The sequence below is a fragment of the Pinus tabuliformis genome, chromosome 1_2, assembly GCF_031772625.1.
Source record: "Pinus tabuliformis cultivar Carrire ecotype Pingquan chromosome 1_2, CPIR1, whole genome shotgun sequence".
In the NCBI taxonomy this organism is placed as follows: Eukaryota; Viridiplantae; Streptophyta; class Pinopsida; order Pinales; family Pinaceae; genus Pinus; species Pinus tabuliformis.
The window spans coordinates 1,008,813,325-1,008,885,413 of NC_142298.1; the positions used below are offsets into that span (position 1 = coordinate 1,008,813,325).

At 37.6% G+C, this 72,089-nt stretch overlaps 1 pseudogene; it reads left to right on the top strand.

Moving 5' to 3' along the window:
- The first annotated feature begins 30,197 nt into the window (after positions 1-30,197).
- LOC149209511 (isoeugenol synthase 1-like) lies at positions 30,198-33,045 on the top strand (annotated as a pseudogene).
- The last annotated feature ends 39,044 nt before the right edge of the window (positions 33,046-72,089 follow it).

Here is a 72,089-nt window from a genome sequence, read left to right on the forward strand (position 1 = left end):
AAGAAAGCGATTTGGGTTGATAACTAAGGCATATATCCTTTATGATTAAAGGCCACCAGATTGGAATCCGCTGGATCAATCCCACCTATTGTTGATAACAAAGCCTGCTTTTGGGAGGGACAATTTTACAATACCTCAAGCGTTGACATAGCAGATGGCCATTGAGCCAGATCCTCCACTATATTATAATTCTAAGTAGCTTGAGCATGAGGATTAAATGTTGATTTATGTATGACTCCCTTTGGCGGCTTTATGGTTAATTCAGGAATAATGGGTGGAACAACTTCTGGCGAAGTCGTTGTTGAACCACTAGGTTGATTTGTAGCCTAGTTGTTTGATGATGGTGGATTCCCATAATCTTTATTCCTTGTCGATATCAAAGTATCATTTTGCTTGTTCGAGATGGATAACATAAGTACTTGGGATGTGGAAGCATGATCGATAGCAACTAGATTAGTTTTTGGGTTCGGAAATGGATCAGTCAACACCGCTGAGGTACTTGAAGCCTTTAAAAATTTTGCAACCTTAGCTTGATGTGGACAATCTCTCGTATAATTCTTCTTATTACATATGAAACATGGAAAATGAGGAGGTTTCTTTGGCCCAGTAGGGTTCTCAGAAGATTTTTCAGGAGTTGAATTCTCCTATTTCTTCTTATTATTTTTCCCTTTCTTCTTGCCCCCTGGTTGCTTTGGATTCTTGCCCTTGTCAGATGACACGGCATTAATCTCCAAGGCAAGAGGTTTTTAATTTTCATTCTGGATAGAAACAACAAGAGCTTTACCAGATGGAGCCTTTGCAGTTTTCATGCTTGAGGGACCGATCACGCCGTCACCGGCATGAGAGTCCCTATTCAATTTAGGAGGAGGGGGAACAAAAAATTCTGGTCTAGGAGTGTCAGGAATTTTGTCGTAGAGTGTGCCAGACTGAGTATAGATCAAGTCTAAATATTGGGCACAAGCAATGACTTTCTCTTCAGTGACAACTCCTCCTTTCGCCACGTCCTCAATGATAGAGACTTAATAAACCACTCAGCTAACAGCTGATTGGGAACATACGTCTTTACCATTTGACGACGACGTCACCACTCATGAATATGAATAGATATGTGAGTGGCTATGGTCTGTTTAAAGCTGGTAAGGAGTTCTGTTCCCGTTTCGTACATGATGGGTAACTGAAAGTGGGTTATAAAAGTAGTGGCAAGGGTGTTAAAGTTATTAAACGAAGCTCTAGGCAATTCAATATACCATTTCATTGCTGGACCAGTGAGTGTTCTTTGAAAAAGGTGAAGCCTAATCGAATCATCATTCAGGGTGTTAGATGAGCACCACAAATGAAAAGTCATCACGTGATTCGATGGATATTCACCTGGATTTCCATTGAATTTAGGAATATTAGAGGGAAGTTTATGAGGAATCGCTGGCCACCAAGGGGCATATGCAATCAGATCATTCGTCAGCTGGTTCAAATCTGGTAATTCTAGAGTTGCTACAAAAGGCAATTGCTGATTCAGGTTAGGTGAAGCATACCCAGGATAAGATGGAATCGCCTGAGCAGTAGGTCTTTGCATACTAGCATAATGTATCTGATGTTGGTAACTTTGATAGGGTTGTTGGACAACTAGTATAGTGTGGTTGTTGATAACCGTTTGAAAATGCAATGGTCCTTTACCTACAAAACCTTGTTTCTCAAGTCCTCGGTAGGCTTGATATTGACCAAATCCAATTTGAGCTTGTAAACCAAGCCCAAACTGAGGTTGGGTTTGCTGGAATTGTGATTGTTGGTATTGTACCAGCCATGGTTGTTGGACCATTTGCTGTTGCCCAATACTGGAAGATTGACCAAGATGCAGATCGACAATACCCATTTGTGCCTGAGTAATTCCAGATAAGGAAGCACTAACCTGGGGTTGTGATTGAGCCATAGAGACAAGTGGCTGTTGTATCACAACCTGAGAGACTTGAGGTTGAGACACAATCGACAGTGTTTGTACTTGTGACACAGTCATAATAGCAGGTGTAGTGGGAATATTCGACATAGGTTGGATCGGTTGCATTGAGTATACAACCCTTGGTTGTTGTGGCAGTATTGGTACCCAACCACTGGATGTAATTCCAGTTTGACCTGAATTTTGTTGTAAACTCTCGTATGGTTATTCCCTAGGAGGGAACAATGAAAAAGCACACTGCCCTCCATATGGCGGCAGTCCAGTGTTTAAAGGATATATCGGTCTTTGAAGATTGGTCTGCCCAAATTAATACTGGTTTGCAGGATCAAATTGCTGAGTTTCAACATAAGAGATACCAGAAGGGACTCCGGATGAATAAATAGGAGCAAACTATGTTGCCGAAGCAGCCCTTGAATGGACTCCAGCTAGTGGTTGATAACTAGCCAGAATAGATGGTATACTAGCAAATATTGTAGGAAAGGCAGCAGGGTGTTCTGTTGTAGCTGTATTAGATGACACACTCCTAGATGTTGATGGTTGCTCATACATGTTTAGTCTATCCAAAATATTTCCTAGCGATTCGACAGAAACATGCGGTGAAGGATGATTAAAAGAACTAAACTCAGGAGTAGAAGGATACAAATGAATTCCAGTTCCAAAATACAATGGGGTACTAGATGGAGAATCCTCTACTGTCTCCTCTATAGCAATTAGACTAGGTGGAAGAGGTAGACCGCCAGGTTCGTAAAAGATTTTTGGAGCCAAAGAAGGTATAGCTTCTGTAGTGACAGATACTGGAGGGGTGACACCTTCTGAATTCTGAAACTCAACTTCCAGATGTTCAGGTAAGTGAACTTTAGTCTCAAAGGGAGGTTGTTGAACAACTACTGGTTCAAATGTAGCCTTGGTTTGAACTGAGATGGGTTCTGGATTAACTCTAGATGGAGATGTTTCAGGTATAAAATTGTCTACTGTTACACTAGGATCAGTTCTAATGTCCTCTTGTAACTTTAAAACTTCTTTTCTAAAGGCAGATGTACCAGAAATGATCGGAGTATTTGTAGTCTCTTACAATGTTGAAACAAGAGTTTCAAATAAACCAGATGAATTGGACTTAGTTAAAAAATACCGTTTTGCCTGGATTGGCTTCATTTCGGAGTCAAAGATGGTTGACTCGCTAGTCTCCACGAATGACGGGGTTTTGATTGACTTTCTTCCACGATTGCGGATTACTTGACCAACTCAAAATTAAGGGGAAAAATGATGTTATTCCAAATTCAATTAATTTTAAAGACGCTTTGACACACCTTTGCTTTTTCAATTTTTAAGAGTCGAGAAAAATCTAAAGATGACTCTAGTCCCCTTCGATTTTTAATGAGTTTGAAGTGACAAGTGCTCAGATGGACCTTTTCTTTTAAAGAGTAAAAAAGGAACGAAAGTGACTACTCTAGAAAATTTAAACATAGGGACTACCAAACCAATCGCAAAACTACAATATACAACTTGGTGATAAATTAAAGAGAAATTACCAAGGACTTATGTATGCAAGTCAATCTTCCCGAACGCTGTGTTCAGTGCATTGCGATTAATAAGGCGGAAGACTTAGCTTCCTATGGATAAAGGATATAAGCCTATTGTGGTCTCTTAATATATACGCGATGGTATGGGGAGCACAAGTCCATGCTAGCACTTGTCGTATCAAGGAGGAGGAATCACCCAACCTTCGATGAAAACAATGGTTACTAGTTTTTACGATGCCGGAACACGTCTCTAGCCTAGACCTCTAGATGTGTTGCATTAGGTTCTAAAGCATTGTTAGGTTCATTGAAATTTATTTTAGAGTTGATATTTCTTAAAGTTTGCCTTTCAATGGTTCACCATGTGATGTTGATTTGAGATTGCTAAAATGAAATATACAATGATAAACAATCTTTGTTTATTTTGAGCAATGAAAATCCTAGCTACTAGGTAAAGAAGATTACAATTCTTTCAAACAAAGAGCAAAGAGAACACACTAGTGCATTTTTCTAAACCATATTTCGCACACAAAATAAATGCAAATGCAAATGAATGTATTTGTTTTCATTCCCTTTAATGTGAAAAATGCTAGAAAGGAAAACTGAATGTAGCAAAGATCTGAAATATTTTACTCAAAGCAATATTTTCGACAATTTCTTTTTCAAAAGAGAAAGGAAGACAAAACGATACTTTTCAAATTTGAATAAAAAATGCTTTTGACACTTCGAATAAAAACAAAACAAATCAATACATGACGAAAAGTTCAATCGACTATGTAGGGAAGGAAGAATCCACGACACTTCACTTTTTGACACAAAACGACAGTTACGACACTTTTTGTATCAAAGCGACATATCGATTTAAGAAACTTTTCGACAAAGGATTGTAAATGATGGACAAATACATAAAAACATTTACTAATCCTAATGTAATGGAGGCTGATCTATGTGATGCAAAGAGGTTTCAGTAATGAAGTATTGTTCATGAGCAGCAAATCAACTAAACAAGACTAAAAACAAGGACAAAAACCCCAAACTTCTAGAATGGAAATATGTTCAGTTAGTCATCGCACCTAGGCCTCATAGAAACAGGGATGCATCGCACTTTACACACTCGAGAGGTGCGATGCATACTGGTTTACAGTGACAGATAGTGCGATGGGCCAGGGAGCGCAACTGAAAAGGGTTTTGGCTCAGATGTGAAGTTGTTTTCAATGAGTTAAGCTGAGCTATGATGGACAGTAAAGAGCAAAGGATAGAAGCAAGTATTGAGAGGTTACTGAGCTACCAAAAGGGCATCTAGAATGCTTGTAAGTCAAATTTTTAATCCATAAACTAAACTAAAGATTGACTGAAGAAACATTCATCTACTATGCAATTGCAGAGTAAGAGCAGTTCGAAGGTTACCTGGCTGACTTCAGGCTCTGTCTATAGTTTATAAAACAAACAATAACAACAAACAAACATCTATTCGATCCCCAGCAGAGTCACCAATTTGTTTCTCGGAAAACAAGTGTCTTTTCGATCAACTAACCCTCTAGGTTTGGTAGCTACCCTAGAAAAAACAGTTTAAAGTAATTAAGCGATTTCTTTTATGTATAATAGATAAGAGAAAGATGAGGGGACCAACCTATAACTTCCGCTTAATCCTTTGCTTGATCTCTCACCCCTTGACAGAGCTTGCAACTCCTCCCCATACTTAACCTGCTTGGAGAGTACCTATAGAAACACAGTAACAAAGAACCATCAAAGCATCTTGATCTATTATAACATAAACATTACAGAATCAGATATATAATGAACATACAATAGCATTCACAAATGATAACATTCACAATTGCACAATCATATGGAAGAAAACTTGAAGAACTTTATTAAATAGAAGGGAGAATTACAACCCAGTTGTCTGACCCAACATCATCCTCCCAGCATCAATCCCTCTTCACCTCATGAAATAGCAAGATCACACCAACAATACAATTCTCCTTCCTCAATCACAAACTATCAGCACTTCCTTGCAATTCACAATATTCTAGCCTCTAGATCTCTTAGATGAGGGGTCCATTTATAGATGTGTGCAAGGGTGTGAGTCATCTCTAGGTTTTGATTAGTGTCATTCTACTTGTTACAATTGGTTCCACTTGGAGATTTCTTGGATCTCTTACTCATCCCTGGGCGAATGCAAGTGTCATAGGAGAATTTTTTAGAAGATTCCATGAGCAACCACCTAGCAAACTGTCTCGGGCATTTGTCCATCCTCACCCATCGCACCCTACAGAAGGCCCAAATAGTATGCATCGCACCTGGCCAGTGTAATACTCAGTATGCATCTTACCTTGCCAGTGGAGCAGTCAGTATGGTTCAGTTTAGGCCATTTCTGGATGGTTTCTCAGGTGGAACTTTTGGGGAATGATGTAATCAGATGACCATGTTCTTTTAAGGTATAAAACAACTCTTTTAGGGTTGAAGAGCCCTATTTTATCGACATATAAGTTTTGGGTTGAAGTGCCCAAATATGTCTATAACATTTGGTCTCAGTGCTTATGCATTCAATCTTTCAAGTTCATACCAGTTGACAACTTGCTAAACTTAACTGTGGTGTTGATTTTGGTTATGGCAATTAATTCCTACTTCACCCTGGTACATGGCACAGGCAGGCCTGCCATTCCACAACAACACATCTCGGGTCCCTCGTCGCATCGACGAGGGAAGACCTAGGTTCACGATCCTACGGCTGAGTTCTTTCTGGAGATTTTCACAACCCAGCTCTCGGGTGCTTTGCCTCATTTTAATATTCGTTTCTTCGGTTCCTGTTCAATTTTCTCTTCTCATATTGTGGGCTAGCACTGTTTTTCGATCCAGGGCTTCATTCAGGATGAAAGATTTTCAGGAACAGGGATATGGCTTTCCCTCCATAGAGTGTATCCCGGGTAAGTGTGCTTGTAGATGCATTCTGATATGTTTTTTTTCTATACAATTGATTAACGGTTTTCATGTTATACTAGATCGGTTGCTAACTTTGTTCACGATGCACTTTTTTTGTAGGAGTCACAGCTACAGGTCCGGTGTCTACAAGGTGTTATTGTATGGTGGTTTCCTTGAATGTCGCCAACGCTCGAGGGTTTTCAGGTAAACATTATCTCCAACTTGGCAACTTTTCGACAGAGAAGTAATCCTCTGGTTGTTTTGGGGTTAGAGTTTCAGCTCTCAAGAGTTTTGCTAGTTTATTTTCTGGATTTGAAGATAAACGGGATCTTATTGCCCCATGTTTTGTTTATAGTTTTTTAAGCGAAAACCCATAGTAGTTTACGAATTGTATGCATGAACATTTCCTCTGTCCCTTCGAGGATTTGCTTACTCGGCTGTGAGTCTTGAGGCCATGGCTACCAGATGAAATTTTCCATATTTAAATTATTGCGAAAGAGTTCCATTTTCTCTAGTTAAGACCTGTTAATCTAGTTTGAAAAACTTCTTGGAATTCAAAGTCATTTGGGGTTTTGGGTACTGGTTCCATATGAAATGTAATTTGAACTCCTGTTTCAAAGTGTGAATGATTTAAGCTTGCTATCCTGTACATTATACATGATATTCTTGTTCACGGTTTCTGTACAATATTGATGTGGGTAAACTTATTGTGGAAATCACGAGTCAGGGTTCCACTTATTTTATTGTTTTCTGGTAGTCATGTGACTCTGTGTTAAAATCAATTTAGATTTTTCCCTTTGCGAAATCAGAATGTTTACAGTTCTTTTTTTTTAAATTAAATATCTAGTAGTCTTAGTTAACTTGTTCGAGGATGACTCTGTCGGTGTTAACCCTAAAAGGTTTCATTTCCGCGCAGGGTTTAAAAGATCTTACAGAGTTTAAATGTATTTATCAGTCAGCTCCTTTAGTATGCTAGACAGAGTGACTTTAGGGTAAATACCCTTATAACTCCCTGCTACATCAACCCTTCTCAATTGCATCATGATTCAGCTCTCTGGGGCCTAACCCTGGGTTACCTAATTTGCGGAAAAAAGCTTCTTTCCTCTTAAGGTTTCTAGCATTATCTGTAGTTTTTCTTTTCCTTGCAAATATTTATTTCTGTTCTATGGTATCTTGGTTAAATTTCTAATTTCTAATTCTAAAATTTACACAGTCAACTAAGAGAATGCTTACTAGATTCATTACAACAGTAATTCTAATATAAATAATTTACCAAACAATAAAAGACTTGTACAGATCTTAATTCCATAGCTTGTATGACCCTGAATATAGAGGTTCTCTAGTTGAAAACATATATTGACTCTACTGTAAAAGATTACTGGTACTTAAGGTGACCAGTTGTTCCAACTCTACCATTCTTATTTCTCTGTAGATATAAGTACAATAATTATCCTACTGTTAACATTTCAAGTATCCTTTCAACATTAAGAGCTCCAACCACATATTTTCCAATCTCAGTAAAAGACACATAATTTAATTTGCGCAATAGATTAATTCCAAGAGGTACCACTTACCCTAGTTGGGATTCAAAGGAAAGAACTCCAATGGAAGAGGTCACCTTTGTTTTCTGTTGCTTGTCATCCTGCCGTCCATGAGATTTGTCTTTCAGGACCAAATGTACCCCCAAGCTTGCTTGCAAGACCTCAGTCTTCTGCAAGTTGCTCGCACAGAGTGCTTATGCTATCTGGTCATCACCAGACTTAGCTATTCTCCCCTTACTACCTGACCTTTCAGCATGGTTTTTCCTCCCCCCACTTCCTTTTCTTTGGAAGCATTTCATAGTTAAGGGAGGTAGTTAGGGTTTTTTTTTCCAGCAACTGCCCTTTTCCAACTTCCTTTCATGAGAAGTTACAAGATCTGCTAATACTCAAATCATTTCTCATTTTCAATAATTAACAATATTATTCAACTCAAACAAGTAATAACAATAATTATTCAGTTTGTTCTTACTGTGGTAAAATAAAATATTTACAGCTTTCTGGGGACATTACATCTCCCCCTCTTGAAATCAAACATCGTCCCGATGTTTTCCGGCCACAAACAGCCCTGGATAAGCTTGTCTCATGAGCTGTTCATCCTCCTAGGTGGCCTCATTTGGCCCAAAGTGCTGCCATTGCACTTTAACCTGGGTGATGGCTCGTTTCTGTAGCATTACTTCTCTCCGATCGAGTATATTCAGTGGCTCGACCAAGAATTCTCCTTCCAGCTCGACCTGAAACACACAATACTTAAGTCAGTTTTTCCTTTAACAACAAAATTGATTGGCCTACCTAAGATACTTTCTTACCTGTATGTCATGCCAACTGATTATGTGCTTAGGATCATAAACATATATTTTTAATACTGACACATGGAAGATGTTGTGGACTTGAATATGACTTGGCAAGGCGAACTGGTATGCCACTGGCTCAACTCTCGCTAAGATTTGAAATGGTCCACAAAACCATGGTGCCATCTGGGTGCACCGACTCCATTGTAATGTACTCCTTTTAGCTCCAATTCTTACATACACATGATCTCCTACTTGATATTCTCTAAAATTTCTCTTCCGGTCGACGAAGTTCTTTTGCCTATCTTGGGCTGCCTTTAAATTGGATTGTACCTTCTTGACCATTTCTTCCATCTCTTTTAGCATTTCGGGGCCCAACATCAGCCTGTCCTCTGGTCCCCCCCAACTGGAGGGTGTGCGGCATTTTCATCCGTACAACACTTCAAATGGGCTCATCTACAGGGACGTATGATAGCCATTGTTGTACACAAACTCGACCAAGTGCAGATAATCTTCCCACTTGGATGGTTGCTGCATCACATATGATCTTAGCATATCTTCTACAACCTGATTCACTCATTCTGTTTGTCCATCGGTCTGAGGATGATAAGTGGTATTGAAATTTAATTGAGTCCCCAATCCCTCAAACAGAGTTCTCCAAAAGACTGATGTAAATTTAACATCACGGTTAGAAATTATAGTTTTTGGTAACCCGTGTAGCCTAAAAATGTTTTGCATAAAAATATTGTCAATATCTGTCGCTCTGAAAGTGGACTGTACTGGTATAAAATGGGCTGATTTGCTTAATTTTTGTACCACCACCATGATGGAGTCATTGTTTCTCTTGGATTTGGGTAATCCTATTATGAAATCCATAGAGATGGTCTCCCACTTCCACTCTGGAATTGGTAGTGGATGCAATAACCCAACAGGGTGATGATGCTCTATTTTCATTTGCTGGAATTCCAAGCAACTTGTCAAATATTCTGCTACCTCTTTCTTCATGCTCGACCAGTAGTACTCCTTCCGGAGTGCTGTAATCAGCTTTTGGTATCCGAGGTGTCCTGCATAGGGGCTCTTATGAAATTCATCTAAAATCAAACTTTGAATATTACTTTGGTTGGGTACATATAGCTTCTTTTTGTAACTTAGCATGCCGGCAACATCCATCGCATATCCTTGATGATATTCGTGTCTAGTTGGGTTTCGAACTTGCTGTCCTATTTGCTGATAATTGTGATCTTGCTCTGCTACCTTTTTAATCATTTCATTGAGTAGTTTTCCCCTCGCTGCAAGCAATTTCATAGAGACAATGGACCTTTTGACTTAAAGCGTCAGCTACCCGGTTTTCTTTCCCCTTCATATGTTTAATCTTGAAATCAAATCTGCTTAGGAAATCCACCCACCATGCCTGCCTAGCATTTAAGGTAGGCTGATTGAAGTAACTAGTCAAGCTGTGATGGTCTCTCATCAACATAATTTTTTTCCCATTAAATAGTGATGCCACATCTTTAAAGCGTGAATGATAGTTTCCAGCTCCAAAGTGTAAGCGGAATATTTCTTCTCGTTCTCCTTTAATTTCTTGGATTCATAGGCGATAACCTTATCTTCCTGCATTAATACTCCTCCTACTCCTTCGTTACTTGCATTTGTGCACACCATATATTCTTTTTCTGGATCTGCTATGCTTAATATAGGTGTGGTGGTGAGCAGATGCTTGAGCTGTTCAAAACTTTTTTGGCATTCTGCGGTCCATTTAAAAGTTTTCCCCTTTTTTTGCAGGGAAGTGATAGGACAAGCCACTCTCGAGAATCCTTCCGCAAACCACCTATAGTAACCCGTTAATCCCATGAAGGATCTTATATCTGTCATGTCCTTCGGCACTGGCCACTCCATTATGGTCCTTATTTTCTTGTGGTCCACATCGATTCCATCTTTAGTGATAATGTGTCCCAAGTACTGAATTTGTTCCTTAAAGAAGTCACACTTGCCATATTTGGCATATAATTGATGTTCCTGGAGAGTTTGCAATACCAGTCTGAGGTGTTCCTTGTGTTCCTCAATATTCCGAGAATATATCAGTATATCGTCAATAAAAATTAACACAACCTTGTCTAAACACTGATGAAATATGTTGTTCATTAAGCACATAAAGGTCGCAGTGGCATTGGTTAACCCAAAGGGTAATACCACGAACTCGTAGTGTCCATAGCGAGTTTTGAAGGCAGTTTTGGCTATGTCTTCCTCTTTGATTCTGATCTGGTGGTATCTCGATAGCAAATCAATCTTTGAGAACACGGTTTCCCCTTTTATTTGGTCAAAAAGTTCATCAATACGAGGTAAAGGGTACTTATTCTTAATTGATAATTTATTCAATTGACGATAGTCCATGCACATGCAAAGGGTTCCATCCTTATTTTTGATGAACAACACGAGGGCTCCCCATGGCGACACACTGGGTGGATGTAATTTTTATCCAACAACTCCTGCAATTGCATTTTCAGTTTTGTTAATTCTAGTGTGCTCATTTGATAAATAGCTCAGGACATTGGGGCTGCCCCTATGTTGGGTCCCTATAATACTAGTGATTACCCCATTACTATTGTAGTTGTATCCCTTATTAATATTGTTGTGCCCCTATTGTCCCCATATTTTTATTACTGTGCCCCATAGAATCCATCTATTGTTATTTTTGTGGCTTTATATTATTATTGTTAGGTCGGCTGGGTTATATTGTGACTCCTTAGACTCCTATATATAGAAAGGAGGTTTTGTCATTTGAATCATCCAAGAATTGTTCATTTATGTAATGTAAAGAAGGTTTCCCCCTCGAAGAGGCTGGATTCTAAGGCATGGATCTATCCTTTCTATCTTGTTCTTGAGCTGGTTCATAACATTTGGTATCAGAGCTTTGGATTTTAGGGTTTCACTGCTCCAAACAGGTCATTGTGGAATTTTGGCTATAACTTTTTTTCTACGATGTTTCAGAAGCTAAAAAAAAACCCATTTGAGAAGACATCGCACTAAATCTTGGGTCCAAATTTAAGATCTTTTCACGCTATATGTGCAGAGATATGATTTGAGGAAGTTGGTCTTTTTGCAGACTCCTGAATTACATTCCAAACAGGTGACCTAGGGAAAATCATCATAAATTTCTCTCTGAGCATCAGATTGAAATTTCGTAAGAAGGTATAGAAATAGGATGGATTTTAGTTTCTTGTGTATATTTTTCAAAGCCAAAGGTCGAAACAGGGACGCGTGGCACGTCGTACAAGCTTGCTCTACTGAAATAGTCTATAATCAGGTCACTGTGGGAGATTTGACATAACTCTTCTTTGGAGAATCCAATTGGGATTAGACAAGTGGCATTGGAAAGAGGAGATAGAGGGCTACTACAAGTTGCAATTTCAGAACTGGATGATCCGAAATTACAGAGAGACATCAGAGGCAATATCGAGCTCCTACAAAGTGAAAAAATGTGTGTAGATTTTTTTAAATTTTTGCTTAAGCTTGGTTTGAAAAATTATTTTGAAGGAATTCAAAGGGCATAGTAGAGCATTGTTATCAGAAACTGATGCCCTGAGGAAAGAAAATGCAAACACCTAGTAAGCAACTTGAAAGCCCTAGCATGACTCATGAAGAAGAGGAAGAAATGCTACATGATATATCAAAATTACAAGACCAAGTGCAACAAATTTCACTCTCACAAAAGCTAACAGAAGCTAAGATAAATGGCGTGGAGTCTAAGATAAATGGATTTGAATCTAAGATAAAGGGTGTGGAAGCTAAGATTGATGATTTGAAGACAGATTTGAAGATAGATTTGAAGAGAGACATGGCAGATTTCAAGACAGATTTGACACATTTTCTACAAGAAATACTTACTAATGGTGAAAAGGTAGTAAAGGAAACTCATGATGCTAACAAAAGAAATGTTAATCATGATTTTATAGACTCTAATGTTGGATTGAAGACCCACCATATTCCAAAAATTGATATGAGGAAGTTTGATGGCAAGGATCCCGCAACATGGATATTACAGATGGAGCAATTTTTCAATCTCAATAATGTGCAAAACACACAAAAGGTACGTATTGCAACTTTATATTTGGAACCAAATCAATTTGTATGGTATCAATGGTTTTTCTCTCGTAAACAAATTATCACTTGGGCAATTTTTACAGAAGAATTGACAACACATTATGAGGATACAAAAAGCAACACTTTTTTTAGCCAATTGATAAGTCTCAAACAAAAGGGTTCAATAATGGAGCACATTGAGGAGTTCCAAAAATTGAACATAAGGGTAAAAAATATTCCAGAGGAGCATAGGATTGATGTGTTCATAGGGACTTTAAAGGATAATATCCAACATGATGTTCGCCTTTGGGAACCTGATTCATTAGAGAAGGCATTCAGGTTAGCAAGAAAAATGGAAAGCAAAATTATGGCAACCAGGAAGCATACCACTCACAACTATAAAGATGGAAGTGTTGTTGCCCCTAGTCTTCCACAACCTATAAGGTTGACACCACAAAAATTGGAAGAAAAAAGAGCAAAAGGGCTTTGTTACAGTTGTGATAGCAAATACACTAAAGGTCATAAGTGTGCTGAGAAGAAATTATTCTACATAGATTGTGAAGAGGAAGAAGAAAAGGAGCAAGAAAGGTCAAAAGAAGAGGATATACTCCAGGAAAAAAGCCTAGATAAAGAAGAAATGAATCCGACCATATCTTGTAATGCATTGGCGGGAATTACCACTCCTCAAACCATCAAGATAGAAGGACAAATCAAGAAGAAAAAGGTAATAGTGTTGATTGATTCAGGAAGTACCCACAATTTTATTCATTGTAAGGTAGCAAAAGAATTGAATTGCTTCTTATATCCAGCACCAGAGTGTCAAGTGATGGTTGCAAATGGAGGAACAATAAATTGCTCTGGAAAGTGCCATAATATCAAGCTATCCATGGGAGAATATGTATTGACTAGCCCAATGCTTTCCATTCCAATGGGAGGTGCTGATGTTGTACTAGGAGTCCAATGGCTACAATCCTTGGGTACAATAGCTTTTAATTTTCAAGAACTTTTCATGAAATTTTCTGTGGAAGGAAAGGAAGTTGAATTAAGGGGTATTGCAGGGAAACCGGAAAGATAATCAGCTCTAATGGTATGACAAAGCTTCTAAAAAAGGGACAAAGAGGTGTAATTGCACAATTATGTTCGCTAGATGTTTCCACATTGGAATCATCTATTTCTCCAGATCTCCAAAAAGTCTTGGACAATCATTCCAAGGTATTTGAGACTCCCAAAGGTCTCCCACCTATTCGTGATCATGATCATGCTATTCATCTGATTCCAGGAAGTGTTCCTCCAAACATCAGGCCGTACAGATATCCCTATGCCCAAAAGAGTGAAATTGAACGTATGGTTGCAGAAATGCTAGAGGCTGGTATAATTCAACCGAGTCAAAGTTCTTTCTCTGCTCCAGTAGTATTGGTGCACAAGAAGGATGGATCATGGTGCATGTGTCCGGATTATAGGGAGCTCAACAAGCTCACTATTAAAGATAAGTTTCCCATTCCTGTCATTGATGAATTACTGGATGAATTGCATGGATCAATTTACTTCACCAAGTTGGATCTTCGTTCAGGATATCATCAAATCAGAATGAAGACTGAAGACATTCCGAAAACAACATTTAGAACTCATGAGGGTCATTATGAATTTTTGGTCATGCCTTTTGGCCTTACCAATGCACCTTCAACATTTCAAGGTTTGATGAATTCCATTTTCAAACCATTCCTTAGAAAATTTGTGTTAGTATTTTTTGATGATATACTAATCTACAACAAGTCTTGGAAGGATCATGTTGAACATGTTGACAGGGTGCTACAACTATTGGAGGAGAAACAATTATATGCAAAAAGATCCAAATGTTTCTTTGGAGTACAAGAGGTGGAATATCTGGGTCATATTGTATCTCATGAAGGAGTTAAGGTAGACCCTAGCAAAATTAAAGCCATTAAGGAATGGAAAATCCCCACATCCATAAAGCATCTGCGAGGATTTCTCGGGTTGACAGGGTATTATCGCAAGTTTGTTAAGAATTATGGGAGAATAGCAGCACCTCTAACAACATTATTGAAGAAAGATGCATTTTCATGGACTCCAGCAACAACAAAGGCCTTCGAACATCTTAAAGAGGCAATGTGCCAAGCACCGGTCTTAGCTACACCGGACTTCACAAAAACCTTTATTGTGGAATGTGATGCTTCAGGAAATGGAATTGGTGTTTTAATGCAAGATGAAAGACCCATTGCTTTTGAAAGTCGTCCAATCAAGGGAAAGTTTTTACACAAAGCTATTTATGAGAAGGAAATGTTGGCAATACTCCATGCACTTAAGAAATGGCGACCCTACCTAATGGGAAGACACTTCAAGGTAAAAATAGATCATGATAGCCTTAAATACTTTTTAGAACAAAGATTATCCTCTGAAGAGCAACAAAAGTGGGTCACAAAGATGTTGGGTTATGACTTTGAAATCATCTACAAAAAAAGGAAGCAAAATGTGGTGGCAGATGCACTCTCAAGAAAGGATGAGGATGTGGAAGCATTGTTGTGCGCCATTTCTATTATCCAACCAGATTGGATAAACGAAGCAAGGGAGGAATGGAAGAATGACGAAGAAGTGTGGGCACTTATTCAAAAGTTACAACAAGATTCCAGTACGTCTGATACATTTAGCTGGAAAAATGATTCGTTATGGTACAAAGATCGCTTATACCTCTGTAAGAATTCCCAGCTAAAACAAAAGATTCTTATGGAATTGCACACTTCTCCCTTAGGAGGGCACTCAGGAATTTTTTTGGGATGGCCTTAAATCAGATATTCAAAAGTTTGTGGCGGAATGTTTGGTTTGCCAACAAAATAAAGTTGAAACAATTAAGACACCAGGTCTATTACAACCTTTATCCATTCCAAGCCAACGTTGGGAGGAGGTTTCAATGGATTTTATCACAGGTTTACCCAAGTCTGAGGGAAAGAGTGTCATCATGGTGGTAGTTGACAGACTTACCAAGTATGCACACTTTTGTGCATTATCACATCCATTTAAAGCCAGTACAGTTTCTACTGCATTTATGGAAACAATTCAAAAGCTACATGGAAACCCAAAGATTATTGTAAGTGACAGAGATCCCATTTTCACTGGAAATTTTTGGACATAATTATTTTCTTGTCTTGGTACTCAGTTAGCTCATAGCTCATCTTATCATCCTCAATCTGATGGGCAAACTGAGATAGTAAACAAATGTTTGGAAGGATATCTTCGTTGCTTTGTATCTGATAAACAGACACAATGGGTCAAATGGTTGCCTCTGGCTGAATGGTGGTATAACACTTCCTTCCATACAACAACAAAAATGACCCCATTTATGGCACTTTATGGATATCAACACCATCCATCACATCATATTTAAGAGAAAATTCTAAGGTTCAAGCAGTGGAACATCACATCGAACATCAACAACAAGTCCTCCAACTCTTAAAGGATAACCTCGTGTTGGCACATAATAGAATGAAACAACAGGCAGATCAACATCACAGCGAAAGAAGTTTTGATGTAGGTGATTGGGTATTCCTACGGCTACAACCATATAAGCAAATGTCCCTCAAGCAAGCTAAGAAGGATAATAAATTATCACCAAAGTATTATGGTCCGTACAAGGTGTTGCAAAAGATTGGTACTATGGCATACAAATTGGAGCTTCCTGCAGCTTCTCGATTGCACCCAGTTTTCCATGTTTCATGTTTAAAGAAGGTTATAGGCGACAAGCTCCCAGTTCAAACAATATTGCCAGAACTTGACGAGGAAGGAAAAATTATATTGGAACCAGAAGCAGTCACAGAAACAAGAACTCGATAGCTACGAAATCGATCAATTTCGGAGTATCTTATCAAGTGGAAGAACTTATCCGCTGAAGATTCCACATGGGAGGATGAGAATTTTATACAGAAGCATCCAGAACTACTCAAGCATTGAGGACAACACTTTTTTGAAGGAGAGGGGCATGTTGGGTCCCTATAATACTAGTGATTACCCCATTATTATTGTAGTTTTATCCCTTATTAATATTGTTGTGCCCCTATTGTCCCCATATTGTTATTACTGTGCCCCATAGAATCCCTCTATTGTTATTTTTGTGGCTTTATATTATTATTGTTGTTAGGTCGGCTGGGTTATATTGTGACTCCTTAGACTCCTATATATAGAAAGGAGGTTTTGTCATTTGAATCATCCAAGAATTGTTCATTTATGTAATGTAAAGGAGGTTGCCCCCTCGAAGAGGCTGAATTATAAGGCGTGGATCTATATTTTCAATCTTTTTCTTGAGTTGGTTCATAACACCTGGCACCAATTCGATAGTGAAGTCTATGCCTCTTTTGGGTGGAAGTGCTGGTATCTCTTCAGGGGATATGTCTGCAAATTCCTGAACCACTGGAATAATTTCTAAGGTGGAAGTCTTGTCTTTTGAGTTGGCATAACCAACTTGAATGACATAAACCTAACATATTTTCATGATACACTTTGCCAATTTAGAGGCGGTTATTGGCCGAATCTGTACTGGCCTCAGAATACCTTGCATCTCTTGCTTTTCTCCTAGTTCATTTTTGTAGCAGATAGTTTTTGTTTTACAGTTTATAATGGACCAGCATCTTTCCGACCAGTCCATGCGTATCAACACGTTATACAAACCAAGGGAAAGTATGTTTAAATCTACCATCAAAGGCTAACTTGCTATCTTCAAAGGGCAGTTATTGACCTTAGCTAACACATGCCTCTTTGCCCCTGTTGCCAGCTGTACTAGCCAAGGGTTTTTAAACTTGATAGTTTGTAATTTACATTTTTCCACAACCTTTGGACTAACATAGCTTAATGTAGCTCCAGGATCAATTAAAATAGATACAGTATGATCAAAGATCTTACCTTCAAACTCCACCATAGTCAGCTGGTATTCTGCTTGATGATCTTTGAAAGCAGCATTAATTTTCAGTATACTCCGGGCCACATCACCTACTGTAGATGCTTCATGGATTTGTGAAACTTGTTCAGTGCCCTTTCGATGAGGACAATTCTTAACGTAATGTGGCCCTCCACAACCCCAACATTGTACTGGAGGTCTTGCTGTCCCTTCGCTATCAATTTTACTAGATTGCTCATTGAATCTGGATTTAGTGAGTGGCTTCAATCTGAGATGGTTTTTATGCATGTTCTTGGTTTCTTTCCCTTTTGAAAATCCTTTGCTAACACTGCCACGATTTCCCTTGGTGCCCACAACAATATTATTACCTTTCTTATCAGCCCACCTCTTTCCCAGAATTTCTCCCTTCTGCTTGCTTTGCTGATAGCATATCCTGGCCTTTCGTATAACCTCATCCATCGTTTTTGGGTTATCAAACTCAATTCTTTCCCTCATTTCCAAGGGTAAACTACTAACGAACTACTCTACCTTAGCCTTTTCCTCTCATATGTAAGGTACATATCGAAGTAAAGAGGTAAATCGGGTGATAAACTCATCCATTGTTTGTTGTCTAAGATGCAGGTCATGGAATTCCATTGCTTTCTCATCATAAAATCATTTAATCAGACATCTTTCCTTGAAATATTTTTGGAACTTTTCCCAAGTTATATTTTGTTCACTTACCCCTCGTATAATTTTGACCTCTACCCACCACAAAGTGGCCTTTCGTTGCAATTGGAAAATGGCAAGCCGTGCTTTGAGGTTGTGATTATATTCATATAATTGGAAATATTTATTCATGTTAATTAACCAAGATTCATCTGTGTATATCTAAATGTTCCAAGGCCACTAGTCTTTATAACCACGTTTCTGTTTTTTTTTTCAACTTCGCCAATTTCTCCAAAGAGAATTGATTTCGTCGGAAGTCACATCGAGAGAAAATTTGGAGATGTAAATTTAATAAATATCACAATTTTCTCCACATTTTTTGTCACATTGTTTTATTGTATTAGGTGGCACCACAACTACTCGTCACATTTTCTTGAGTCATTTCTCCCAATATTTCCCCTTGGCTCTAGTTATCCATCATATTTTTCTTCCCCGTAATTATCATATCCCATAGGTCTCACACCTCTACCAACACCTCCTTGTGAATTGTAATTAAGAGGTGGACCGTAGCTAGTTGGAGGCAAATTAGGAGGCGAATAGTCATTTGAGGCACTATACGCACCAGGAGGCGGAACGACGGCTCCACAACGAGGATATGCAAGCCCACCTACTGCCATGCAATTATTCCAGCCATAGGTGGGTTTGCATAGCCTCCTCCAACAAGAACTAAAGACATATGTGGTTCCTAGTACTGACCTACATAACCACCAAGACTGCCATATCTACGCAGAAAAAATGAATGCACTCAGTAATTCATATTTTCTCAAATTGAATTCCTTTGCGAGAATCCATTACTCTTTCATCTTCCTACCGGGCAAGTAGCTGGCCTTGCCTTTAAGGCCTAACAACAAATAGGTTATGTTGAATTTCCTATTGTTGAAGCTTTAGGCGGTGTGAGCACAAAGATTACGAGGAGTAGTATTTAGCAAAAAAATGTTGCTATGGGAAAATGTAATGGAGAATTGGTCAAAGTGTGGGACGTGTGTTCAAGATTGCGTTGAAGATGACGAATTTCAATAGTGTTATTATTGAAAGCTCTACTATAAAATGTTTATGGACATAGTTATTCAAATAAAAAATTATTATATATTTAAAATACCAATATATTTTAAAATATAAATATGATCTAATAAAATAAATTTTTATTTTTATTAAAATTTAGTAATAATATTTATATAATAGAAAATAAATTTTACAAAGGCCAAAAGAAATATGGTTATTTAACTATTAGCACAACCATATTAATAAATGTGATTGATATACCCAAAAAAATCCACAAACTTAATTACATCTTGTTATAAATAAAAAAACAATTTAAAATTTAAAAATGTAAAAATACTCTCAGTGGTGAACTTCTATTCCCAAAGTAACAAAAATATACATTATGTTAAAATCTAATAAAACTATAGTATTTATAGAAAACTTGCAAAATGATAATTCATATATGGATGCCAGAATTACACTGATAACAAGACACATCCTATTAAAAACATAGAAAACCACAATTTAAGATTTAAATTGAATACAAGTTAAGTAAAGTTAGTGTTTAAATCGAATACAATTTAGGTTTTAAAACAAACTTTCGAAATAGAAAAACACATACTTAACCCACCAAAGACTGCCACAGTAAACAGAGTAATAATAAGGAGTAACCTGCTAAAAAATAAACACCATGTTAGGGTTTTACATAAACTTATTAAATCGGTGACTTGGCACATATAATAAAAATTGCTATAGTATCAAGATCTTAAAAATTTAATTAAGCTAACGTTGGTCGAAATGACTGCCACTGGTAATCTATGTACAAGAAACTAAAAAACAATGAAATACCCCGACATTAAAAACAAAACAAAACAAAAACACATCATAACTATTGGATAAGAGTAACACAATCGAACCTTTAAGTCTCTAAAATACACTGAAAAATCAGAGGCAAATAATTTGCATGTGGATGTTGTGGCCCATTCCAAGAGATCATAGTAGCAATGCTCGAAAAATACCCATGGCGAATAGAGCCCACCTGAGAAATTTCTGTTGTTTTGGGGTTAGAGTTTCAACTCTTAAGAGTTTTATTGGTTTCTTTTCCGGATTTGAAGATAGATGAGATCTTATTGCCCCATGTTTTGTTTATATTTTTTCAGGTGAAAGCCCATAGTAGTTTATGAATTATATGCACGAACATTTCCTCTATCCCTTTGAGGATTTTCTTACTTTGCTGCGAGTCTTGAGGCCATGGTCGCATCGGTGAAATTTTCCATATTTAAATTATTCCGATAGAGTTTCATTTTCTCTGGTTAAGACCTATTAATCTAGTTTGACAGACTTCTTGGAATTCGAAGTCATTTGGGGTTTTGGGTACTGGTTCCATATGAAATGTAATTTGAACTCCCGTTTCAAAGTGTGAATGATTTAAGGCTATCCTGTACATTATACATGATATTCTTGTTCACAGTTTCTGTACAGTATTGATGTGGGTAAACTTGTTGTGGAAATCACGAGTTAGGGTTCCAATTATTTTATTGTTTTCCAATATTCATGTGACTCTTTCTTAAAATCAATTTAGCTTTTCCCCTTTGTGAAATCAAAATGTCTACAATTCTTTTATTTATTTATTAAATATCTGGTAGTCTTAGTTAACTTGTTCGAGGATGACTTTGTCGATGATAAACCTAAAGGGTTTCATTTCCACGCAGGGTTTAAAAGATCTTACAGAGTTTAAATGTATTTAAGTTAGCTCCTTTAGTATTCTAGCCCAGAGCGACTTTAGGGTAAATACCCTTATAACTCCCCGCTACATCGGCCCTTCTCAATTGCATCATGCTTCGGCTCTCTGGGGCCTAACCCTGGGTTACCTAACCTGCGAAAACAACTTCTTTCCTCTTAAGGTTTCTAGCATTATTTGTAATTTTTCTTTTCTTTGCAAATCTTTCTTTCAGTTCTATGGTCTCTTGGTTAAATTTCTAATTTGTAATTCTAAAATTCAAACAATCAACTAAGAGAATGCTTACCAGATTCATTACAATAGTAATTCTACTATAAATAATTTACCAAACAATAAAAGACTTGTACAGATCTTAATTCCATAGCTTGTATGACCCCGAATATAGAGGTTCTCCAATTCCAAACAGATATTGACTCTACTATAAAATAATACTGGTACTTAAGGTGACGAGTTGGTTCCAACTCTACCATTCTTGTTTCTCTGTAGATATAAGTACAATAATTATCCTACTGCTAACATTTCAAGTATCTTTTCAACATTAAGAGCTCCAACCACATCTTTTCCAATCTCAGTAAAAGACACATAATTTAATTTGCACAATAGGTTAATTCCCAGAGGTACCACTTACCTGAGTTGGGATTCAAAGGAAAGAACTCCAATGGAAGAGGTCACCTTTGTTTTCTGTTGCTTGTCATTCTCCTGCCCATGAGATTTGTCTTTTGGGACCAAATCTCTCCTCAAGCTTGCTCACAAGACCTTAGTCTTTTGCAAGTTGATCGCACACAGTGTTTATGCTATTTGGTCATCACCAGAGTTAGCAATTCTCCTCTTATCGCTTGACCCTTCATCACGGTTTTTCCTCCCCCCAATTCCTTTTCTTTGGAAGCATTTCACAGTTAGGGGAGGTAGTTAGGGTTTTTTTTTCCGGCAAATGCCTTTTTCCAACTTCCTTCCATGAGAAGTTACAAGATCTGCTAATACTCAAAGCATTTCTCATTTTCAATAATTAACAATATTATTCAACTCAAACAAGTAATAACAATAATTATTCAGTTTGTTCTTACTGTGGTAAAATAAAATATTTACAACTTTCTAGGGACATTACATCTCCCCCTCATGAAATCAAACATCGTCTCAATGTTTTCTGGCCACAAACAACCCTGTAGAAGCTTCTCTCATGAGTTGTTCATCTTCCTAGGTGGCCTCATCTAACCCAAAGTGCTACCATTTCACTTTAACCTGGGTGATGGCTCATTTCCGTAGCATTACTTCTCTCCGATCGAGTATATTCAACGGCTCGACCAAGAATTCTCCTTCCAGCTCGACCTAAAACACAAAATACTTAAGTCAATTTTTCCTTTAACAACAAAATTGATTGGCCTACCTAAGATAATTTCTTATCTATATGTCATGCCAACTGACTATGTGCTTAGGATCATAAACATATTTTTTTAATACTGACACATGGAAGACATTGTGGACCCGAATATGACTTGGTAGGGCGAGCTGGTATGCCACCAACCCAACTCTCACTAAGATTTGAAATGGTCCACAAAACCAGGGTGCCAGCTTGGCGCACCTACTCCATTGTAATGTACTCCTTTTAGCTTGAATTCTCACATACACATGATCTCCTACTTGATATTCTCTGAAATTTCTCTTCTGGTCAGCATTACAATGATCTCCTACTTGACCATTTCTTCCATCTCTTTAGCATTTCGGGGCCCAACATCAGCATGTACTCTGGTCCCCCCCAACTTGAGGGTGTGCGGCATTTTTGTCTATACAACACTTCAAACGGGCTCATCTATAGGGACGTATGATAGCCGTTGTTGTATGCAAACTCGACTAAGTGGAGATAGTCTTCCCACTTGGATGGTTGCTGCATCACATATGATCTTAGCATATCTTCTACAACCTGATTCACCCATTCTGTTTGTCCATCGGTCTGAGGATGATAAGTGGTACTGAAATTTAATTGAGTCCCCAATCCCTCAAACAGAGTTCTCCAAAAGACTGATGTAAATTTTACATCACGGTCAAAAATTATAGTTTTTGGTAACCAGTGCAGCCTAAAAATGTTTTGCATAAAAATATTGGCAATCTGTGCCACTCTGAAAGTGGACTGTACTGGTATAAAATGGGTTGATTTGACTAATTTGTGTACCATCACCATGATGGAGTCATTGTTTCTCTTGGATTTGGGTAATCTTGTTATGAAATCCATAGAGATGGTCTCCCACTTCCACTCTGGAATTGGTAGCGGATGCAATAACCTAGCAGAGTGCTGATGCTCTACTTTGACTTGTTGGCATTCCAAGAAACATGTCAAATATTTTGCTACCTCTTTCTTCATGCCCGACCAGTAGTACTCCTTCCGGAGTGTTGTAATCAGCTTTTGGTATTCTGGGTGTCTTGCATAGGGACTCTTATGAAATTCATCTAAAATCAAACTTTTAATATTACTTTGGTTGGGTACATATAGCCTCTTTTTTGTAACTTAGCATGCCAACGGCATCCATCGCATATCCTTGACGATATTCGTGATTGGTTGGATTTTGAACTTGCTGTCCTATTTGCTGATAATTCTGATCTTGCTCTGCTACCTTTTTAATCATTTCATTGAGAGTAGTTCGCCCCTCACTGCAAGCAATTTCGTAGAGATAATGGACCTTTCAACTTAAAGCGTCAGCTACCTAGTTTTCTTTCCCCTTCAGATGTTTAATCTCGAAATCAAATCTGCTTAGGAAATCCACCCACCGTGCCTGCCTAGCATTTAAGGTAGGTTGATTGAAGTAACTAGTCAAGCTGTGATGGTTCGTCATCAACATAAATTTTTTTCCCAGCAGATAGTGACGCCAAATCTTTAAAGCGTGAATGACAGCTGCCAGCTCCAAATTGTAAGCGGAATATTTATGCTCGTGCTCCTTTAATTTCCTGGATTCATAGGCGATAACCTTACCTTCTTGCATTAATACTCCTCCTACTCCTTCCTTACTCGCATCTGTGCACACCACATAGTCCTTTTCTAGAGCTGCTATGCTTAATATAGGCATGGTGGTGAGCAGATTCTTGAGCTGTTCAAAAATTTTCTGGCATTCTGTGGTCCATTTAAAAGTTTTTTTTTTTTTTTTTAGGTAAGTGATAGGATAAGCCACTCTCGAGAATCCTTCCACAAATCGCCTATAGTAACCTGCTAATCCCATGAAGGATCTTATATCCACCACGTCCTTCGGCACTGGCCATTCCATTATGGTCCTTATTTTCTCGGGGTCCACATCGATTCCATCTTTAGTGATAATGTGTCCCAAGTACTGAATTTGTTCCTTAAAGAAGTCACACTTGCTATATTTGGCGTATAATTGATGTTCCCAGAGAGTTTGCAATACCAGTCTTTCCTTGTGTTCCTCAATATTCCAGGAATATATCAGTATATCGTCAATAAAAATTAACACAAACTTATCTAAATATTGATGAAATATGTTGTTCATTAAGCACATAAAGGTCGTGGGGGCATTGGTTAACCCAAAGGGTAATACCACGAACTCGTAGTGTCCATAGCGAGTTCTAAAGGCAGTTTTGGCTATGTCTTCCTCTTTGATTCTGATCTGGTGGTATCCCGATCGCAAATCAATCTTTGAGAACACGGTTGCCCCTTTTACTTGGTCAAAAAGTTCATCAATACGGGGTAAAGGGTACTTATTCATAATTGTCAATTTATTCAATTGACGATAGTCCATGCACATGCGAAGGGTTCCATCCTTCTTTTTGACGAACAACACGGGGGCTCCCCAGGGCGACACACTGGGGCAGATGTAATTTTTATCCAATAGCTCCTGAAATTGCATTTTCAGTTCTGTTAATTCTGGTGTGCTCATCCGATAAGGAGCTCGGGACACCGGGGTTGCTCCTGGCACCAATTCAATAGTGAAGTCTATGTCTCTTTTGGGTGGAAGTCTTGGTATCTCTTCAGGGAACACGTTTGCAAATTCCTGAACCACTAGAATACTTTCCAAGGTGGAAGTCTTTTCTTTTGAGTTGGCATAACCAACTTGAATGGCATAAACCTAACATCTTTTCCTAATACACTTTTCCAATTGAGAGGCGATTATTGGCCAAATCTGTACAGGCCTCAGAATACCTTGCATCTCTTACTTTTTTCCTGGTTCATTTTTGTAGCAGATAGTTTTTGTTTTATAGTTTATAATGGACCAGTGTCTTTCCAACTAGTCCATGCCTATCAAAACGTCACACGAACCAAGGGAAAGTATGTTTAAATTTTCCATCAAAGGCTGACTTGCTATCTTCAAAGGGCAGTTATTGACCTTGGCTAAGACACGCCTCTTTGCCTCGGTTGCCAGCTATACTAGCCAAGGGTTTTTAAACTTGACAGTTTGTAATTTACATTTTTCCACAACCTTAGGACTAACATAGCTTAATGTAGCTCCAGGATCAATTAAAATAGATACAATATGATCAAATATCTTACCTTCAAACTCCACCATAGTTGGCTGGTATTCTGCTTGATGATCTTTGAGAGCAGCATTAATTTTCGGTATACTCCGGGCCACGTCACCTACCGTAGATGCTTCATGGATCTGTGAAACTTGTTCAATACCCTTTCGATGAGGATAGTTCTTAATGTAATGTGGCCCTCCACAACCCCAGCATTGTACTAGAGGTCTCGTTGTCCCTTCGTTATCAATTTTACTAGATTGCTCACTGAATCTGGATTCAGTGAGTGGCTTCAATCTGAGCTGGTTTTTATGCAGGTTCCTGTTGTTTTGCCCTTTTGAAAATCCTTTGCTAACATTGCCATGATTTCCCTTGGTGCCCACAACAATCTTATTACCTTTCTTATCAGCCCACCTCTTTCCCAAAATCTCGCCCTTCTGCTTGCTTTGCTGATAGCATATCCTGGCCTTTCGTATAACCTCATCCATCATTTTTGGGTTATCAAACTCAATTCGTCCCTCATCGCCAAGTGTAAACTGCTAACGAACCGCTGTACCTTAGCCTTTTCCTCCCGGATGTAAGGTACATATCGGAGTAAAGAGGTAAATCAGGTGATAAACTCATCCATTGTTTGTTGTCCAAGCCGCAGAACATGGAATTCCCTTGCTTTCTCGTCTTAAAATTGTTTAGTCAAATATGTTTCCTTGAAATATTTTTGGAACCTTTCCCAAGTTATATTTTGTTCACTTACCCCTCATACAATCTTGACCTCCTCCCACCACAAAGTGGCCTTTCCTTGCAATTGGAAAATTGCCAGTCGTGCTTTGAGGTTGTGATTATATTCATATAATTGGAAATATTTATTCATGTTAATCAACCAAGCTACGGTTGCCTCCTCCACCTCTCCATCAAAAAGTGACAGTTTTATTTTCTGAAACTCCCCTTGTAATTCTATCCATTTCCTTTTTGATGTTGGGTGTTCAGAGGCATTATCCGACTTTTCCTCTTGATTCTCTTCCCCTCCTTCTGTTTCTTCCGAGTCCGTGTGGTAGCCTTGTTCTTCTGACACTTTGGGGTTTGGCTGGCACTGATTCTACTTATCAAACATGATTTTCATGATTTTTTCTTATTCCATAGTTAATATTGCATTGTCCTCCAGTAGGCGAGCCATCTCATTCATTAGTTCCTAGACTATCTCTAATATTGTAAGATTGGTGTTGCGGGTCTCCTCCCCTAATTGCACCCATATTTCAGGATTATTCTTAGGGAATGTTGTAAGTCCTGGGCCAGCCACATTCCTGTGCGGAACATTGTTCGTTCTCCTCATAATCTGTTGTCGTCTGGTTTCCTATTCTTAACAAGTTAGTGGGTTAACAATAGGTAGAAAACAAAAAGAAGAACAATAACTGATTGTTCTCGCTTAGTATATTTGCCAGAGGCCACAGTTTGGTAACCTGGCCTCTGATACCACTTGTCATATCTCCACGTCATACATACATATGGTAAAAAAATAAACATAACATTTTTTTTTGAAATACATACAACAAGGTTTCAAATGCCATAGTATTATAACATTAATATTCAAGGTGTAAGTACAATTGAATAAATGATATGATCTATGTTTTTACTCTGGGTTACCAGTTTTAGATTTAAGTACCATCGCTTAATGGCTTCATTAATATTACCCTAATGGCTTCATTAATATTACCCGTGCTTTGGGAATTGCAACCACCCCACTTGTTGTCGGTCTCAATGCTTATGCATTCAATATGTCAAGTTCATACTAGTTAACAATTTGTTGAACTTAACCGTAGTGTTGATTTTGGTTATGGCAATAAATTCCTGCTTTGCCCTGGTATGTGGCACAGGCAGACCTACCACTCCACAGCAAGACATCTCGGGTCCCTTGTCGCATCGATGGTGGAAGACCTGGGTTCACGATCCTACGACTGAGTTATTTTTGGAGATTTGTACAACCTCGCTCTCGGGTGCTTCACCTCATTTTACTCTTCCTTTCTTCGGCGTCTGTTTCGTTTTCTCTTCTCCTCTTGTGGGCTAGCACTGTCTTTTGATCCAGGGCTTCATTCAGGATGATAGATTTTTAGGAACAGGGATATGGCTTTCCCTCCATAGAGTGTATCCCAGGTAAGTGTGCTTGCAGATGCATTTTGATATGTTTTTTTTTATACAATTGATTAATGGTTTTCCTGCTATACTATCTCGGTTGCTAACTTTGTTCACGATGCACTTTTTCTATAGGAGTCATAGCTATGGGTCTGGTGTCTACAAGCTATTATTGTATGGTGGTTTCCTTGCATGTCACCAACGCCCGAGGGTTTCCGGGTAAGAATTATCTTCGACATGGCACTTGTTCGACAGAGAAGGAATCCTCTGGTTGTTTTGGGGTTAGATTTTCAGCTCTCAAGAGTTTTACTGGTTTCTTTTCCGAATTTGAAGATAAACAGGATCTTATTGCCCCATGTTTTGTTTATAGTTTTTCAGGCGAAAGCCCATAGTAGTTTACGAATTGTATGCATGAACATTTCCTCTATGCCTTCGAGGATTTGCTTACCCGACTGTGAGTCTTGAGGCCATGGCCATGCCGATGAAATTTTCCATATTTAAATTATTGGGAAAGAGTTCCATTTTCTTTGGTTAAGACCTGTTAATCTAGTTTGACAGACTTCTTGGAATTCGAAGTCATTTGGGGTTTGGGGTACTGGTTCCATATGAAATGTAATTTGAACTCCTGTTTCAAAGTGTGAATGATTTAAGCTTGCTATCCTGTACATTATACATGATATTCTTGTTCATGGTTTCTGTACAATATTGATGTGGGTAAACTTGTTGTGGAAATCACGAGTTAGGGTTCCACTTATTTTATTGTTTCTGGTAGTCATGCAACTCTGCGTTAAAATCAATTTAGATTTTTCCCTTTCCGAAATTAGAATGTATATAGTTTTTTTTTTGATTAAACATTTGGTAGTCATAGTTAACTTGTTTGAGGATGACTATGTGGGTGTTAACCCTAAAGGGTTCCATTTCCGTGCAGGGTTTAAAAGATCTTATAGAGTTTAAATGTATTTATCAGCCAGCTCCTTTAGTATGCTAGCCTAGAGCGACTTTAGGGTAAATATTCTTATAACTCCCTGCTACATTGACCCTTCTCAATTGCATCATGCTTCGGCTCTCTAGGGCCTAACCTTGGGTTACCTAACCTGCGGAAACAACTTCTTTCCTCTTAAGGGTTCTAGCGTTATCTGTAATTTTTCTTTTCTTTGCAAATCTTTCTTTCTGTTCTATGGTATCTTGGTTAAATTTCTAATTTGTAATTCTAAAATTCACACAGTCAACTAAGAGAATGCTTACCATATTCATTACAACATTAATTCTACTATAAATAATTTACTGAACAATAAAATACTTGTACAGATCTTAATTCCACAGCTTGTATGACCCCGAATATAGAGGTTCTCCAGTTCCAAACAGATATTGACTCTACTGTAAAAGATTACTGGTACTAAAGGTGACCAGTTGGTTCCAACTCTACCATTCTTGTTTCTCTGTAGATATAAGTACAATAATTATCCTACTTTTAACATTTCAGGTATCCTTTCATCATTAAGAGCTCCAACCACATCTTTTCCAATCTCAGTAAAAGACACATAATTTAATTTGCGCAACAAATTAATTCCCAGAGGTACCACTTACCTGAGTTGGGATTCAAAGGAAAGAACTCCAATGGAAGAGTTCACCTTTGTTTTTTGTTGCTTGTCGTCCTCCTGTCCGTGAGATTTGTCTTTTGGGACCAAATCTCCCCCTAAGCTTGCTCACAAGATCTCCGTCTTCTGCAAGTTGCTCGCACAGAGTGCTTATGCTATCTGGTCATCACCAGACTTAGCAATTCTCCCCTTACCACCTGACCTTTCAGCATGGTTTTTCCTCCCCCCACTTCCTTTTCTTTGGAAGCATTTCACAGTTAGAGGAGGTAGTTAGGATTTTTTTTCCAGCAATTTCCTTTTTCCAACTTTCTTCCACAAGAAGTTACAAGATTTGGTAATACTCAAATCATTTCTCATTTTCAATAATTAACAATATTATCCTACTCAAACAAGTAATAACAATTATTATTCAGTTTATTCTTACTGTGGTAAAATAAAATATTTACAGCTTTCCGGGGACATTACAATATACATTATATGATTTTACTAAAAACTCCACAACTCAGATTTGTATTCTATTACATTTATAACTCAAATTTATATTCTAATACATTTATATGTCAAACGTTCGAACAAATTTCTACCAAGTTCCAACAATATTGACAATCACTAATATGGAAAAAAAACCAGAACTTAGAAGAGTTGTGCTAGGGCCTTTTCATCTCTTAAACGCTTTGCCATATTGTCATTTATCCAAAAATATAGGGATAATTCTCTTGAAAGTTCCTCACTCCATTCACAAGCTCATGTCCAACGCATGACAGGTGAGCTTCCTATGAATATCTTTATCTACATATACTCATGATATGTGACTTCTTATCCATACCCCTCTCTCCAGACATCTCTGCCTTTCACTATAGCTTGGTTTGTGCCCAAAGCTGCAAGATCAGGGAGAGAGATCTGTTGTGGTTGTGAATAAAATTTTCATGATGAGTAGAGTTTTGATAGTTGGAGGCACCGGATATCTCGGAAAATACTTGGCCAAAGTCAGTGTGTCACAAGGCTATCCAATGTTTCTACTTGTTCGTCCCGCTATAGCCGTAGTTCTTGATTCCTCGAAGGAAAAATTGCTTCAAGAATTAAAAGATAATGGCATTCATATTCTTACAGTAAGTGATTCACTGTTTTTCTTGGCCCCCTGTATGTTCATGCAATATTCTTTGATTATTGCCACATTTGCATTAACATGTTGTTTATTATGAGATGCAGTAGAATGCTAATAGTTTTCCTAGCGGCGATTTAACAAGGATCTTTATATGATTACAATAGCCTTGTGGATGCAATCAAGCAAGTAAACATAGTAATATCTGCAGTTTCCATTCCTCAGCATTTGGATCAGTTGAATATCATAAGGGCCATTCAAGAAGTTGGAAACATCAAGGTATATACACCACTTCATATTCCTTGAATAGTGCCGCCCTCTAAATATTAGAGCGATATATTGATTCGTGTATTTTGGGTTGTCCTTTCATTTACGGAAGTAGAGATTTGTACCGTATTTACAACAATATACTGATTCATGTACTTTGGTTTGTCCTTTCATTTACAGAAGTAGAGGTTTGCACTGTCAGAGTTTGGCAACGAGGTTGACTGAGTAGAGGCCACTCTCCCTCCGTTTCAGAAAGTCTGTGACACTAAAAAGAAAATTCGCAGGGCAATTGAAGCCGCGAGTATTCCATATTCTTTCATCTCTGGAAATTCTTTTATGGCTTACTTTGTTGATTATTTTCTTCATCCCCGTCAAAAACCAGAGCTAGAGGAAGTTGTGATCTATGGGATGGTATCACGAAAGGTATGTCCTTGCAATGTTCATTTAACGACCATTAACATCTTTCAACCATTTGTGTACAGTGATGTGTGGTTTGATGGTAATTCTACTTGGGTGAAGCCTGGGAGACCGTAGTTCAAATCTCATTGAGTACAATGGCTTGCTGTGGTGGATGCTCGAGAAGCAGATTCTCCACCGTCGCCTTAGCGACACGATTCCCCACCCCTAACTTGGAGGCACGCGGCACGAGAATCTCATGTTTTGCTAAAACCATAGGATCCACCCCTGCCTTGGTGGCACGTGGCACAAGAGTCTTCTTAGTATATCGACTTGCAGGTAGTGAGTATCACGCTTTGCTAAAACCATATGATCTTAGTATATCGACTTATATGTAGTTGGATGTACTCTTGTGTTATAGCGGCACGAGAGTCTCATGCTTTGCTAAAACCATAGGATCTTAGTATATCGACTTGCAGGTAGTGAGTCTCAGGCTTTGCTAAAACCATAGGATCTTAGTATATCAACTTGCAGGTAGTTGGATGTACTCTTGTGTTATAGTGGCAGTTACGAGGATTGATCCTGGGTCTCCCATAGATTAGGACGAGGACTGAGAGTCTCACACTTTGCTAAAACCATAGGATCTTAGTCTATTGACTTGCAGGTAGTTCGATGTACTCTTATGTTATAGTGGCAGTTACGAGGATTGATCCTAGGTCTCCCATAGATTAGGACGAGGATTGAGAGTCTCATGCTTTGCTAAAACCATAGGATCTTAGTATATTGACTTGCAGGTAGTTGGATGTACTCTTGGTGTTATAGTGGCAGCTACGAGGATTGATCCTGGGTCTCCCATAGATAAGGACGAGGATTGATCCTGGGTCTCCCATAGATAAGGACGAGGATTGATCCTGGGTCTCCCATACTCTTGTGTTATAGTGGCAGTTACGAGGACTGATCCAGGGTCTCCCATAAATTAGGACGAGGATTGAGAGTCTCACACTTTGCTAAACCATAGGATCTTAGTATATCGACTTGCAGGTAGTTGGATGTACTCTTGGTATTATAGTGGCAGCTACAAAGATTGATCCTGGGTCTCCCATAAATTACGACTAGCAGTTACCGATTCACCATATGGTTAAAAAAAAACATCTTTCAACCATTTGTGTTAAAGAAAAAGGTAGAGAGAATACATACTGGGTATAAGCTATCCAAGGTAGATAATGCCATATAAATAAATAAATAAATATATATATATATATATAAATAAATAAAAAGGGAAGAAGGAAAATTTGGAATGGATATACTAGCCAAACTTATTAGATTAATGTGTTCTAGAACAATATTCTACCGATAATTCTTCAATTTCCACGTTTCCTATTAGATTAATGTATCCATAACAATCTTCTCCCGATAGTTCTTCGATTTTCACGTTTTCTATTTTTTACCCCTATTTCACCTATTTGTAAACCAAGCCTCCATATTTTAATAAAATAAGAATTACCTAAAAATTACTTGTTTAACCTATCTCACCAACTTAACCTAGAAAATTTTAAGTTGCCTCTTGCGGCTTGATGACTTTATGGCTGAGATGGATCTAGTGTAATCAAATATTCCAGTTTACAATTTGATAGTTTATAAGTATTATATTATATGTAAAGTTTACTGTAGTTTAACAAACGTTTCAGTGGCTTGACTTCTTCTTTACTCTTTTCAAACCAAAACTATACCTGGACAGACGTCACACTACGGTCTGATTATATCAGTCCATAGCAGACAAATTAAAACTGACAGTGTTTTTATGTGGTGCAGCTGTTTTCAATCTAGAAGATGACATTGCAGCTTTCACGATCAGAGTGGCAAGTGATTCCAGAACCATGAATAATCAGCCAGAGTGAGCTAGTCTCACTGTGGGAGAGGAAAACTGGAAGAGCCCTTCGCAGAGTATTTCATAATTTAGTCATTGATTAGACAATGTGATTGCTTATAAATAATTTGGTTTTAATTCGATAACTTTACTCAAATGATGTTTGGGTCAAATGATGTTTGGGGTGTGCGCTTACAAGTAGGGAAGAAAATATCTGAAATGTAGGGAAGAAAATATCTGAAATGTTAAATTTTCTTAATCCATTTATTTTATTTTTAATTATAGTTAGATGTAAAATTAATATTTTATTTAAAAATAAATGTTGCATATTTTAAAAGTAGGGGAGGGAATATTTAAGAAGTTAAATTTTGATGATGGCTAATTTTATTATATGTATTGAATGTAAAATTAGTATTTCATCTAAAATAAGTGTTGTAGGTTATTTTAGGGCTTACCATTTAAGTTAGATTTTTTTTTCTAAAAAAATTGCACAAAAATTTATAATTTATATTAGTCAACGCTAAATTAATAGTGCCTAATAGGCAAATAGAATCCAATAATAATTTGGGATGAACTAATAAATTGAGATGTTTACACATTTACAATTTTACTCCTACATTTACATCTTATACCTATCTTTTTTTTATGCAAAGGCTTTTTAGAATTATAATGGGAAGTAATTGATTAACAATCTAAGATACACAAAAATGTGGTAAGAGTATATATCTACACTTTTATTGACCACATAATAATAATAATAATAATAATATATTAAATCCTTATTGCACATTTATAAATTTTTAATTAGATGAAAACTTGAGTTTTTGGCTTACTTGTTGATACATTTTTTTTGAAAGTGTCTTTTAACAACCAAATACATAAAATTGGTATGTGAGACCTCCTTATTTGTGAAACAAGAAATCAACCCCCATACAATAATCTGATTGCTAAAATACACTAAATATACACACAGTGATATAAATAATATTAATTTGTAATTTATCTTAATTTATAAATTAGTTAATTCACATTTACATTTTAAATTAAAATACTACACAATTAATTAAATCATATTAAATAAATTAACTCTAAAAATAATAATAACATTGCAAGATAGAAAAATAACATCTTTTCTTTCTTTCAATCTCTCTTATATTTTATTTTATTTTATTTTATATAATCTATATTAATTTATAAATAGCAATTTGTAATTTATTTTGTAATTTTAATTTATAGATATGAATGTCTTCGGATTCTTCACAACTTTTGTCCTCATGAACCAATTAATATGGTTCATCCTCAAATATTTGTCATAAGAATGAACCACATTAGTTGATTAAATCGACCAAATTTTAATAACGTGATTAATCCGAAAAATATTCTCAATTACAATATAAATTACAAAAATCTAAAATCCAACCTTAATTTATTCAAAAATTAATTATTTTATAATTTAAAACCTATTTTATATATATATATATAATTGATAAAACACTATCATCCAAAGCTCCATACGGATCTTCCCACTAGTACATCCAGCTACAAGCTGGTAAAAAAAATCAAGAATAGACTTCAAGTGACGCGTTGGAAAAAAACTACCACTTGCTTTTAGGTCGTAGGTCTGGCGTCTATCAAAAAATCAAGAATAGTTACTTCAAGCCTTCAAGTGACGAGTTGGAAAACAATGACCACTTGCTTTTACTTCAAGCCTTCAAGTAACGAGTTGGAAAACAACAACCACTTGCTTTTAGGTTGTGGGTCTTGCGTCTGTCTTCATATAACTATAGTTTAGTTTCCCAGGTTATCGTAAATAAATTTAGTTTACCATGTTATCATAAATAAATTAAGCTTATTCCTTTTTTTTTTTTTTGTATTGCAGGTAACATGTCGAACAACCAAAGTAGACCGGTATGGTATTATTAGCATGCTTGGATAATCAAATAATTAAATATCAAAATATTACATTTAAATTTAGGGTAACTGGTACAAGTATTGGGTGTTATGGTACCTGGGACAAGTATTGGGTGTTTTGACCTACCCACAAATATTGGGTGGATCTACCTCAAGTATTGGGTACCTGGTACAAGTATTGCATATTAAGGTACGTGGTACAAGTATTGGGTGTTCGGTTCACTAATTGAATCTCACACACAAATTATTTTTACTATATATCAATAAATTTAATAATTAAATTATTACATATCAAAATATTACATTTAAAATATATAATAAAATAGAACATAGGTATTTTAAATTAGTTTAAATAGATATAAGAAAATATGTTTATGAAATTTAGATTAAGTAAATTTTAATAATTATCACTAGTATAGATCGATCTTAACTCGAGAACTAGCAAGTGTCCAAAAGGATCAAATTTCATTTTGAGTGCAACAGTTGAGAAAATATTTGCACCTCCAAAGATTTGATTCCTCTCTACTCTTGGTAGATATGGAGTTAAGATGAATCTATGCTATATTTGACCAACACACTAATTTTTTTATTTTCATTTGTTTTATATAATATTTACATACTTGCATTGAAATATTCCCTGTTGTGTGATGGGTTAGGAAGTTGGTCATATTTTGCATGCATGGGTGGAGATGGCTAGAGAGAGAACCATGGTTTTAGTTCGTCTAGTGTGTGAAGCCATTTGCTTCACCCCGGGTGTCCACCTTGAGTTAAATACACACATCCCGAGTTTAAACAAATTGAGGACTTCTATGATTTCAACGAGTGATTAAGAATGGATGCAATTGTCACTAGCTCCATGTGCAATTGTTAGTAGCTATGTATGCTTCACCTCTACACAACGCTTCATCTATCCACAACTCTTTAGTTTAAGAAACTCATTTATAGGGATTCAACTTCTAAATGCACATCCTTTGAAGTCTAGAGATGTTGGATAAGAGCCATGGACCTTTTGAGTGTGCAGGCCATCAAACTTCCCTTTAGCATGAATGTTCAAAAGAGGCTTCAGCCTCAACTTCTTGAAGTTTTCTTTGCAAACAAGTCTGCGTTGGTAATCCTTGAAACCACGGTGAAAGAGATGAGTGACATTTCTTTGTGGTTTTGAGGTGAAGCTGGTGTAAAGTAACACATTTATTCTCTTTGATTGTCATTGTGCATCCATCCAATTGGCGAACCTCATATCATTGTCCTTAAAGACGTTCACGTGTTGATAGTGTGGTGACAGAAAAACTGCGAACACATTCCCTTTTACGATAGGGTTTGGATAGAGGATGAAGGTTGGTGGGTGAACACGCCCTTATAGTACGCCTTCCATATAATTATTTAAAATTTGTAGGTTTTGAAATCATAATATATTATTTTTAGTATACATTAACAAATTTATTAATTACATTATTAAATATCAAAATATTGTATTTAAAATATATAATAAAGTTTAATATAAATACAATACAATATATAATAAAGTTTAACATCAATATTTTAAATTAGTTTAAATAGATATAATAAAATAGGTTTATGAAATTTAAATTAAGTAAATTTCAATAATTATCACAAGTGTATATCAATTTTTAACTCCGTATTTACCAAAGGTGAAAAGACATTTCTAGAGATTTGAGTCCTCTAGACTTTAACTCCGAATCTACCAAGGGTGAAAAGGCACTTCTAGAGATTTGAGTCCTCTAGACTCTTAATAGATTTGGAGTTAAGATGGATCTATTCTAGTTTTTAAAATGGACCTATTCTAGTTTACCAAGGGTGAAAAGACACTTCTAGAGATTTGAGTCCTCTAGACTCTTAATAGATTTGGAGTTAAGATGGATCTATTCTAGTTTTTTAGATGGACCTATTCTAGTTTTTAACAACATGCGAATAAAATATTTTAGCAATAACAAATTTATATATATTAGTTATTAATGTTTTTGAAATATCACATATTCATGCTTATTAATAATGGAATAAATTACACATTAAATTCACAATGGAAAGTAAAAATATAAGATTTTGTTTTTATTAAGTTATTTTATTTTCTCTACTAACACAAAATTATGTTATTTAATATGACTAACACTACACCATTTTTTATGTTTTAAATATTATATATCAAATGCAAGTAAAAGAAATTAAGCATCATGTAATATCACTAATGTTATGTTTACATACCATTTATGAACTCCATATTAAGTAATTGAAGAAATTACATATTAAGTATTATTTTTCCATAAGAAATTGTATCTTTATTGCATTATTTTTATTGTATTTTTATCATAAGAAATCATTTTTTTTACTTTCAATTACTTTGTTTTTTTCTATAATAATGGAAAATTATGATGTAAATTGAAGTAATTTATTGATGGTCCATGTTAATTTTTTTTTTCCATTACAAATTTTATTTTGCTATGTAAGTCATACTATTTGATTATTTTTAAATGTAGTGTTATGTGATAACAACTCCCTCATATTGGTCTGCCCACTTTACTTCGTAAGGAATTAATATAACTTAATGGCAATGTTTACTTTAGGGAATATGGATACATAAGCCCTGATTGCTAAGGATTGTGAATCACACCTTGTTGAATTTGATTTGACATTACAGAATAAAATTGTTGATTCAATGTCATATGTTCACTTTGATTTTCCTACACTTGAACCTTATATCACTAACATAAGGTTGAATTCTCTAAAAGGGATCCATAGCTTAGTTATATTTCAATTTATCGGCTATGGTTATATTTTTGGAATCCCATGGCTTTTCAAAATCCAATACATTGTACCTTGAATGATGTGTCCACACCAAGTTTTCCAGCTCGTGATGGTCACGTCATTATCACAAGGTGTCTCTACAATGTGAGACTGATAGTAATGGTGCTTTCCTACGATCCAATGTTGGAGATTTGTAGACAAAACCCTAAAATTTTGTTTGGCTACCCTTTATGTCTCATTTGTTTTCCGATTCCTTCTGGAGATGGCACGCCGAGAGGCTACCACCAAAAACCCACTCCAACTGAATTGCAACTCGAACCTACTAAGTGTTGTTACATAGAATGTGGTGAGAATTCGTAATACAAATTTTGTGAATTTAAGATTAGCTCCTTTGCATTTCATTTGTAATACAGTTTTTTGTGAATTTAAGATTAGCTCAAAATCAGGCTCCAAAAGGTGTGTATTTTTAAATTTTCATTACTTTTGTTTGAAAAGAAATTCAAGTAATTCAAAGGGAATTGTGAAGCATAGATACCGTCAATTTGTCCAAAATTCCTCCCAAACAAAAAAATTCTACACCCATTAAACCCTAAAAAATATGTACTATGACACGTGAAGAAGAAGAAATGCAACAAGATGTATCAAAATTACGGAACTAAGTGCAACAACTTTCACTTTCACAACGAGTAACTAAAGTTGAAGATGATGCAATGAATGTTAATATGGATGGTTTAGAGGAAAAAATAAAAGCATACATGGAAGTTTTGACCAAGTTTCTATAGGAAATGTTTCCTAATGGTGATAAGGTAATCTATGAAAATCATGATGAGAACAAAAGGAATGTGAATCATGATTTTAACTTTGGGTTGAAGATCCACCACATTCCAAAGATTGATATGAGAAAGTTTGATGGCAAGGATTCAGTGACATGGATACTAGAGATGGAGCGATTCTTTGATCTACATGATGTGACACACACACACACAAAAGGTACACATTGCATCTTTATATTTATAACCTAAACAATCTATGTGGTATCAATGGCTTTGCTCTCGTAAATCAATTGTCACTTGGGAAATTTTTACGGAGGAATTGCTAGCACATTATGAGGATACAAAGAGAAATACCTTCTTTAGCCAATTGATAAATATCAAACAAAAGGGTTCAATGGTAGAGCACATTGAGGACATCCAAAGATTGAATATCAAAATACTTGATATTATAGTAGAGCATATGATTGATGTCGTCATAGGGACTTTAAAGCATAACATCTAACATGAGGTTCTCCCTTGTGAACCTAATTCATTGGAAACCACATTCAGAGTGGCAAGAAAAGTTGAGAGCAAAATTTTAGCAATAAGGAGGTCTACCACTCACAACTATAAACATGGAAGTCTTGTTGCTCCTAGCCTCATGCAAACTACAAGGTTGATGGCAAAAGTGCTCTATTATAGTTGTGATAGAAATTACACTAAAGGTCATAAGTGTGTTGAGAATAAATTATTTTACACAGATTGTGAAGAGTAAGAATAAAAGGAACAAGAAACATCAAAAGAAGAAGATATACACCAGGAACCAACCCTAGAGAAAGAAGAAATGAATCCAACCATATATTGTAATGCATTTGTAGGAATTACCACTCCTCAAACTCTCAAGATAGAAGGATATATCAAGAAGGAAAAGGTAATAGTGTTGATTGATTAAGTTAGTACCCATAATTTTATTCGTTGTATGATATCCAAGGAATTAAATTTCTTTCTATATCTAGCACTTGAGTGTTAAGTGATGGTTTCAAATGGAAGAACTATAAATTTCTTAGGCAAGTGCGATAATATCAAGCTAACAATGGGGGGATATTTAATAAATACTCCAATGATTTCCCTTCCAATGGATGGTGTTGATGTTGTATTAGGAGTCTAATGGTTACAATCTTTGGGGACAATAGCTTTTAATTTTCAAGAACTTATCTTGAATTTTTCCAAGAAGGAAAGGAAATTAAATTAATGGGTATCACAGGGAGACTAGGGAAGATAATTAGCTCTAATGTCATTACAAATATTTTGAAGAAATAAGAATGAGGTGTAATTGATCTAAATAGAAATCCGCCCACAGTGTTTACCCATGGTAATGATCTGAATGGAAATCCACCCATGGTATTTTCCCACCCATGGTACTTACTCATGGTAATGTAACTAGAAAATGTTATAAATAACAAGCCTCCTTTTGTAAGTGAGGGGAGGGCCTAGTGTAATTTAGTTTCTACTATTATTTTCTGATCTAATAAAAGTTGGTTCATGATTTACTTTTCTGGTTTGGATTAATTTTGTTCTTTTCTTGGTGTGGCAATTACTCAGATCTTAGGGCCCTCCCCAAGATTCAAATTAGTTGTATCAGAGAGGTGTTTCCTAACATAAGTTTTTGAAGTTCTACAGATCTATGTGACCAACCCCATCCTTTTTTCCAGATGAGTGAGGGTAAGAATATTGATCTCTCATACAAAATAGTCAATGGCGATGGTAGCTTCTGCTTCCACAAGGCTCAGGGCTTGGGCATCCCCAGGTCTGGTATTTATATTTCTCAGCTTGTTAACCTCGATGCCACTGGTTATAGATTCATCAATTTATCCATATGGGCTTGACGCGACTATGGCGGAAGGAACCATGATTGCTCCCCACACCACCAAGGATTGTGCTACCAAAACTCAAATCAATCTACATGGTGTCCGGTTTGAGCTGGCTTAGCTTCTCTAGTTCAGAAATGGTGGACTAAAGTGGAAGTACCCCAAGGTCTGGAGTTCGAATCTCATTGGCGTGAAAGGTAAATTTTCTTTCTCGAGTTTCATTGATTCTAAAAAAATTGGCATAGCTATGGCGATGAGCTATGGGAGATTGTTTGAAGATTTGGATAGGATAAAGGGGTCGTGGAGTCAGGAGGAGGACACATCACTGTAGAGGCTTGTTCAAAAATACGGCCCGAGGAACTCGACCCTAATAAGTAAAGGAATTCCAGGGTGATCTGGGAAATCATGTAGGCTACGACGGTACAATCATATTTTCCCTCAAGTGGAGCCCCTCCCATCTATATTATTGTGCATTTATGTTAATGTTGATGAATGTTTAATTGTTGTGTTATAATGAATGAAAGTACTTGGTAAAAGAGAAAAATAAACTAAGTATAGAAGTAAGGCATACTCCATGACTGTAAGTATTGTTGAAAAGAAAAGGGTCGGTGGTGCCGCACCTCCTATAGTGTGGTTGGAAGAGTACCGCCAGTGTAGGGGCATGATAGGTGGTATCAAAACTGGTGAATTGTGATGAGAAGTTGATCCCACTCCACTAGTGTTATAGGTGGTATCATAGGTGATCGGGACAAGGAAGCTGGTGCAAGCTGCACTAACATGACAGTTGGTACCAAGGCTTTGGTGATTTAGATTGACCGTTTATGGTCTATACAAGATCGCAAAGAAGGCTGATGGCAGAGGTGGCAAAGGAACCTCAGGTTGTGACAGGTGAATCTAGCCACAATGTGGGTGAAGCTTTTTTGAACAAGGTATTGGAACGAATGGTGGAATTGGGTTCTGATTGGGCTTCGATGAGGGCTGAGCACATGCAAGTTCGTGAAGGCTATGGGACGATGAAAGAAGAACTTGAAGAACTAAACGATTGATACGAGTATACAAAATGGAAGTATACACAAACGGAAGAAGAGGTCAAGAAGATTGGTGAAGCAAGAGATCAAGGTTTCGCTGAAATCTTGAAATTGCAGCAAGCTCTTGACGAAGCTCAAGATGAGATCATGGTTTTGAAGAAGGTTGTGAGGCACAACTCAAGTGGAGGAGCAACTCATGTCAAAATCAAAGAGTCAGATTCTTATGATGGTACAAGGAGTGCAATTACTCTTGGAAACTTTCTATGGGACATGGACCAGTACTTAGAGCGCTTGGGATTATTCGATGAGTAAACCAAAGTGAAAGTAGCTACTTAATTCTTCACAAAGGATGCTAAGATGTGGTGGCGAAGAAGGATGGACCAAATTGCCAATGGCAATGTTGGGGACATAACTTCATGGGATGAAATGAAGAAGGCTTTGCAGACCCACTTTAGTCCACTGGATGAAACATGGGATGCAAGGATGAAGATAAAGTATATGAAGCAAATAGGAAGTTTGTAGGCATATCAACGAAAGTTTGCAAGTGCAGAAAGGGACAAGGTGTTCAACTTCATCATAGGTCTGAAACCTTGGGCGCGGAATGAAGTAAAGAGACAAAAGATTAAGACAATTGAGGAGGCTTTTGTTGTTGTGGATCGTTTGGTAGAACACTTTGATAAAGGTTCTGATGAGAAGAAGAGGAAGTATGACAAACTGAAAGAGAAGACTACAAAAGAGGAGACTTTGAGATCGAATGACAAGTCAAAGACAAAGAAACCCTTGAAGTGTTGGATATGTGAGGAACCACACACGGTGAATAATTGTCCTTATAGACCAAAGGTGGTTGCCATGACACAGTCCAACATGTAGAAAGAAGAAACTTCCATAGGGGTTATGTAGATATTGGGAGCTGCAGTGGCCATGGAAGCAGTCTTTAGGAGAGATCCTAAGAGGAACAGATTGGAGTATTCATAGATGTGCTTACTATGGTGGATAGTGGAGCAACTCACAATTTTATGAGTGAGGATATTGCAAAAAGGATTGGGTTGGAGTTTGTACGAGTGCAGGAACAAATGAAGACAGTGAATTCTCCTCCAGATTTTGTGATTGGTGTAGCTAAAAAGGTGGATGTGACACTTGGTGAATGGACAGGGAGAGTCGATCTCACTGTGGTGCGGATAGATGACTATGAAGTTGTACTGGGTATAGAATTCATGAAGGAATTCGATGCGATTATTGTTCCCCATATGAGTAACTAAGGCCGAGCATAAGCTGACAACGATGAGTATGGAGGATGGAAAGAAAGGTGAAGAAATCTGTTAGCGTTTGTCTGTTGCATAGAAAAAACTTATGGAGTAGTCACAGGTTATCAGGGCATTGTCGGATAGCATCTTGGATCTATCTAGGAGGCTGGAGGCAGTGGAAGATGATGATGACGAAGAGCATGTGAGGCCGAATGTTTAGGTAGAAGATAGGGAGGCATACTTGTAGAGGATGGAAATGGAGGATCCAGATAGGTGGATTGAGTTGATAAGCAAGGGAGAGCCTTTAGGCTCTGCTCCCTCCTCATCATCTTAGACTATCAGGGAGCACAAGGCTCATTGTTAGCTGCTCATGGAAACGAGTCTCCAAACACTTTGAGCAGGCATCTACGGGTGAGATGACATAGGTTGATAGAAAGCATGCAGTGGACAGTCATGATAATATGGGGCATGAGTTATTGTGCAGGCGATGCATGATTGGATTAGCTACCCAACTAATCACTGACATGAGGGGTACCTGTTAGCCCTTGAGGTGCAGTGCTACTATTTTTAGTGGAAATGTCCCATGTTTTAGCTCCGATGGCCACGTTCCCTCTTGCTCCACTTTGGACATAAGCCAGACTTCCAAAATATTACTCTCACATCTATAATTGCATCGGGTCCTGATCCAAATGGATCCAAATATGCTCTCTAAGTCTTCAAAATCTCATAAAATCATGCCAAAGATCAAAACAATAACATGAGAAGAGCCCTTAGAATGGCGGAGAAACACTATCGGGAGGCCAAAAACACGTAAAAACAGTGAAAAATAGAGTATCAGAGGCATAAACAAGTGAAGGCATAGTAGCCATTAGATCTGGCTGATCAACGGTCCAGATCTGATCGGCAACATCATAATCGACAACCACAACAGAGTGCTTACAACGGCCCGGGGCTATTGCGATATGCGATTGCAACTAATTGCATCGCAATATCGCAATCAGAGAAACATTATGGAGCGAGGCCTATACCCATACATGTATGCGATGTGATTAGCCGAACCCGATGGCTATATAAACATTATTGCATAGATTTTGAGATCCGCCGAAAGGCGTTTTTTAATGTATTTTCACATATTTTGTTATTTAATGAAATACAAAGAAATAACACCAATGCGATAAGACCCAGACCCGAAAGGGTTCGTGAAGGGAAATATATAATATTTGAAGTCTAGAGGGAGCCAATTTTCACGTTATTTTCACGATTTTTAACGTATTTTTAAAATACAAAGGAGCAAGGTCGAAGCGACTTGTGATAGCGATGAGGATGGACCTGATAGAGGAATAGACCATATTTAAGGACTTTTGAAGTCCAGAATGAATAGATTTTTGGCAAAATTTCATAGTGTTGTAGTGTTTCTCTGTGTAAAACAGAAAACAATTCTTTTGGTATTCGAAAGGTTTTCAAAGGCCCGAAGACCCATTTCGTTATAGTACAGGTGGCCACCATCCTTAGAATAGTTTAGCAATGATTTCTAACGCTAGAAGAGGGATTCGAGTGGATAGAGGTCGGGAGACAGATGGCTGGAAGGGGAAAAATCCACAGCATGATGCAACCGAACCAACATAAGTGATCATGGAGCATCGCTGGCATGAGCGAGCTACCTGACAGTGCGGAAAAATTACCAGAATTTGGTTAGTATGTTGTTAGAAAAAGAGACCTCTAGCTCATGTCTGTCTAATCATGGAATCAAGCAGTTAGAAGCTAGAGGGGATATATTAAGACACCTCAAGCCTCAGAGAGCCCGAGAGCATTGTGAAAATCCTATAAATGGCTGAAAGTTAGAAGTATCAGGTGTTCAACTTTTGGAGACTGTGGAGACTCTTCTCCTCTCAACATCTCATCTTCATTCAAGTAATACAAGCTTCTTTTTCTATTGTATGTTCAATTGCCATCTTTCCCTCTGTTCTAAGCTTTCACTTGAATAGGTTATTCATGTTTTCTTCTTTGTCGAATGTTAGATAACTGTCATCTTATCTCTGCGTTGATAAATTAGATTTGTAAGCTTCATTTACTTTCTGTAGCTAGCCATTCATATGTTTTATGTATGTATCTGCTGGTACAGCCAGGATTTTCCATCTACTCATTAAATCTATAAACTATTGAGCATTAGTGGTTGAAAGCCTTGTCAAGCTGAGGGTGTTCATGCATGTTTTGAGTGAAAATAGAGTTGAAACAGTCATTTGACTTGATCCAAACCCCAATCCATTCCAATATTTTGGATAACAATATTGAAGCTTTATATGTTTCCAGGCATCTCCGAGCTACAACCTAGGAGAGCTTCCTGGAGTGCTAACATAATTGGCCCCATTACTGGGGAGAGAAGACTTGCCTGGGAGACAACACAAATCCAACTTTGATGATAGACAAAGTCTGGGCACTTTTTCGGTTGTAACCATTTATCTGGTGACTCTACTAGAGGACGAACCTCTTGGCGACTCCACTTCATAGTTCTGGCTCAGTTTGTGAGGCATACTCAGAGAAATCCTCAAAAGCCACAAGTAGACCCAATATCTGACCCTGAAAAAATCATCAAAGAAAGAAAGGCATTATAGAAAGGAGCATCGGGTTCAGGTAGCTCTAAACAATATTCTATATCTCTTCAAGAAAATCTTGTAATAGAAAAAATACATGTTCAAAGTATAGCATCTAATACTAGCAGCGAAGAAAAAATCTTAGAGATTCATAGAGCTCATTATTCTTTAGGTCCTCCTTCCGTTCTAAGTCCGAAGGAAGCGTCTCCTCCTATCCATCATACTCCTTTAGTCCTATCAGTCACTCCTCAGTCTTCTGTCATTCATACTTCTAGTACCCTTATAACCGCCACAGTTATGGTAGGACCACAAGCACCTACCAAAATGGAAAGAATCATAGCTGCTAGGTATGGAACTCTAGTACTGCCCACTCCTTTGAATGCCATGCCTACTGTAGAATATCAAAAGTATAGGCCTAAGTTCACTGGAACTGAAGGTGTTTCAGCTGAGGAACATCTTGAATCATTCTATAGCTATGCTGATAACCTAGACATTAGTGAAGATGATGTATGGATGAGAGCCTTTGTCCAAAGTCTAGATGGAGAGGCTAGAAAATGGTTCAAAGAACTGAGCCCAAGTTCTATAGTAGATATTGAGGCTTTAGATGATGCATTCCTAAATCATTGGGGGGTTAAGAAGGATCTACTCTAGTACCACACCGAGTTTGGGAACTTAAAGAGGGAAAATGGTTAGTTGTTTTCTAATTTTAATAAGAGGTTTAACCGCATGTACAACAAGATACCAACTGAAGTAAAACCCACCACTACCTCTGCTAAACTCACCTATGCCAGTGCCTTTGATTCTGACTTCTGTCTACTGTTGAGGGAGAGACAATGTGCTACCTTGGCTAATATGCAAGACACAGCCTTGGAAGTAGAATCAAACATCATGGCTGCAGAGAAGCTCAAGGGGAATGTTGATAGAAGGAGACAGAGGGGCAAATCTTCATCATCTTCAGATCCCAAGATAGATAAAATGACTAAGATGATAGAGTCATTAGCCTCTGAAATCTCCAAATTAAAGGTTGATCAACACCCTGGGAAAGGAAGAGTTCCTAATACCTTTTCTCCTAGAAATCCAAATCCATATAGAAGAGATAATGAGCAGTTGCAGATTATGCAAAGAAGCAAAGATGCCAATGAAGACCAAAGGGTGAAGATCCCTTTCCAGAATGTAGTCATCGAAGAAAAGCAGTTTGAAGAAGATGATAAGATCCATTGTCTAGAAGACAAAGGCAGTGCCTCCATTTTGACCTCAGCTGCCTATGAAAAGTCATTATTTAATGACCAGATCAGCTAAGAGTGGGATGGTGGAGCCATTTTGAAAACTGATGATCAACACAGATATGATCTGAGGTCGAAGATGAATAATGCCAAGGAAACTCCTATTCAAAGAGCTATTGTCCCTGCAATACAACAAACTAAAAAGCATAAACGACCAGTAGTTGATCCCATCATCCTCAAAGCTCCAACTCATGAGGTAAGAGGCATTGACAAGTCTCCTTCTCCTTTCAGTTTTGAATCAGAAATTTAGAAGATAAGCATACCTATACCACTAATTAAACTAGTGAAGGATGAGTCTTTCAAGAGATCTATCCTCAAGGCCTTTGAGCCTAAAGCCATCCAAGCCTCCACTGACTATGTAAATTTGCAAGATGACAAACCAACTATTGTTCTCAGCCCAATGATTGAAAATTGTGATGACAACTCCCCATCATTCTATGTATCTTTGACTATTCATGACAAAATCCTTCACAAATGCCTTATGGACATAAGAGTCAGCCATAATCTAATGCCCAAGGCTGTCATGGATGAGTTGGGTCTTAACATTACCATGTCTTATCATGACCTGTTTTCTTTTGACCCTAGAAAAGTGAAATGTTTGGGATTAATCAAGGACCTAGCCATCACCTTGTATCAGCTACCCATGAAGAGCATGATGATGGATATTGTGGTAGGAGATGTACCCCCCAAGTTTGGCATGTTACTCTCCAGAGGTTGGATCAAGAGATTAGGTGGAACATTGCAAAATGATCTGTCCTATGCTACTGTCCTAGTTTTTGGAGGTGAGAGTAGGAGATTATACAGGGAAGCTCAGTTGGCTTATATAATCAGTGATGAAAGGAATCCCACTAATAATCCCATCTATGTTGTTGACACTGATTTTGGAGCCTGTATTCTTCAGATTGAAGAATCCTAGTTGGCCTCCATGCAGCTTAAGAAACCGATTTTCCAGATTACAAAGGAAGAAGGCCCACAAATTTGGGACATGTTCTTTGATGGAGCTTGCTCTAAGGAAGCTATAGGGGCAGGTGTAGTCCTTGTGTTCCCCACACAAGAATGCATTCATTCATCTTTCAAGTTAACTTTTCAGGTCACAAATAACATAACAGAGTACGAAGCCTTGATATTGGGCTTAAACGCTGCTAAAGAAATGGGCATGAAAGGTTTGAAGGTGTTTGGAGATGCAGACCTTATCATTCAGCATGTCAACAAAACTTTCCAAGCGAAGCATCCAAGGTTGAAAGCATACAAAGATAAGGTATGGAAGCTCAAGGACTCTTTTAGTATTTTCAGCATTTCTTACATCCCCAGAATGAAGAACCAGCGTGTTGATTCCCTTGCTGTGTCTACTAGCACGTTTATTCCTCCTTTGCCTCCTAAATTGACTTATGAAGTTCAGGTGAAATATAGACCATCTCTGTCTGACAACGTCAAATATTAGAAAGTTCTTGAAGATGATGATGAAATTAATAAGTTTTTACATGTCGTTGATGAATTTTCTGAAATGCACATCGACCAAGAAAACAAAACCATTGAAGAATGCAACCAGTCCAAGCTAAAGGATGAGATTGGTCAGGACAACATTGTTCAACTACCTAGTAACCATATACCCAAAGGATTGGTGCCTCTAGAGAAGCTATTTGATCATAATGATGTACCTTATAAGCCTGCCAAAAAAGAAAATGAGTCTGTTGTGCATAAACATAATGTAGGGAGTCCAGCCCATCCAAAGTACATAAATCTGTCCACTCACTTGTCTTCTACCCAAAGTTTCGAGTATTGAACCCTGATGAGACAATTTGCTGATATTTTTGCTTGGGAGTATAGTGAGCTTAAGACCAATGACACCAACATCATTCAACATAAAATTCCACTAGAGAAGAACACTATCCATTTTAAGCAAAAATTAAGACCTAACATCCCTCTCTTATTGACTTTGACTGAAAAGGAAATCAAGAAGTTGTTGGAGGCCAAGATCATAGTTCCCCTAAGGTATTCAAAGTGGATAGCTAACCTTGTGGTAGTAAGAAAGAAGAATGGAGAAATCAGGCTTTGTGTTGACTCTAGGAATTTGAACAAATTCTCTAAAAAGGACAACTACCCCCTGCCTAAGATGGAACACTTGCTGCAAAAAGTTTCAGGCGCTAGAGTCATGTCTTTCTTAGACAAGTTTTTAGGTTAAAATCATATTGTTGTACATCCAGAAGATCAGGAAAAGACTGCCTTCACTACTCCTTGGGGCACTTTCATGTACTCCAATATGCCTTTTGGATTGATGAATGATGGGGCTACTTTTCAGAGGGCCATGGACATAACCTTTGTGGGAGAGAAGGACAAGTTTGTCCATATTTACCTTGATGACATAACAGTCTTTTCCAGCAGTCACAAGGACTATTTGCAGCGTTTGAGGAAGGTGTTTCTAAAGTGCAGACATTTTGGAATTTCTATGAACCCAAAGAAGTCACAGTTTTCTCTAGAAGAAGGCAAACTGCTGGGACATATTGTTTCTGTTGAAGGCGTGAAGATTGATCTATCAAGAGTTCAAGCAATTCAGACATTGTCCATCCCAAGGTAGAAAAAAGACATTCAATCTTTCCTGGGTAAGATTAACTTTGTCAGGATGTTTATCCAAAACTTTGCAGAGATAGTGAAGCACATCACTTCCATGTTGAAGAAAGGATCAAAAATAAAGTGGGTATATGGTGCAAGAAGCTCTTTTGAAGCTATCAAACAAGCTATCACGGAAGCTCCCACTCTAATCAACCCAGATTATACCAGGGATTTTTATATCTTCTATTTTTCCTCTTATGATACACTTGTAGCAGTTCTATTGCAGAAAAATGATGAAGGTGTAGAGCACCCTGTGGCCTTTTTCAGCAAAACTCTGAGGGATGCTGAACTAAGGTACGACCTTATTGAAAAACAAGCTTATGCTCTCATAAAATCTTTAAAGGCATTCATAATTTATATTCTGCATTCCAAAGTGGTGGTGTATGTACCTTCAGCCTCAGTAAAAGACGTCCTAACTCAGCCAGATATTGATGGAAAGAGAGCTAAATGGATTGAAAAATTCATAGAGTTCAACATAGAGGTGAAGCCCACCAAGCTTGTCAAAGACCAGGGCTTGGCTAAGCTGGTGGCTGAGGAAAATTGCAGTTTGTTAGACATCAATTAAGTGGGTTCAAATTTGGGTAGTGAGCAGACAGAGGAAGTAGTAGAAGAGCACGAGCAGAATCACTCTTTGGCTCAAAATCTAGTCACCTGTGAATGGTATTCCAATATAGTTCATTTTTTGCAGAAGCTAGAAGTCCCTCGAGGGCTTAGCTCGAGTCAAGCCCAGACCATTAAGCTCAGATCACAACATTCTGCATTAATGAAAACCTGCTCTATTGGAAAGACCCATCAGGGATCCTCTTGAGATGTCTAGAAAAAGGACAATCGGTGGAAGTCACGCACCAGTTCCATTCTAGCATCTGCGGAGGGCATCATTATTGGAAAACCACGACCCACAAGATCTTGAGAGCTAGGTATTATTGGCCTACTCTGTTCTCTGATGTGTTTTCTTTTGTGAAGTCTTGTGACAAATGTCAGAGGTTTGCAGGAAGACAACAGCTAAAATCTCTGCCCTTGAAGCTAGTACACATCAATGGTCCCTTCCAGCAGTGGGGCTTGGACTTCATAGGTGAGATCAATCCATATTCTAGTGGCCATCACAAATGGATTTAGGCTGTACCCACTAAAAATGCTAATCATCAGGTTATCATAAAGTTCTTGAATGAGAATATTTTCACTAGATTTGGTTGCCCAACCAAACTAGTCACTGATAATGCAACAACTTTCACGGCAGAAGAATTGGTGGAAATGTGTGAATCCATGGGCATTGAATTGGAGCATTCTACCTCATATTATCCTCAAGGCAATGGCTTGGAAGAATCATCTAACAAGAGTCTTGTAAGGATAATAAAAAAACTGTTGGAGGACAACAAAAAGAACTGGGATTCCAAGTTGAAGTTTTCACTATGGGCTGACAGAGTTACCAACAAGAATTCCATAGGAAATTCTCCATTTAAGCTGGTTTATGGAACTGATGTTGTTTTTCCTATCCATCTAATTCTCCCCGTGGCCAAATTATTGCAAGAAGAATAGGATGAAGAGAATGACATAGTGAGGAGAATGAGTAACTTGGTTGAATTACAATGGATCAGAGAACAACTGGTTGAGAAGTCAAGAATTCATCAAAAGAAGATTAAAAAAACCTTTGATAAAAAGGCAAAAATGGACAGTTTTCAGGTTGGTTACTGGGTCCTTAAATGGGATACATTGAAGGAAAAGAAGGGCAACCATGGTAAATTTGATGCCTTATGGACGGGACCGTTTGTCATTGCTCAAGTTCAGATGAACAATACTTTCATTCTGCACAATTTGGAGGGTGAAGGTGTTTTTGATGGCCCAATCAATGGGTGGTTTTTGAAACTTTACTTCATATGAGGCTTTAAGGCCTTAATATTGTAATAGGTTTTTTCAATTTTTGTTTTCTATGCAAATAAACTCCATGCCCAATGGAACACTAGGAAATAAGTTTGTTTTGGTTGTTACTGGAAAGGCAGTAGTCTGCAGTTCTTGAAACCTCACAGGGAGGCTTTCATCCCCAAAAGGAGCCAGTGTTAGCCCCTGAGGTGCAGTGCTACTATTTTTAGCGGAAATGTCCCCTGTTTTAGCTTTGACGACCACGTCTCCTCTTGCTCTGCTTTGGCCATAAGCCGAACTTCCAAAATATTACTCTCGCATCTATAATTGCATCAGGTCCTGATCCAAATGGATCCAAATATGCTCTCTAAGTCTTCAAAATCTCGTAAAATCATGCCAAAGATCAAAAAAATTGCATGAGAAGAGCCCTTAGAATGGTGGAGAAACACTATCGGGAGGCCAAAAACACGTAAAAACAGTGAAAAACAGAGTATCGGAGGCATAAAAAAGTGAAGGCCCAGTAGCCGTCAGACCTAGCCAATCAACGGTCTAGATCTGATTGGCAACATCGCAATCGGAAACCACAATAGAGTGCTTACATCGGCCGGGGGCTATCATGATATGCGAATACGACTAATCGCATCGTGATATCGCAATCGGAGAAACATTATGGAGTGGGGCCTATACCCATACATGTATGCGATGCGATTAGCCAGACCAAATGGCTATATAAACATTATTGCATAGATTTTGAGATCCGCTAAAAGGCGTTTTTTAATGTATTTTCACATATTTCGTTATCTAAAAAAATACAAAGAAACAATGCCGATGTGATAAGACCCAGACCTGAAAGGGTTCGTGAAGGGAAATATATAATATTTGAAGTCCGGAGGGAGCCAATTTTCATGTTATTTTCAAAATTTTTAATGTATTTTTAAAATACAAAGGAGCAAGGCTGAAACTACTTGCAATAATGATGAGGATGGACCTGATAGAGGAATAGACTATATTTAAGGACTTTTGAAGTCCGGAATGAACAGAGTTTTGGAGGAATTTCACACTGTTGCAACGTTTCTCTGTGTAAAACAGAAAATAATTGTTTTTGGTATTCGAAATGATTTCAAAGGCCCGAAAACCCATTTCGTTACAGTACAGGTGGCTACCATCCTTAGAAGTGTTTAGCAATGATTTCTAACACTAGAAGAGGGATTCGAGTGGACAGAAGCTGGGAGACAAAGGCCGGGAGATAGATGGCCGAAAGGGGAAAAGGCCATAGCACGATGCAGCCGAACCAACATAAGTGATCATGGAGCATCGCTGGCACGAGCAAGCTACCTGATAGCGTGGTAAAATTACCAGAATTTGGTTACTATGTTGTTAGAAAAAGAGACCTCTAGCTCATGTTTGTCTAATCATGGCACTAAGCAGTTAGAAGCCAGAGGGGATAGATTAAGACACCTCGAGCCTTAGAGAGCCCGAGAGCATTGTAAAAAGCCTATAAATGGCTAAAAGTTAGAAGTATCAGGGGTTCAACTTTTGGAGACTGTGGAGACTTTGCTCCTCTCAGCGTCTCATCTTCATTCCAGTAATACAAGCTTCTTTTGTTGTTATATGTTCAATTGCCATCTTTCCCTCTGTTCTAAGCTTGCACGAATAGGTTATTCATGTTTTCTTCTCTGCTGAATGCTAGATAATTGTCATCTTAACTCTACATTGATAAATTATATTTGTAAGCTTCATTTACTTTTTGTAGCTAGCCATTCATATGTGTTACTCATGTATCTACTGGTAATGTCAGGATTCTCCATCTACTCATTGAATCTATAAAGTATTGAGCATTAGTGGTTGAAAGCCTTGTCAAGATGAGGGTGTTCATGCATGTTTTGAGTGAAAATAGAGTTGAAACAATCATCTGACTTGATCCAAACCTCACTCCATTCCAATAGTTCAGAGAATGATATTGAAGCTTTATATGTTTCTAGGCATCTCTGAGCTACAACCTAGGAGAGTTTCCTGGAGTGCTAACACTACCAACACATGATTTCTTGCAACATAGTGGCATATCTATGGTATGAGAGAAGGTTGAGTAGTGAACATTTGGACTACCCATATACACAGTTTTGTGGATGATATCTTGGTGACAGGTGGTTGCTAGGATGGAAGATTGTCAAGGACGACAATGAATTTAGGTGGAGCGGAATGTAGTGCCCATGAGCTGTAGGCGACACGGTGACTGCGCACGGAGGCGACGAGCTGAGGAGCAGTGGCATGGTGGGGAGAAAATGTACAAAATGCGACTAAGTGTTGTGGAAGTTGTTTGGGTATATAGGCTGAGGACGGTCCCAGCGGGCCAACAGGCGGGCGAGGGCAAACGATGAGACACCACACTTGGGTTGGCCAGTGGGCGAGATGACCCGTTCAAAAGATAAAATGGAGATATGGTGGGTCAGCCAACATAAGGACGCATTGTTTCATATGATGGGCGAGCCATATATATGGTGCGACTTTGGCATGGCAAAGGCATCGAATCATTCAACAACAAACCAATGCAATCGCAGAGAGAGCGTGTGAGCCAAGAAGGACTAGGACGGTCTGAAACAGAAAGGCAAAGGCATGCGGTCCGTAACGCCCTCTTACCTTGTGGAAAAGCTAAACGACGGGTCGTTCAGGGGGCAGTTCGGGCAGAGGTCTGAATGAGGGCATAGGGCGACATGGGAGTTCGTTCAGTGGGTTAAACATGCGGTCGTGCAGAAGTTCAGGCAGAGGTTTGAACGAGGGCGCACGGTGGTTTGTGAACGAATGGTCGTGCAGGAGGTCGTTCGAGGTCATTTGAGGGCACGGCAGGGTGTCTGGGTGAACAATTTTTCAGGAAGTCGTTCAAGGGCGCGACAGGGTGTTCAACCGAACAACATGAGTTGGTGAATGAGCATATCGTGTGAAGTGTTGAACCAGCATGTTCATGATGAACGAGTTGATGGGTTGAAGATTTGGGTTGGACGCTGGGTGAGGGCGCATGAAGGTGCCAGGCAGACGGTGAACGACAACAAATGAGGTGAACAAAACGCGTTCAGGTGAACGTGCGGAGGCAAATGACGAGTTAGGCAAGGATCGTTCGGGTGACCATGTGGGGGCCCCCGGCGAGCTGGCTGAACGTGTTGTGCCAGTGAATGTGAAAAATATTCTAAGTGTAAATCTGGGGTTTCCTCAGGATTGAACTTGTATATTGTAAACTGATATATTATTATTACGGGCAGACTCATTACAGGGAGTTGCCCCTCCCATCTATATTATTGTGCATTTATGTTAATGCTGATGAATGTTTAACTGCTGTGTTATAATGAATGAAAGTACTTGGTAAAAGAGAAAAATAAACTAAGTATAGAAGTAAGGCGTAGTCCATGACCGTGAGTATTGGTGAAAAGAAAAGGGTCGGTGGTGCCGCACCTCCTATAGTGCGGTTGGAAGAGTACCGCCAGTGTAGGGGTGTGACACATGCCATCCCGAGTTCTTAGTAGCCTCTAATCTAGTGAGAAACGTTGTTCTCCATGGCGCCCTTCATCTCAACAAATGTCAATCTCGAGTTGCAAGTCAAGATTTTGAGTGGTAGGCATGGCCGAAGAGTGTGTGAGAAATCAGGGGCTCCCACAAATTTCAATCGGGGACTTGAAACTCAGGAATCATGTCATGTCTATGTATAATAATTGTTGGAATGGGAAAGTGGTTGAGTGTTGTATAAAGAGAAAGGAAATGCCTACTTTCCAATAAAATTTCAAGCAGCAACCATTACCAAATTTGGAATTTATCATAAGAGGGAGTGAAGCTAATGATAATAATGTAAATAAAACCAAGAAACTTTTTCAGCTAAGAATTTTAAAGTTCTGAAAAATACCTTGAAACAAAGAAAAAGGTTGTAGGAAATGGGACCTGTGTCAAGAAATGAATGGGATATGGTTGGAACAATGCTTCTTCTTACAGTTTCTCTTTGGTTTTTGGGATGCAGTTGGGATTGCAAGTGTCATGGCAGCAATGCTTGGTCTATCTATTCTATTACTTTTAGGTGTTCTGTATTTGGATGACTGTTTGAGTGAGAATTCTTCTTAGGACACTTTAGCATGGTTTGCACTTTTTGTAGGCATGGCGAGCCAGCGCAAAAACCTCGGCATTGTGTAGTTGGTGTCAGGTTGTGTTGCTATATCTCTTGCACCATTCTCCTTAAGCTGGCCAACAACATTTGGCATCCTTTAGGCATTGTACTTCTTAATACATTATTTGTTTGCAAGCCAGACAAGGCATGTTGGAGCTTTGTATTCTGCCTTTCTAGCTATGTATTTAGCAGTTGGGGTGCTTGGGGTTCTTACAACATTTGCTTTGGCTTATAACACAAATATCTTTGGGGCTATTACACACTACAACAATGGTTAAGAAGCTATCTACTATGGCACGAGATCTGTTGAACTACCAAATATTTTCAAAATGGGAATAAAAAATGTGAAATTTGATTGTTTGGAGAAAGTATTTACATCATCTCATTTGATGGTGAGAATTGACAAAGATAAGCCACCAAATTTCTATCGGATAGATCAAAAAGTGATCTCGAGGTTCATTACAAGGTATCTATACCCTCGAACCCTTGTTCATTATGGTTATGGGTCAACCACACAAAAACCTTTGCCAAAAAAGTCCATTTTATCGACCACACATTGTCCACCTCACAGTTGGCCCACCAACATTACAAGGTATCTCTATCCTCGACTCTTTGTTCATTATGGTTATGGGCCAACCACACAAAACACTTTGCCAACGAAGTCCATTTTCTCATCCACACACTGTCCACCTCACATTTCTCCCACCAGCATTATAGGGTATCTCTATCCTTGGCTCTTCCTTCATCATGGTTACGGGTCATCCACAAACCCTCGGTTATGGGTCAACCACACAAAACTCTTGTCTTCGACAACACTTGGTCATCCACAACTCATATTCGACAAAATCTTCTCCAGAGGGAAATTCATGCAATGGGGACCATTGCATCCTAAGGAGGGAGGGATGATCCAAATAGAAATCTGCCTATGGTATTTACCTATGGTAATGATCCGAATGGAAATTCGCTCATGGTATTTTCCCAACCATGGTATTTACCCATGGTAATGTAACTAATTTTTTTTATAAATAACGAGCCTTTTTTTGTAAGAGGGGGAGGGTCCAGCACAATTTAGTTGCTACTATTATTTTCTGATCTAATAAAAGTTGGTTTATTATTTACTCTTCTAGTTTGGGTTATTTTTGTTCTTTTCTTGGTGTGACAATTACTGAGATCTTGGGGCCCTCCCCAAGATCCTAATCTATAGTTGCATGATTATGTTTGCTAGATGTTCAAACATCAAAATCATCCCTTTCTCGAGATCCCCAAAGAGTCCTGGACAATCATTCCAAGGTATTTGAGACTCCCAAACGTCACCCACCTATTCATTATCATGATCATGCTATTCATTTGATTGCAAGAAGAGTTCCTCCAAACATCAGACCTTACAGATATCCATATTCCCAAAAGAGTGAAATCAAACACATGGTTATAGAAATGCTAGAGGCACGTACAATTCAACCTAGATAAAGTTCTTTCTCTTCTCCTATAGTATTGGTGCACAAGAAGGATAGATCATGGTGTATTTGTCCATATTATTGAGATCTTAATAAGCTCACTATTAAAGATAAATTTCTCATCCCTATCATTTATGAATTTTTGGATGAATTACATGGAGAAATTTACTTCATCAAATTGGATCTTTGTTCCATATATCATCAAATTAGGATGAATACAGAAGACATTCCAAAAATGGTATTTAGAAGTCATGAAGGTCATTATGATTTTTTGGTCATGCCTTTTGGTCTTACCAATGCACCTTCCACATTTCAAGGGTTGATTAATTCCACTTTCAAATCCTTTCATAGAAAATTTGTGTTAGTACTTTTTGATGATATATTAATCTTCAATAAGTCTTGGAAAGTTCATGTTCAACATATTGATAGGGTGCTTAAACTATTGGAGGAGAAACAATTGTATGCAAAACCCTTCAAATGTTTCTTTAGGGTACAAGAGATGGTATATTCAAGTCATATTGTAGCTGATGATGGTGTTAAGGTAGACCCTAAAAAAACTAAATCCATCAAGGAATAAATGATCATCTAGTGTTGTTGAAGAAAGATACCGTAGTGGCTTCGTGACGCATTACAAGATGTTGAGAGACATTCTCCCACTAAAAGGTCCTTGAGATAAAGAAAAAGGCCATTCCAATACATGATATGTTGTAGCTATGAGCACTATGATCTAGCTTGAGCCTTTCGTATTTGAGTAAGAAATGAAAGAACGTGTTTGGAAATATTCCATAGCTGAGGAATATGAATCAATTGTGAAGAATGATGGCTATAAAAAGATAAAACATGGAGTTGATGGAAGTATTGAAAGGCATAAGGAAAGGTTCATGGCTAGAGAATTCTCCCAGAAAGAGGGAGAATATTAAGATGACATATTTTCACCAATTGCCCACTTCACTACCATTAGATCGATTTTTTCCCTTATTGCTGGTCATGGATGGACCCTTCAACAAATGGACATAAATACACCATTTCTTCATGCAATGCTACAAAATGAAGCATATGTTGAGCAACCTCATGCTTTTGAAGTAAATGTCAAGAATATTTATGTTTGCAGGTTAAAGAAAGGATTATATGGTTTGGAGTAGGCTCCCCAAGCCTGGTATGCTCATATTGAAAAGCTTGGATTCATAAGAAGAAATGTCAATCTAAATATTTTCTTCAAGATAGTCTAAGTTATGCCTTTTATTTTCATTTTATATCTTGACGATCTATTATTAAGAGATAGTGAGCCTCTGATGATGAAGTGTAAGAAGGAAATGGCCCCTGAGTTGGAGATGAAAGATATTGGTTTGAGATATACTTCCAAAAATATGAGATCACATCAATACACCGATGATAACTAGGTTGGAAACATTATTGACAAGAAGAGCACCTATGGGTGTTAATGGCCGAGCATATACATCATATCATATTAATGACTCTATAGACAAGGAAATATTGATTACCTTTTGAAATATCCGAAGTCTTTGATAAATTTTTAAAATATACCTTGACCCTACAGATTATAAATTAGCGATTGTTTGGTTAGTATTATGTTTTAACATAGGTTTACAATATACATATGGTTAGAGGCCTGGAGATCCCAGCCTACCGATGAATCTTAACTAAAAAATACTTTACAAATGGCCTATACAAATCACATATGTTGTACAAATTTCAACATGTGAATATGTCTTGTCATGACTAATCTACCAAAACATGTATGTCTTGTTCTTTTCAATAGCCCAACTTTTGATTACATTTTAATGTGGTGATACAATATTTATACTCCATACCTCCTTGGCAACATCACAGGTATTTTTTTTAGTATATATAGATCGTGGAACACTTATGGAACATGTTTGCAAGGAATGATTTGTAATGAATTACGTGGATTCCATTTACATGGCATCCTATGTGACCATTATTATAAACATTTAACACATACATCATTTGAAATAAAACAATGTTGAATTATATCACCTTGTTAACGTGTTAATACACATAGATCTTCACAATTGATTTAGATTTGACGTGTTCACTAAGTATTAAATTTAGTACTTGTTATTTATTATCTATTAGTCAAAGTTATTGCGTGGATGGCTCTAACTTCTGAGCCATCACCCCAAGAACTTTCATGATCCTTTCCATTCTTTGCAGTTTGAGTTAGCTATGGAGCTTGTGACAATTGGTAAGAAAAGAGAATCGAGACCCTGAACGCCTGGAACTTTCACAATTGAAATATCTTGTTGAATACATATGCACAGGGAAAAAGTATGTATCTCTTTTATGAACTTGACATACAAGTAAGAAATTAATTACTTAGTTTCTTTGAAATTGTATGAAGTGACTACTTTCTCATGTATTCCCTTGCTTGCTGTGTTTAAATTGGGCTCTGGGTGCATTAAAAGTTTAAAAATAGTCAATGCCACCTCCTTTTTCCACAAGGAAAATATGTTTCTCCTTTTCACATAACCTTTTTTGATATCTCTTGGAGAAGGTTGTACCATCAGATAGTGATACAATTCGTAAATTTAAAGACATTGTTAAACCCAACAATCTTGTTATTCACCTTCAAAATAAAAATATTATTATCATTTTGTCTTCTCTCTTGTCCTAAGACTCTTTCCTTTATAATGATATATCATTGTAAACTTATCTCTTTTGAATGGGCATCAACATTCTAATAATCATAAGAAATATTCTGATCAATGTATTCTTTCTTTTTTATGACCATAGTGTTGAGATATTAGTCTTATTGTCTGATATGTGTCATCACATTTGATTCTATGGTCTGTTAGGTGTCATAGATAGTTTTATTTTATTTCAATTTAGTTGAGTTTCACTCGAGTCATTTATTATTGATTTTTTCTATGTAATTTATTTAACTATTTTGAATATTGAGAAGAGAAATCTCTGCTCCACAATTTCTCTCCATTTTCTATCATGGTTTCAGGGCTTTAGGGCGCATAAGACTCCAGAGAGAGCAGTAGAGACCAAGATTTCGAGGAGGAGAAAAAGTCTCCATTGTTTTGAAGAAGCCAGCTTGTGTGAAGTCGTGTCTGTGAAGAGGACGAAGTGGATTGTTACCCGCCTCAACAGATAGAGAAGGTCGGGCGATTTTTTTTTATTTTTAAAATTTTTTGAGTGACCAACACACCCATGCGAAATTTTAACGCAAGAGAAATTTAGACTCAACGCATGTTTGGTCTTTCAAGAAGTGCGTTGAACAACATAGCGGGTTCCACAAGGAGAAATATAAAGTGGTCTTTCAGGAAGTGCGTTGAACAACATAACGGGTTCCACGAGGAGAAATTTAAAGTCAGGCAGAATTTAAAGATGTTGGCTCAACTCCATTCGTGTCCAAATTCAAGTGAATGTGGGCTCTACGAGGAAGTTCAAGTCCCGTGGTTCAAAGTTTTATTTTTTTTAAAAGGAGATTTTACGCAATTTGATGTATGCTTCGTGAAAAAAAGTGGTCAAATGACTATTGGGTTGAAGTAGTTTCGACAACAGTGTATGTTCTCAACAAATCTCCAACAACTAGTCTCCAAGATATAATACCTCAAGAAGCATGGGATGATAAAAAGGTAAATTTATCTCACTATAGAATTTTTGGATCAGTAGCCTTTACACATGTTCATGAGAAACTAGGAAAGAAGCTTGATGATGGAAGTGAAAGATGTATTTTTGTAGGGTATAGTGAGCAGACAAAGGCCTACATACTTTACAATCCATATACCAAAATGTTTGTTTTAAGCAAAGATGTTGAATTTTTTGAAATAAATCTTGGTCTGATCATGTTGATGAAGCTTCAAATCATCGAGTTTATATGTCACAACTACAAAGTTTGCAGATTGAAGAAGAGTCATACCATTCTGAAAATGGTACATCTTCAAGCAGTGAATCCACCAGTGATTCAACATCTTCAGAAGAAAGTCAGAAAACAAAAAACATTAGAGAAATATATGAGCAGGAGCATGAGTTTGACCAATAGAATATGTTTACATTTCTTTCATCTCAACCAACCCATTTTGAAGAAGCAGTTAAAGAAAAGCATTAGGTAGATGCAATGGACCAAGAAATTGATTCCATAGAGAAGAACCAAACTTGGGAGTTAGTTGATCTCCAAGGAGACAAAACCAAGATTGATGTAAAATGGGTATATAATACCAAGTTGAATGAAAAAGGTGAAATTGAGAAACATAAAGCAAGTTTGGTTGCCAAACAATTCTCACAACAATTTGGTGTTAATTATGGTGAAACCTTTGCTCCTGTAGCAAGGTTTTATCCACAACAACTCAACACAAATGAAAGGTATATCAAGTTGATGTAAAATCTACTTTCTTAAATAGTAAATTGCATGAAGAAGTTTATGTAGAGTAGCCTCTTGGTTTTGAGGTTCCAAGATAGGAACATAAGGTATACATATTGAAGAAATCTTCGTATGGTTTTAAGAAAGCTCCAAGAGCTTGGTACGGTCACATCGACACCTATCTCATCAAAAGTAGTTTTTGCGGAAGCAGCCATGAGTGAACTTTTTATACCCAAACGCATGAAGATAAAATTATGAGTGTATGTCTTTACATTGATGATCTTCTTTATACATGCAATATGATGTTAGAATACTTTAAAGCAACAATGTAAACAAAAGTTGATATGATTGATCTAGGGGTCATGAAATACATCTTAGACATTGAAATTCAACAATCTGCTAATGACATTTTTGTTGGTCAAGAAAAATATGACACTCATTTTCATTTCATGTGTGAGTTTGTCAATGATGGAGACATAGCACTTTCTTTTTGTGGTTACAAAGATCAGGTTGTAGATATTTTCACAAAGCCATTGGGCAAAAATGTATTTGAATTTCAAAGAGAACAATTACGCATTATAAGAGTTTCTACTTGTAACAATTGAGATTAGGAGGAGACGTTGAGATATGAATATTCTTATCTGCTAAGTGTCATCACATTAGATTATGTTGTCTGCTAGTGTCATAGACAATTCGATTTTACTTCAGTTTAGTCGAGTTTCACTCTAGTGATTTATTTTTGATATTTTCAATGTGATCTATTTAGCTATTTTGAATATTGATAAGAACAATCTCTACTCTAATATTTCTCCCCATTTTCTGTGACATAATTTACCTTGCTAAGTTGCTGAGTTATGTAAATCCCCATTCCTTTGGTCGAACTTTTACAACTCTGTATGGCTTGGCTGTCCATACCCTAAGGTCTCGAGCTCAAACTAGGTGAACAGATATGAAGGCCCATAAGACTATCATCTGCTCTGTTACTTCTTATTATGTTTTCTCATTATCTAAAATCTTACAGTCATCTAATCCAATAAAGAGAAATGGTCATTTGCTCGGGCATCCATTCTAAGAAACCATTCCTGAGTGCTATGGTCCATTCACTGGTAGTAAAAATTCAATTATTTGCATTCTTTTGACTCAGCATCAATTTTTTTTCTTTCTCAGTAGCTTAATGCTTCTGAAAATTCATGTCTTTCGATTAGGTTTATACTTATGTTTCATATGCGATGTCGCAATGATGATTTTCAATCCAACATTCAGTATCAAGGTCTGCAAATATGTGAAAAATTACTAAGTTTATCATAGTCATTAAAGTTACAATTCATTTTAGTTGTGTTTTAACTCATTCTACAAGGAACCCAAGCCATAATAATCGCTCGTCTGATTTATTTATTTTCAATGCATGGTTGAAATCCTTATGTGATTACGTGGCCTTGTGAACGTGTATAAAAAACCTATCGTCCTCATACGAATGGTCATAAGATCCTAACCTCGCCTGCTATTTCACCTTATGAAAGTTCTTTATTTTTAATATTACACAATGAATATAAAACCATAATCTTCACTGCCCTTGTCTCGGTCAATGCCATTCCTCGTACAATATTCATTGTATTTGTTTAAATTATAATACCCTTCTCGATCATAAAGTTATTGTAGGAGCAAAAAACATAGCAGAAACTAAATAATCACAAATAGCATAAACAAACATGAGACACAGAGATTTTAACGTGGTTCACCCAACCAATCTGGGCTATGTCCACCAAACAGAGGCATCGACAATCTCATTCATCAACTAGACGATTACAACAACAGAGTTTCTCATCTGCTCTCCCACTCACCGCATATCCCTCATTACACATTTGCTTCTACGGGCTTACATTTTATAGCTGGGAGTAGAAAATGAATCATAAATTCACTAACAACAAATATAGGATGCAATAACTCCTCATCAGGATTAAATGGAGTCAACTTAGCAACAAATCCTATTGTTGTCACATTCACGAGATTTTCTCCAAATTTAATTAAAAGAAATCTCAACAATCTCCACTTTGACAACAATTAGCCTGATACCCTATTCCATTATTATTATTATCTTTTCTGCAAGCCAAGAGAAGCCAGACATGATAGTAACTTCTCTAACAAAATTGGTTTCATGAACATATCTGCACAGTTTTCCTTTGTATGCACCTTTTCAAGAGAGACTCCCCTTTTAGTGATAACTTGTCTTACAAAATGGTACTTGATAGGTATATGCTTTGATTTACTATGATAGGCTGGATTTTTAGCCAAGTGAATTTCACTTTGACTATCACAAAATAACTTGATTTTGTCCTGCAACCTACCAAACTCACCAAAAAAACCTTTCAACCAAACTGCTTCTTTGCAAGCATGTGAAGCAACTATGTATTTTGCTTCTATAGTGGATAAAGCAACAATGTTTGTAGCTTTGCCATCTAGCTTATAGCTCCACCTGCAAGAGTAAAGACATATCTTGAAGTTGACCTTCTCTTATCCAAATCACCTGCAAAATCAGAATCAACATATCCGAAAAAGAATTCACTACTTCTGTTATAAGTGATACAATAATCACTTGTGCCTCTCAGATACCGAAGCACCCATTTCACTGCTGACCAGTGTTCTTTTCCTGGATTTGCCATATACCTGCTGACAACCCCAACTGCATGTGAAATATCTGGTCGTGTACAAACCATTGCATACATCAAACAACCTACTACATTGGCATATGGAATTCGAGACATATATTCCTTTTCTTCATTTGTATTAGGACATAAAATTGAAGCAAGCTTAAAATGGGAAGCTAAAGGGACTGAAACAGGCTTCACATTGTTCATACCAAACCTCAAGAGTATTTTCTCAATATACGTCTTTTGTGATAGCCACAGCTTATCATTGCTCCTGTCTCTGAAAATATCCATGCCCAAAATCTGTCTTGCTGCTCCTAGATCTTTCATATGAAACGTCCTAGCCATCTGAGCCTTTAACCTGTTGATCTCTCTTATGCTTTTGCTTTCTAAAAGCATATCGTCAACATATAACACTAAGATAATGAACATGCCATTATTCAATTTCTTAAAGTAAACACAATTATCATATTCACTTCTTATATAATTTTGACTCATCATGAAAGAATCAAATTTCTTGTACCATTGTCGAGGTGATTGCTTCAGACCATACAATGATTTCTTGAGCTTGCAGAAAAATTTCTTGTTGCGGTTTTGAACAAACCCTTTCGGTTGTTCCATGTAAATCTCCTCATCTAAATCTCCATGTAAAAATGTAGTTTTAACATCTAGTTGGTGTAATTCTAAATCAAGTAAAGCAACTAATGCTAACACAATCCGAATTGAAACAATTTTTACAACTGATGAAAAAATCTCATGAAAGTCAATTCCTGCTTTCTAAGAAAAACCTTTTGTGACCAACCTTGCTTTGTACCTGTCCTCTGTATCATCAACACCCCTTTTCAATTTGTAAACCCATTTACATCCCACAGTTTTTCTATCTTTAGGAAGTTCTACCAGATCCCATGTGGCATTCTTGTCTCTTGTCATCATCTCGTCCTTCATAGCTTCTTTCCACTTATCACTTTTAGAACCTTCTACAACTTCTTGATAGCACAAAGGTCCATCATCATTAGCAGTTAAAGCAACTAAAGTAACATAATCATCATACCTTTTAGGAGGACGTTTGATTCTCGTGGACCTCCTTAAAGATGTTTTTGGTACTTCCACAATTTGCTGATTATTATCTGTAGGGACTTCTTCATGATCTGCATCTGACACATGTTCATGATTTGCATCTGAAACTTTTTCATGATCTACATCTAAAAATTGTTCATGATCTGCATCTGAAACTTGTTCATCTGGACTATCATCAGTATTTGAACTGGTTTCAAACTGAATATGTTGAAACTTAGGTACATTATCCTATTTCAATTTATCATCTACATTTGGATTATTGAGTGAAGATTCATTGAATTTAACATCTCTATTAATTATGATCTTGTGAGTAGTAGGAGCCCACAACCTGTATCCCTTAGTCCCATCACCATATCCAGCAAAGATATATCTTTTTGATTTAGGATCTAATTTAGAACACTGATGTTTCGGAATTAGAGCATATGCATCACAACCAAAAACTTTTAGTTTAGAATAATCACAAGGATGACCTTTCCATACCTATTGAGTAATTTTTCATCCTATTGCAGTTGATGGTGATTGATTTATCAAGTAACAAGCCGTAGAAATCGCTTCTGTCCACAATTCCTTCTACAAATTGGCGTTACTAAGCATACTTCTTGCTCTCTCTAAGAGAGTCATGTTCATGCATTCAGAAACTCCATTTTGTTGAGGAGTATATACAATAGTTTTATGTCTTTCGATCCCAGTGTCCTTGCAATAATTATCAAAATCCTTTGAAGTAAACTCACCACCATAATTTGTCAGTTCTTAAACATTTAATGGTTCTTCCAGTGATTTTTTCAGCTAATGCTCTAAACTGTTTGAAAACTGTGAATACATCAGACTTTTTCTTTAACATATAGACCCACACCTTTCTAGAGAAATCATCAATAAAAGATACAAAATATGACGAACCTCCATACGATATTATAGGAGATGGACCCCAAACATTAGAATGGATATACTCAAGGATTCCCTTACTAGTATGTTTTTTAGTTTAAAACTTTTGCTTGCTTTGTTTCCCAAATATACAATGTTTGTAGAAATCTAACTTAGAAGATTTTAAACTAGGAAGTAACTTACGATTAGATAAAAATTTTAATCCTCTTTCACTCATATGGCCCAACCTTTGATGCCATAGACGAGTAGAATTACTGTCGTTTTCAGATACTGTAGAAGCATGATCTGACTCTGTTCTTTCTTCTAAGTGAAAAAGACTTCCAACCTTCTTTGATTTCATTACTAGTAAAATTCCTTTATAAAATTTCATTACTCCACCTTGAATAAAGGTTTTATATCCATTTGTCTCTAGTACTCCTAGTGAAATAAGATTTTTTCTGAGTTCAGGCACGTGTCTTACATTAGTTAATATTTTATTTGTCCCATCAAACATGTTAATCTGGATGCTTCCAATTCCCACAATATTACATGTGACATCATTTCCCTTGTAAAATACTCCATCATTGATTGATTTATAAGTTTTAAACCACTCTCTATGAATGCACATGTGATTTGATGCACCAGAATCTAACAACCAATGTTGATCATGATTAGACAAACTAACTGATGACACTTCATCATTCATACCTGAAACAGATGCCGAACCTGTATCTGTCATGTTTGCTTCTTTCTTTTCTATCGAAGATTCTACTTTGGATGTTTGTTGTCTCTTCCAACAATCCTTCTTCAAATGTCCTGATTTGCTACAAAACTAACACTTTACCTTACTCTTCTTCCCTTTCGATTTTGACAGCGAGTTTTCGTGCTTATTGAAGTGTCTTTCTTTAGAATGACCTCTGACCATCATTGCTTCTGATGTAGAGGTTTCTGAATTTGACCTTTTCCTTGTTTATTCAGATAATAAAGCTCCAACAACATCATCAAAGTCAAGGGTTTCTGATGAACTAAGACTTATAGAAGTAACAAAATGATCCCATGACTCGGGAAACGAGCATAATAAATTTACAGCTTTATCTTCTGATTCAAATTTTACTTCTGTACTTTCTAACTACACCAAGAGAGTATTAAAGGTATTCAAATGATCAGTAATATATGTACATTCCTTCATGCACAAACTGTACAACTGTCGCTTCAGAAGAATCCTATTGGTTAAGGATTTTGTCATGTACAACTTTTCAATATTTGTCCACAAACCAGCAGCATTTTTCTCTGACACGATGTTAAACAAAACATCATCCACCAAACACAATCGAATGCTACTTAGTGCTCTTTCATCCATGTCACTTCATTCGTTATCTGTCATGGTGTATGGCTATTTGGCTTTTCCCAACAATGCCTTCGCCACACCTTGTTGCACGAGTAGATCATACATCTTAACTTTCCAGATCTCGAAGTTGTTTTTCCCATTGAACTTCTCGATCTCAAATCGAGCACTTTGTGTTTTTGACATAGCTTAATTTGTCTTCTTACCCAGTAGAAGGAAATCTTCACAGCACTTAGCAACAACAAGTAATTTTTAGGATACTTGAAATGTTATTTCGGCTGGTTTGGATATTCTGCTTGGCCCTTATAATGGCACATTACAAATCAAATCGATATACAATATTGATATACAATGAATTTCAATATAATCGAATCTTAAACAACTTCAAAACGATATATAATAAATACAATGTATATCGAAATTTAGAACACAAATCGATTTTTAAATGGTTCTTAAAAAAAAAGTGCAAACCAATTTTTGTTTTAAATTTCATTTCACCATCGTTCAATGCTGCCAGGCTCGCAGTCCACCGCACTGTTCAATGCTGCCTTAACGCAGCCTTAACCAGCTTAAACACAGAAAACCGGTCCATGGTCTCACAGTCCACGACCACCAGTTTCATTTCAAAATGATCACCAGTCTAAATGCAGCCCAAACAGCTCTCGGATTTATGACCATCCCACCGCACGTAGCCTTCAGACGCAGTGAACGACACAAAAATCAGAGATACAGCCCATGGCACTGTGTATTTACGCTGATCCAGAGTCACCATCAGCTTCTCTGTCACACGTAGTAGACCTGGCCTCTCGACCTCTCTGTCACAGGCAGCAGACTCAATGCACGTACCAGCTCAACAACGTGAGCTCCGATACCAATTGTAGGAGCAAAAAACACAACGAAAACTAAATAATCACACACAACATAAACCAACATGAAGACACAGAGATTTTAACGTGGTTCACCCAACCAATCTGGGCTACGTCCACCAAACAGAGGCATTGCATATCCCTCATTACACATTTGCCTCTACGGGCTTACATTTTATAGCTGGGAGTAGAAACTGAATCATAAATTCACTAACAACAAATATAGGATGCAATAACTCCTCATCATAATTAAATGGAGTCAATTTAGCAACAAATCCTATTGTTGTCACATTCACGAGATTTTCTCCAAATTTAATTAAAATAAATCTCAACAGTTATGAATCCATTTATTTAAATTCAGAATATTATATGCCCACCCTAATAGGTGCATTATAGATTGACTATGATGCCCAATCACATGAAGCTAGGACAATACTTTGGAAATTTGGGCATACATTCCATATTTTGATGACCTATCATTCTTGATCTGAACATTTGAAATGTGATATATTATTTTATGTTGACCACATCAATACATATTGCTCTTCTAATTATATTTCCTAGATAAAATGGGTCACCTACAATATACTATTATATTGTCGAGCTTATACATTAAATTGAATTTTGTATCTGTCATGCCTTTCCAAATAACAAATAGTCTTTTTATTGACAGATAATCGTTTTGTATGTGATTCATGTTCGAGAAACCATAGTGCATTTACATTATTCTGATTATAGAAAATACATATTTTTATAGATATGAACATATTTGTGACATGTACGTTGTCCAACACTCCATCATGTTAGTATTTTGTCAATGCAGACATGAGTTCATGCCTTTCCTGACCAAAGATATTTTCTTATGCATTTTGTTTTCTCTCATGCATAAGTAAAAGTTAATTTTAGTTATTGTTTTTTTGTTTACTAAGATAATATGTTGAAGTTATTTTAATAACATGAGTTTCTACAATAGGCATAGTCATGAAAAAGGTAACCTAAGAAGAGGCCTTGTGATAATAAGAAACATGAGACCAAGAAATTTGGTCCATTTTGAGTAGGATTTTAAAGAGTTGAGACAATTTTTAGAAACTAGAGTGGCTAATCTAAATATTCAAACTCCTTTGTAGCCCCCTAAACCATCCATTCATAATCAATTTAGAATTGGAATCCTTATACCCCAAGTATATATGCACTTGTGGTTTTCCTTGCCAACGATGTTTGGCAATACATGATTTAGCCTTAGCCTATACAGTCAGTTCAAGGGTGGCCTACAACTTCTCTCCCTCTTTCACCTCCTCTTCCTTTGATTCAAGGTATCCCAACATCTACGCTTTTCTGCTTTAGGAGTTATTCTTAGTCTTCAGCTAGTAGCTAAGTCATCACTACCCACCATTCAATAGACAGTCAAGGAAAAGAAAAAGCTCGGTTCACTAAATATGACTCATCCCAAGGTTCCTCACACTCTGTCACCTCTCACACCCACCATGACGAGCAAGAGAAATAGGCTAAGAGTATGGTAAAAGGAAAGATTTCCTCTTAGAGTAAGCATGGATTTTAGATTCAATCACTTCTTATTTTCAAATCTAACATTTTTGTGGATAAACTTCAATTTTTAGTTTTTTCTACCAATAACATTACACTTTAATATATATTTTACTTGAGGCATGCTTATTTCAACACATTATCACAATTTTGTCATATGAAATAATGGTATCACATGCATGGTATGACGATGTTGTGTTATTAGCTAAGTGGAAAGATACCATAATGTTCCATCTCTCCAAACTTATTTGACATATAGATAGATCGGTTTGAATAATGGGTTAGTAAGAATGGAGGAGGATAAAATACGCATAACTAGTTATGCTTTGTTGTTGATGACTTAGGAAAATGATGTTTTGTTACTAAAAAATCACGTCAAGATAATCTCCAAAGACGTCTTGATGCCCTAAACAAATTTCACATTTTCCTTTAAATGAAATTTAGTATAAAAAGACAAAGGTAATGGTAATAGACACTTATGATAACAATATAATCATCACAATTATTAATGAGAAGTTGGAGGTAGTTCTTTCACGCAAGACCAAGGCCTTGATCTTGACTGAAACTATACTTAAAACTCTCATTAATCCCTGCCAAGGCAGGATTCTAGTAATAGAGTTTCATGTTTTTTTTTCTAAGTAAAAGTAATCTATTAATATGTACAGAAAAATACAGAGAGGACTAAGCCTTGACCAAGTTTAACGTAGAGTATCAGCAAAATCTTGACTGCCCCAACATTGGGGAAACCAGTCCACTGAGATCATAAAAACCAAAAATGATGTTAAGACCCACAAAAGAAACAATAAGATGGTGCTTTCACATATAGTCCATATAGGATACCAGAATACATCCAAAAATAAAAAAAGCAAAACCAACCAGATAGAACACACCTAGGCATCCACGTCCAGCCACGTCCAAACCCCTGACAGCCTCGACCGTATCTCTAGCTGCCACGTCCAGCCACCTGGAAGCCACGTCAGCCTAGATGAAGTCATCCAGGATGGGTTCCTCAATGATTGGGCATGCCCACTCATCCGCCTCATCCCTGGAACCACTGTTGTGTGGCTCTCCACTGCTGCTGTGAGCCTCTCCTCTATCGCCAGATGTAACCTGCAGAACAGACCCGTGATGACTCGAACCTCCAGAGGGGCATGTGGAAATAGTGCTGCCCCCTTCACCATGGTGCTTGCCACTCGAATTCTGACCATGCGAGGTGAAGAGGCTCTCGTCCATCCCATTATTACCAGTATCTCTACAATTACTACATCTGAGAGCGTCCTCCTGCAGCAAGTTGGAATTGTCAACCTGAGAGGCCATCTGAGAGTTTTCTTCAGTGAAGAGGATGGAAATAGTAGCGGTGATGATAGGCCTGTTCAGGGGGCTGCAGAACTTGAATTGGACAGAGTGGGGAGCGGGATGAAGAGGCAAAGTAAAACTAGCTAAATGGACATCAAAGTCACCATGAACAGTGCCAGAAGAACGAGCCAGACCCCACCCGCTTCTAGTGCTAGGATATCTACCCGCCCCATGTATTGGAGGATGATGCAGTTCAGGGGAAGGAGAGGAGGTGGCGCGCTCAGGGTACTGCTCAGTCGGAGGGCGAGAACTTCCTCCCCAAGTACCTCCCCTACAACTTCTCATACGATGTCTCACCATGCTGATATCGCTGACTGAGCACTTAGAGGGAGCAATGACAAGAGAGACAATGACTGAGGGAGCTCTAGCAGAGGAATAATGAGGCAAAACAAGGTCGTTCTGAGCTAAGGTTAGAATGAAGAGACCCGAATGAGAGTGGTGAACCCCATTACCAAAATCCACGCAACAGAAAATCCAGCAGCGACGGCTAGTTGCAGTGCGAAGGCTGGGCTTGAAGGCCTGAGGTGGACAGTTGCAGAGGAGCAGGGGAGACGAAGAAAGAATGAACCGAGGTACCTCCATAACCCAACGATGAATGACTTTTTTCTGATCCAGACCTGCATTGAATGTTGCCTGCAGCTTGTCTTGAAGGCGCCTCAGGGTGGTATGGGGAGGGGCGCCATCAGCCAAGTGGCCTGTCCCCTCGCCGCCATCCTTCAGAGTATTCATTAAAACCTTAACGTGTCACCCGCATCCGGGTGGCCTCCTGCTTTCTGAGTCTTCTCTTTCTCTACTATTTCATTGAATTCCTTCATCTGTGCATCCATGGCTATAGAAGATAACGCATTAGCGTTCAGAGTAATGTTACTCTCCACCCCTATGTTGGCAAGAAGGTCAGCCACCTTATTTCCTTCCCGACGAATATGTTTGAAATTAACTGCTCTGTGGGTTCTGAGCCAATTTTCAACAAGTTCCAGTCTTTCGGCTAGTCGCCAACTGTTGCCAATTTTGTTTGAGGGAGTCCCCTGCAGAATTTTATTCACCATATTTATTAGTATTTGAGAGTCACCTTCAATTATGAGAGGGAAGAAACCATGTGAGTGAGCTAAAAGGAGCCCTTTCCATAACCCTTCAAGCTCTGCTGAGTTATTAGAGTCCCATCCATTTGAGCCTATAAATGTTAGAAGGGTGACTCCTGTATGATCTCTGAAAATTCCCCCAAACCCAGCTTTACCTGGATTGCCTTTTGAGGCCCCGTCGAAGTTCATTTGGAACACATTTTGAGGAGGAGGGATCCATTTGTCTGATAGTGTACTATTTGCAACAGTTTTAGCAAAGATTTTCAATTCTTGATTCCATTGTAGATTCCAGTTGTCCCAAATAGTTTTTTCCTGTGGTAGTGAGGGAAGGTCGTCGTCATGCCAAGTTTGGAGTAGAAGAGTTTCCTTGAGGTTTTGACATACATTGTTCCAGATGATTTCCATAGGCGTTGACTGATTCTTGAAGATACGTTTGTTCCTCTCCTTCCATATAGTCCACATGAGAAGGTCGGGGATAAGATTCCATAAGAAGTTAAGAACCTTGCTCTTATAAGGATTTTTTT